This window comes from Amphiura filiformis, unplaced genomic scaffold, assembly GCF_039555335.1.
Source record: "Amphiura filiformis unplaced genomic scaffold, Afil_fr2py scaffold_23, whole genome shotgun sequence".
Classification (NCBI taxonomy): domain Eukaryota; kingdom Metazoa; phylum Echinodermata; class Ophiuroidea; order Amphilepidida; family Amphiuridae; genus Amphiura; species Amphiura filiformis.
Window position 1 is genome coordinate 2772651 of NW_027305487.1, and position 72089 is coordinate 2844739.

General features: G+C 38.5%; 1 protein-coding gene and 1 long non-coding RNA gene across 2 annotated transcripts; one reads left to right on the top strand and one right to left on the bottom strand.

Annotated features, from left to right (window-relative positions):
- Positions 1-10111: 10111 nt before the first annotated feature.
- On the bottom strand, positions 10112-22250 carry LOC140143575 (uncharacterized). The gene is made up of 3 exons (XR_011857769.1): positions 22174-22250; positions 16099-16124; positions 10112-10452 (listed from the first exon to the last, which is right to left on the bottom strand). It is a non-coding gene; the product is annotated as an uncharacterized lncRNA (long non-coding RNA).
- Positions 22251-33505: 11255 nt separating this feature from the next.
- Positions 33506-34975, top strand: LOC140143565 (uncharacterized). Its single transcript, XM_072165387.1, has one exon. It carries the CDS (start codon positions 33506-33508, stop codon positions 34973-34975), a length of 1470 nt encoding a protein of 489 aa, XP_072021488.1.
- The last annotated feature ends 37114 nt before the right edge of the window (positions 34976-72089 follow it).

The following is a 72089-nucleotide window of genomic DNA, read 5'->3' on the forward strand; positions in this document are numbered from 1 at the left end:
TTCGCCATATTATCTGCATAATGAAGAAATTGCTCACATTATATGGCACTTTGCCATAATATCTGCATAATAAAGAGCTTGCTCACATTATATGGCACTTTGCCATAATATCTTCATAATGAAGAGCTTGATCACATTATATGGCACTTTGCCATAGTATCTTCATAATGAAGAGCTTGCTCACATTATATGGCACTTTGCCATAATATCTACATAATGAAGAGCTTGCTCACATTATATGGCACTTTGCCATAATATCTTCATAATGAAGAGCTTGCTCACATTATATGGCACTTTGCCATAATATCTTCATAATGAAGAGCTTGATCACATTATATGGCACTTTGCCATATTATCTGCATAATGAAGAGCTTGCTCATATTATATGGCACTTTACCATATTATCTTCATAATGAAGAGCTTGATCACATTATATGCCACTTTGCCATAATATCTTCTTCATAATGAAGAACTTGCTCACATTATATGCCACTTTGCCATAATATCTGCATAATGAAGAGCTTGCTCACATTATATGGCACTTTGCCATAATATCTTCATAATGAAGAGCTTGCTCACATTATATGGCACTTTGCCATAACATCTTCATAATGAAGAGCTTGCTCACCTTTTATGGCACTTTGCCATAATATCTTCTTCATAATGAAGAGCTTGCTCACATTATATGGCACTTTGCCATAATATCTGCATAATAAAGAGCTTGCTCACATTATATGGCACTATGCCATAATATCTGCATAATGAAGAGCTTGCTCACATTATATGGCAAGACCAAATGCCATTGGCCCCAAAATCAAATTCATCTTTTTATTTCATACTTCTAGCCCCCTTAGTAACAGGCTACAACATGCTGACAATTGCACCAATGGGCTTTTGGTTCTACAGATATGAACATTTTCATGGTGTGGCCTACAAAATAGTAAAGAACCATAGCTCCTTTTGGGGTCATATCACAAAATCAATTTTAATCTACTTAATTTCCTTGACCATGTTACATTATTTCCAGTCTCCAGCAATAAATTATCGATAATTTATACAGATCATTTTTATTTGACATAAAGTATCGCCAGTCATTCATGGTTTGGGCGACTATTCTTGCTTGCAATGGTCTATTGCAGTTTAAATCCATACACCCCATAGAAGACATGACTTAAATCTCCCACACAGGGAGTGTGAATTTCAAATTGGGTTACCTGTATGGGTAATTCCATTTGAAATGCACACTCCCTGTGGAAGATTAAGGTCATGTCTTCCATAGGGGGTGCATGGGTTTAAACTGGCATAGCCCAGTAAGATGCCACAAAACCCCACCTGCCCATAAAATGAACACTTCTGCAAACTTCTTGTTCTCTACTCACAACTGTCAATCAATTCACAGCAAAATGACAGCAATATTTTAACAGCTGAATATATATACATTGTCACTTCTTACAGCAAGAGAGTCAAAATGTTTGCTCCATATGTATCATAATAAGTGCACAAGAGATTGCACAGTAGGGTGGGCCAAAAAACACATTTTTTCTCGGATCGACTTGGAACTCTCAGAATTTTACTAGGGTACATACTACTATTATGCTAAAATATCAGTAAGATCGGAGCATGTTTCGCCCAGGCAGTAGATTTTCACAAAATCCCTACTTATTTGCCATTTCTTACTGTATAACACTATATAGAGAAATCAGTAGAAACAACCTGGGAAAAGTAGGCATTGAGATGACATCATAGCCAATATTAAACAATTTGGGTAGTTTGTTTAGACCCTCCAGAACATCGCCAAATAGCAAGCAGTCTCCAATTGGTTACCTTTATTTTTTGCTATAGACCTGTATTTAGTTAAATATGGATGATATTTGAGTTGCTAAATTAAGGGGTAGGGGTAGCATTATGGAGCATTTCCCCAGTTGTACTGAGTCAAATTTCACAATCTTGGTCTTGTTGGGTAGATATGAACTGCAAAAGTACAAACAATACATGAGATATGAATTTAGAGCAGCTCTGACATGACATGGGGTTAAAGGGTCATGTGACGCCAGATTTGTAGTAATTTTCAAGGCTGTGTGACATGGATAACAGAAAATCATATAGCATTTATTTTTGACAATGCTGCAGTTCATATCTATGCAACAATACCGCATTTGGGAAATTTGACTGAGTAGAACTGGGGAAATTCTCCATAATGCTACCCCTACCCCTTAATATAGCAACTCAAATATCATTAATATTTGACTTACATGCGTGTCTTTAGCTAAAATAATGGTAACCAGTTGGAGACGGCTTGCTATTTGGTGATGTTCTAGAGGGTCCAAACAAACTACCCAAAGTGTTTAATATTGGTTAGGATGGCATCTGAATGCCTACTTTTCCCAGATTGTTTCTACTGATTTCTCTATATAGAGTTATACATTAAGTAATAGCAAAAAAGTAGGGATTTTGTGAAAATCTACTGCCTGGGCGAAACATGCTCCGATATTACTGATATTTCAGCACAATACTACTATGTACCCCAGTAAAATTCTCCGAGAGTTCCAAGTCGATCCGAGAAAAAAGGTGTTTTTTGGCCCACCCTATTGCACAGTTAACATGTCATGTACACACCGCCATAGAGCTGTATATAGTAAGGTTATATGCAGCTCTATGCCCACTGCACAGGTCTTATGACAGCTGCAAGAGATTGCACAGTTAACATGTCATGTAGCCACCACCATAGAGCTGTATATAGTAAGGTTACTATATACAGCTCTAATGCCCACTGCACAGGTCTTATGACAGCTGCAAGAGATTGCACAGTTAACATGTCATGTACCCACCGTCATAGAGCTGTATATAGTAAGGTTACTATATACAGCTCTATACCCACTGCACAGGTCTTATGAAAGCTGCAAGAGATTGCACAGTTAACATGGCATGTGCCCACCACCATAGAGCTGTATATAGTAAGGTTACTAATACAGTTCTATGCCCACTGCACAGGGCTTATGATAGCAGCTATGGTATTGGACAATTTCCAACTTTCCCAAAAGAAACCCTAAATATATCACACAAATGGGCACATCATTAGTAATTGTTACTGCACAGTTTAACAGGTGCTGTGGCGATGGTTGCTTGCTTGTGCGCATCATTACAACACATTCAATTTAAATCACACCATAAAACAATTGTGACTTAATTCAAAACTACAATCCAACTGTTGTGTTGGAAAATTGTTCCACAATAAAATCTTAAAACTTGACATCTCACTTTTTTCAATCTCATAAAACTGAGAAACTCCTGTTCGCATGTCCACTTTTGACCTACATGGTAGACCTGAGCAATTCCATATTCTTTTGAGTGGTTGGCAGTGATAATAAAGCTACTTGTATCAAAAATGAAAAATAACAAGTAAAAAAAACTCTTCACTAAAAGTGTGATATTTTTCAAGTTAAATCTAAGTGCATTGATTTTTTTTCATAAAAGAATATTTGATCCAATCACTTTCAATGCTTAAGTAATTACTGATATACAGAAAGATTTTCATGACTGATTATTTGTATTTATTGTCGTTTTTTTTTTTTTTTTTTTTTTTTTCAAATATTTGTCAGAGTTTTTAATTCTGAGATATCAGATTTCTTACATAGTGCCATACAAACATGTTGTTGTCCCTATGCAGTAAGTACTATACGAGGGGTATCCAAAAAAGAGCTATCTTGATGAAATTTTGTCAGTGTAATCACTGTTCCTTATGTACATTATGGTCCAAAAATGGTCTCCTAAGTATGTTTACTTTCTTTACAGGTGGCGCTAGATGGGCAGTAGGCGCATAACCTTTTCATGATAAGATCCTCCACTTTCTTGAGTTTCTTCACTGTGGCTGCATCATCCGTTAATGATTGACGTCCACTTCTTGGCTCATCTGTGAGGGACATATGGCCAGTTTGGAAATTCCTTTTTCAAAAAACAACAGTGCCATATGATGGACAATCATCACCGTAGATAGCTTTCATTTCATCATAGATCTTCTGAGCATTGTAGGCCTAACCCTCCAAATGCAGGAAGTTAGTCATACTGCGTCCCTCAATTTTCACCATCTTGCAGGTTATGCGCCTACTGCCCATCTAGCTCTTTTCCTTCTGGGTAATGTCAAAAACTTTTGGATACCCCCTCGTATACACAGCCAAATTCTGCTTCCACTGGGTGCTCTACTACTTCAAGTATACATGGCACTACATACGTATCCACCCATGCAGTAAAAAGCAGAACAATTTTTTCTGTTTATATGTTGTGTGTTGCATCTTCGGTACCCATGCTTCATATTGCACATAGTCAAATTCTTTCAAGGGGCTGTGCAATAATTATGAGTGCTGGGGAGGGTAAAATTATGTGGGGGAAAGAGGGAAAGCAAATTTTAAGCAAGACCCAAAAAATAGGGGTAAGCAATTTTGGCACACATTCATGGGATACCATCAAACTAAATGCTCTAAAAAGGCTTATGAAAAGAGTAAATAACATTTAAATATGCAAATTTTATTGGCTGCACTATTATTTATCTAGACTATTTAAGGTTTACAAATTGGGATCCAAAAATATTTTGCCTTGTGTGAAGGGGAGAGCAAATATTTTATGAAAGGCTGAGAAGGGGTAGGGCAAGCAATTTTGGCATGCTGTTTGGAAATGTTACCCCCATATGGGGCTCATAGTTATTGCACTGACCCCAATGTGATAGTGCATACACGTAAGTATAAAGTAATTCAAATATTCTCAGTTCAATAATAATAGGTATAATGATCAAATTTACACCAACTAGAAACTAGCGGAAATGAGCAGTGCAAGATTATAATACCGGTACACCACAAATATGTAAAAATTTGTTGAGGTAGCTTCAAGTACTCTAAAATAGCCTACACTTTACAATTTGACTCTAAGCTGCTTTAACACTATCATGGCACCTACAGATTTCACTAAAACACTAGGATGGGTCTTGGGCATCAGGCTATTCTAGTTGAAAACCATACACCCCCTATGGTCAGGCATGACCTTAATCTCCCACACAGGGGGTGGAGATTCACCCATTCGGGTAACCCCATTTAAATTCATACACCCTGTGTGGAAGATTGAAGGCATGTCTTCAATTAGAGGTGTATGGAATAGCCCAATGTCTAGGTTTTATTGGCAACTCATTGCATGCTGTAAACCCACCTTTGAGCTTTGTGAAACCTGACCAGACACACTACTAATAATACAGTGTGTTTGTTGAACACATCTAGGGGCAAAGACAAAGAAGGGAAGGGCTTTCCCATCACAGAGAAATTTCCACCATAAGGTCAACTTTGTAAAGCAATACTTTGTATCCATTAAGAGAACCATTATCAGGTTTCTAACATTCCACAAAACCTTGCCATTTTCTTTTTAAGAGAACCATTATCAGGTTTCTATATCTAACATTCCACAAAACCTTGCCATTTTCTTTTTAAGAGAACCATTATCAGGTTTCTATATCTAACATTCCACAAAACCTTGCCATTTTCATTGACTTTTATAATGCACGATCATTTTCTTATTACACGCTCCCAATGAAAATCACAGTACACTTTTGGTGTAGGATATCCTCAGCCCAAGATACTCAATGGACATAAAGAATTATGTTTTAGCTTATCAATCCTTGTGATCACCTTGGCTTAAAAATACCAACAGCCTACTAGCTTTAAAAGATGTACATACAAGTATACACAAAAATGTATTATCAATGAGATTCAAAAGTGCTGCGTAAAAGATTCAATTTCTTGTTGCACCACATTAGAGTGTATTAATTCTTAATTCAAAGAAACCAAATTAGTTTCCAATGCAAATATTTGCACATTTCAGTTCATTTAATTAAATTTAAAAATAGATGACATTGAATAGAAAACTGCACTGTATGATGGCAGGACTACTCTATATTATATAAATGGTTTCATGGTACTATACGTAATATAGTCATTGGCGAAGTATTTGTCTATCCACTGACCTAGACTTAATATACACTAAGAAATCAGTGGTAATGTGTCCACCTATGAAGATCTTAATATCAACAAAGGACAAGCAATTTGACCTGTACCAAGAATGGCCCTGAGCATAACACTATACAAAGGATCATCATATAAGATGACCAAGTTCAGTTCGGGGGCACTGCTAATTCAAAGACGTCTCTGATATCAAAGACTCTTCAGTGCCGAGTCACCTGACAGTATCATAATTCAAAGACGTCTCATAAATCACATACTCCCTAGTCTCAAAACCCAGCCGCAAACGATATTGTGAACGTGAACTGGCGCAACGGGAATAATTTTGCGAGTAGGCCTAATCAGCATGATTAGGGTTGTAGCTAGCCCAAGTGCCTGTTAGCTCCTGCTAATTTTACTATCCAATTTATGAATTAAATCGCGGGCTCGGGATACACTCTTTCTAGTGAACGTGAGAAATCGGAGAATGCTAAAAAAATGTTACTCTTTTTCATAATTGAGCTTAAATGCTGCAGAATAACTTTGCTCCCTCGACGACATTTTGCAGACTTTCAATTCTCCGGACACATCAAAACTGTTTATTGGTTATTTTCGGAGCATATATTTTTTACAGATTTCCAACTGAGCCGCGAATTTTAGTTTTAGGCCTATATGAACACTCGTGCTCAATAATTCCTCCAATTCAGCCTAAGTTTAGGCTTTTCTGTTTTGCTTGAGGGGGGTGTGCTATAATAGGCCTATAGTCATTATATCTATGAAAGATAGGCCTATAATTCCTAACTAATTTCCTGCGGACCTGACTTCTGCATGGGTATGAACCTGCTCAATTAGGCCTATATGGATAAATGCAAGTTAGCCTTTTCTTTTTTGACGGAGAAGGGTGCCTGAGGGGGATGTGCTCCCTCAGAAGTTGGAGAATTATTTTCAAAAAGTTATGAAAGGCACAATAAAGTCATTTGGTGTAAAAGTTTACACTTATTATTCGTATTATTTTGGGCATAACATATTTCAACGGACCCGACTTGTGAGGGGGATATTATCCTCAAACTAAAAGCCAATTGGTGCATCATTTTGCATTAGGCCCCTATTATTAACTTATTTTTACGACCATCATGATTAAGCATAGCCTATAGGCCATATAACCATGTCATGATAATGCATAATATGTATTTTAGAATGGATTTCCAGTGGATGCGACTTTAATTCCGTGTCACAAATTTCTAGACTGTCCCACAGTCTCGGTTCGGTCCGGCCTGGATAATGGAACGATACATAATTACATAATAGCCTACCAAAATATGCCATAGTCCTTCACCCCCCCCCCCACCCCCATTCTAAATACACAGCCCAAAACCAATTCCTCTCTCTATACAAATTAGCTCAAATTGATGGCACTACACTGATCACACCTCCTATATTGAACGCTAAAATTCAGTGACCGCTCCCCACGCCGAGACTGTTCCGAAGTGTTAGAGATTTCACTTCCAAATATTCGTTCAACGAAGCCCGGTGATTCTGATGTCAATTACGAAAGCCCCGCCCCAGTTTCAATTCAAATATGGTAGCACAAAGCTATGCCGCGGGATGTGACGCAAGATCGGATGGGACACTTGTCATTGCTTGTCAACAACTGAGAGGTATTGAGCTCAAGTGGCACGCGTCTGATAGACCCATGGTACGCGCAATAATAAAAGGCAACCACTCGACTCGGACTTAGGCCTATTGTCCATATTGCGTATATTATCGCGTGCGGTTTGCAAATGTTTGCACATTATTTAGCTGGGGAAGCCTTTTCAAATATCACCGCGCTGCCAAGCTGCGTTGATTGGTCGGATACAATAACGTTGTTTTAGTCGCTTACACAAACGTTAATCTAGTGAAAACATGGGCGTGGTATATAGAAAGATTGCGTGACTCCAAATCCGTAAAAGTGAACTCCCAGCATTTTGTGGGAACTGGAAGTCAAATTGCTTACAGACTGGGAGGGTCCATGTATTGGGTTGATTTTTAATGCTATGTAAATCTACATTACCAGTCGTTCTCCATGGACCCGAGGGAGGGTCTACAAATTTCAAGCATGAACATAATTATGATGCGCAATGACTCAGAACGTACTCTTCCTCGTTTCTTCTTGTTTTCTTCCTTGTTTTCTTTCCACCTTTCCCCCTTTCGTTTGCCTAAAAATCCCCGGATATTGAAATGAGCCTGGGTGGCTGTGGCAAAACAAAATTTTCAACCCAGTTTTGTTAATATTTTGTCCTGATTTTTGTAACATTTTCGTCCCGGTATTGGCAGTTATTTTATATATGTTTTCAGTTGTCGGATATTTCTTTCAATTTTGGGAAATCAGACCGAAAAAGTAGACCTTTTCCTTTTCCCTCCCTTTTCCGCCCTTCAATTTTTTAGGGGGCACTATACTGCCCCACTGGCTATGTCCAGGCCCGTACGCAGAGTGGGGCCGTGCGGTGGGACAAAAGTCCTCAAAAAAATCCTAATTTGCGACCGTAGCGAGCAAAAATATATGTTTTTTATGCTTTTTTAGTCAAAAAAAGGTTCAAAGTTTGTGAAGAAGGTCCACTTTTTACAAAATCGCCCCCTGGAAAAAAAGAACCACTTTTTCAAAATCAGCCCCCCCCAAAAAAAAAACGGGCCTGGCTATGCCACTGCTCTGTCACTCCCCTTCCTCTCCCTCCCTCTCCCTTCTCTCTTTCTCTCTCTGTCTCCCTCATTTTTTTTTAAGACCCGGGCTACAGGCCCCAAAGCCCCACTCCCTGGCTAGTGGGCACGCGCCTGGTTTACCGTAATTTGTTGATCTATTTTGAGCCACCTAATCATAACATAACCCTACTCCTATCAATAAAATACAAGTGTCCATATTTCTCCGAATTCATCCCATGCACGTGACTGTGCAAGAGTCAGGCCACGAGGTTAGGCCTGAACGTTTCCGTAGGGGCCTACAATTTTTCAAGTCATTTTTGAATATATTTTTGAAAAGTTGCCGCCACAATGCGTGCCAAAAATCGCTCCCCTCCCCCTCGTTGACTGGCCAAAAATTCATTGTTCCCTCCTTTTTTGGCCTTGCCAAAATATTCACTCCCCCATGACTTGGGATTTTTGTTACTTCAAAACGTTGGATATAGCTCGATTTTGCCAATCTAAGTGTTTTCTGGGACCATTTGTCAGAATTTGCACAGATAGATATGATGTTTGCACAGGCAGATATTTGCTAAACATAGGAAAGCATATTCCGATACAGTCACCTTCTTTCCGATGTGCTGCATCTAGCGCCAAACTGTAAAAAAAGCACGACGTATGTGATATCACAGACCCCCGTATGTGAAATCACTGACCCGTCTTTGATATCAGAGACGTCTTTGAATTAGCAGTGCCCCCGAACTGAGTTAGAATACCTCTAGTATGTATCAGCAAATGCCCAAAATAGAGAGAATTTGTATCTTTGAGCTTGAGTGTTAAGGTTTGCACATGTGGTGATTAGCATGCATTATCAACACATCATAAGCAAGTACACATTTTAAAATTGAAGTTTGTTGCGCACAAGGAGAACAAATTCAGAGGTACTCTATATTGCTTGCCCTACCTCCACAAGAAACTCACACTAAGATCTTTCACAGAGGGATTGTGAATTTCAAATGGAATTAACATTTTAGCAGCTCCATTTGAAACTTACTCTCCCTCAGGGGTGATTCAGGTTGAATCTTTCTCAGAGGATGTATGAAATTCAAATGGAGCTGCCTAATGTGCTCATTCCATTTGAAATTCATACTCCTCCTGTGGTGGACTTCAAATGGAATAGCCCATTTGGTTGAAATTTCAAAATCTTCCTCAATGGGGATGTGAATTTCATTTACACCAAAAAAAATAATTCAATCAATTTATTTCCCTCAACAACAAAAAATGAAGGCAATTCATGGAGATGTTAATTACCCTGTATAGCAGTATACCAGCTGCATGTACATCACCCTCACTACAAATATGAGGGTTTCTTAACAAGGTAGATACTAGATACATCTAGGTAAACTTAACATGGATGATAATCATTATAAATATCAAAAAACTAATCAGTAAGATGCAATTCTTGTTTCTTAAAAAAATCACTCAATGGTCAATGGAATGAATTCATTTCATGAATAATCAATGTCCAAATCACTCAAAATTGATCACTGCGCTGTAGCAATGATGCATCATCATCATCATCATCATCAGTCGGCTGCGGAGCAGGCGACTACAAGCTTTCTCCAACTATTGCGATCTTGAGCAAGCGAAACAATGTTGGTTGGCTGCAGCATCACTTCAGTATCTCCCAGGAGGTGCTGGACATACTGTAAGTACAGTGTGCACCCTCGCTGTACGTCGTCCAATGTTTCTGTCTACAGACGCAAAACCTGCACTATGTGCTTATCGTTACTGTTGTTGCTGCTGTTGCTGATTTCGGGATCTGTAAACAAAATTAAAGATGAAGATGCATCAATACTGAAACTACCATGGAATCAATTTATTTGAAGACTAATTTGTACTGCGACTATAGTTTGTTTGGCTTATGATTAGCAAAAGTTTTTGTTACGCATAAAATCATGTATGTGCGCGCCAGTCATATATTACGCAGCACACAACTAGCGTAGGTGCTGTGCCATTATATATCAATACACAATGTTATGAGTCGTTTTTCTTGCCATTTATAAGCTGAACAAACTATACTCATACTATCTACTTACACCATGCAAATTATTGTCAACTATGTGAGACACTATCGAGTTGATTGAGTGCAAGAAGTGCTCAAGTGCTTAGTGCTTTATTATTATCATTCACTTAGGATCTTCTTGCATTCAATTTACAACATTTCACTATGAGATGAAAAAATACACCACACATGCGCATGAAATGTATTTCTACTTCTGACTATGAAACAAAGTCAATTGACATTTCAGCAATCATGAAACACAAATAGAAGCAAAAATGCAGAGAGGAAGAATGGATTGACATTTTCAACTACGCAATCGACCAGTGATGCTTAAAATACAAAACAAGGCATGTACGACATAGATGTAAGACAATAGGTGTTTTGTGTAGTGTTTTTGCATAGATTCAAGATAAACATGTAACCTATAACAATAAGACAATACTAGACCAGCAATTACTGTAACAAAGATTCACAATGCATTGACATACTCAATGGTTATGCTGATGAAGGTTGTAGGCTCTGTGTGCTAGCTATACGCTTCAACATAAAAAGTCCCAAGTCATGAGATATTTTTTCAAAATATCAAGAGCTATCTTAAGAACCACTGAATCAATACTAGGCTTGTTTATACTCAATTTAATGCATTTTTCATGATCATTCTAAATATAGTCATGAAAATTTACAATTCTGAATTTTTTTAATTAAAACAAAATTAAAACTTGTTGTCAGCTGTAAACATCCTAATTGTGGAGAGAGTTAAACAACCAAAATATTTCAAGTGAGCAAGTTTTCTGTGTTGTGAACCAAAGTTTAAACCTTCATAAATAAGTACAACCATCTTTCACCCCAGCTTTCTCATTTTCTATTTTTCTCTATCTATATTACCATCTGTAACCTCTCGTTTGGTTATTTGTGAACCTGCTGGAACCCTAACAAATTGCAAGTCTTTACAAACTATACTAGGATGTGGGCAACAATTAATTTTTGTTTTGTCTTTCAAAATTGACCTACAAAATTACCCTAAACTTTAATCATATTGTTATACATACAACGGCATTTATATAGCGCAATTTCAAAGAAATGATCATTGCACTTTACAGAAAACTTACCCTACAACTAAAGACTACAAGAAAACAAATATATGCAAAAGAAACAACATAAAATCAGCAATGGTTAAAAAGGTGGGTTTTCAGGCTACGTTTGAAAGTAGTAACTGTGGTAGATGACCTAATGGATGAAGGAAGATTGTTCCAGATTCTGGGTCCAAAGACACTGAACGATCCATCGCCTATCAATCTGTTGGTCTTAGGAATGATGAGGCGCGTAAGATCTTGATTTGAACGAAGGCCTTCCCTAGTAGGAACACGGATGGTCAGACAATCAGAGAGGTAGGGTGGTGCCAGATCGTTCAATGTCTTGTAAATGTAGAGTAGCACTTTGAAGCAAATTCTCTTGTCTATTGGAAGCCAGTGTAACGAATTTAAAAGAGGTGAAGATGAGTGACGGCGTGGAACTTGGAAGATAATGCGGGCAGCACGGTTTTGTAGTCTTTGTAAGCGAGCAACGTCTTTGCTTCTACATCCAGACAGAAGGGCGTTGGCAAAATCAATCTTGGATAATACTAGTGCCCGCATGGCATTACTGGATGCATCTTCAGTGACAAACCTACGAATTCTGGACAAGTTCCACAAGAGAAAGTTAACTGTTTTACAAATATATGTTATATGGTTAGACATGTTCATCGTAGCATCAAAAACAACTCCCAGATTCCTGATGGTAGCAGATGGAATTACTTCAGCATCACCGATCTTTATATTGATGTTGGAGAGACTGGGCATATTGTGTGGAGGGGCGGCAATGAAAAACTCGGTTTTGGAGTCATTTAACTTGAGCATATTACAAAGCATCCAATCTCGAACTTCCTCGACACACATGGATAGCTTGAAGATGGCACATGCTGAATCACCAGGAATCTTGGGATTGAAAAACATATAGATTTGAACATCGTCAGCATATATGTGAAAATGTAAACCATGACGACGGATTATGTTAGCAATATACTGAGAATATTTTGTAAACACTCTTGGCCCAATAATAGAGCCTTGAGGTACGCCACACTCAAGAACATGCCTATCAGACATCACCCTCCAACAGATACTCTAAACTGACGACCACTTATGTAAGACTTGAACCACTGTAGGACTGTGCCTTTGATACCAAAGCCATGCTCTAAACGAGAGAATAAAATGTCATGGTCAATGGTATCAAAGGCAGCAGAAAGATCAAGCATAATTAAGAAGACTGCCTTGTTATCATCAATGGCCCTAGCAATATCATTGGTCACCTTGAGCAGTGCTGTCTCGGTGGAATGTTTTTCTTTATAGGCAGACTGACATAATTCATCAAGCTCATTAGCACGCATATGGTCATTGATCTGGATAATTGCAGCCTTCTCAATTAGCTTTCCTATGAAGGCGATGTTTGAGACGGGTCTGTAGTTCTGTAAGTTGTTCCAATCTAGATTGGGTTTTTTGAGTATAGGTGTGACAATTACTTGTTTGAGATTACCTGGGAATATACCATTTGTTAAAGAAGAGTTAATAATGTCAGTTACACATGGAAGAACAATATCAATATTCTCCTTTAGCAGCCAGGTGGGAAGGCTGTCAAGACTACATGTTTTGTTGGCACAATTCATAATAATAGAACGAACATCATCTTCAGTCAATTCTCTGAAATGATCAAGATGATTTTGAATAACAACATCACTATGTAGTGAGGACACTGAGTCATTACCTGGAGGAATATCAATTACATTACTACTGTCCTTAACACTACTATCCTTAACACTACTATCCTTAACACTACTTCTATGACTACACTTTATACTAATTCTAATTTTTTCGACTTTTTCATTAAAGAATTCAGCAAACTTGTTGCTTAGCACATCAGGTGTGTACAATGATGGCAGACTTTTCTCATTTTGGTTTAGTAAAGTACCAATGACCCTGAAAGTATCTTTTGGGCCAGCATCACAGAGTCTGACCAAATCTTCCTTCTCAGGAGTGAGTAACAAATCAAGAGTGTTACCGGAAATGTGAGTGGCCTGGGTAACATGTTGGTTAAGTCCAAAAGAGGATAAAATAGCTTGACAACGAACAACCTCGGATCTGTGAGGCTCGTTCATGTGGAAATTAAAATCCCCCAACATGATAAGTTTTCCTGTCAACAAAGAGACCTCCTGGATGAAATCCTCAAACTCCTCCATGAACCGATTAAGAGTAAAACCATTTGCTTTGGTTGGGTGGGGACGGTATATGATAATGTAGTGAACACCATTGTTTGGATCTAAGATACTTGCATGTTCAAAGGTAACTGTCTTAGCATTAAGCGGGTGTAAACGAAACGCAAGTTGAGCCTTACTAAGAACCCCAATACCACCATGATTACTGGTACCGCGTGGGATGTTCAAAAAGGTATACCCATTTGGCTTCAATTCGCCAATGACAACTGGGTCATTGGTTGCTAACCATGTTTCAACTAAGAAGATAGCATCTACATCGTGTTCACTAATATAGTCATTACATGTAGTTGTTTTATTTCGGATTGATCTCGGATTCCAGAGTCTCATGTTCATTAACGGTTCACGATTTATATAGGGTGTTATGAGGGTACGGTTGGGCCTATCAGTGTGAACAGGCTTTATATGCAGTTCATTTTTCCTTTCAGATGAGATATGAACAGGTATACTGTGGTTAACTGAATCATCTAGGGAATTGTGGGTGGAATTGTTTGAGATCAGCCATGGTTTTCGTCGGCCACCTCTCTTTCCACGTGGTTTTGAATGGAATGAGTTATTAATTCCAAGAGAAGTAATTGTTCTCCAAACCTCTGTGGGTAACCGGGGTAATGATTGCTTGGTTGAGTTGTTGTAGGTGTTCAGTGCAATCAGCTGTCCAGAATTGTAAACAAGTTTGGGTTTGATTTGCTCATACTGATCATGATCAGTCTGGTTTGGGCCTGGGTTTGGGTTAATGTCACCGAATATCAGGATGTCAAGTTGAAAAGACGCAGATGTGTTACTGCTGTAAGGAATGCGGGCACCAAGATATTTAAGTGTCTGCAGTTGTTGATTTCCATGTTGAACATGTATGCCTACAGAATTCCAGTTATTTCAGTGGCAGTGGAGTTTTTGCTGTGAATTGTTGGCCGAGTGACATTGTACATTGTCAACTATACCGGGTATATCTAAACTTTTATTTCTCCACTTGGAGATTGAACCAAAATGTGATCAATATGTAGCAAATAAAAAACATCCAATATAGACCACAAAAGAATTAAGGTACCAATTATGTTCCCCCATGTATACCCTGTACAAAGACAACTATGTTCAAATTAAAACCAGCAGCCAGTACCTGTACCCTTTAGCTCTATAATGAAAGACAGAGATAAAAAGACTAGTTCGCATCTGAAATTCTGACAACTAGACAGAAAATGCTGTTCTGCGCAGGTCAGCAACCAATCATGACGCGCCTTTGCCCTGACGTTAGACACGATTTACTCTTTTTATCTCTGTCTTTCATTATAATTGGAAGACCTCATTTGTTCAAACTGTTTTGAAAATTAAAGAAACAGTGATCTAAAATCCATGGAAGGAGTAAACCGCACCTCTTGATTATGTATCTTCCTTGGAATTTTATTTCTTGACCAATTTCATAGAATGAGGTCTTGTATCCGCGCTAAAAGATGCAGGTATTGGCTGCTGGTTCTGATTATCACATATCTGTCTTTGCTTAGGATATACAGAGGTGATAATAACTGGTGCCTTAATTCTTTTGCGGTCTGTATGCAGAATTCAAGTAGCTAACAATAACCGCCTTCCTTACAGGATTCCTGATTGGTTAATTTTGTGATATCTTCATCTGAGTGACCAATTAAAATACAGCTTCTTTATATTTCAGCACAATTCTCTTCAGCCCTACCACCATTCTTACCATGTTGCTGATTGGCCCAATACATGTATATCACAATTATATAGCCTTGTTGTAGCCTATCAAGAGGTGGTATTCATGGGGTTATTAAGTAATACCGATATCTAGCTTAATAGGGATAACGAGAACATATCACATCTAAATATGTTGAAATGTAAAGCAACATATACCATTTCTCTCCAAATTCAAAGTTGAATCTATCATATTTTAGAAATACAAAAAGTGATCATTCCTCAAAAAGCAGAACTTAACATGCATTGAAACAATAAGTGCTAAGCAAATATACCTGAACAGTATAAAACAACATTAAAGAAAGACAATTATCTCAAATTTCAGACCCATAATATACAAAGAGGTGCTCCAAAAATAGGCAGGATCTATGTTTAAACATTAAATGGCAATGGCCACTCACCATGTGATCAAACATCCCAGAATAGTCTTAAAATGTTAGAAATGGAATGTGACAATGATTAGTAACACAGACAAGAACATGACAAATCTTCACACCCCATCATTCAGTTTCCAACTACTTTTTTTTCAAAAATAAATTTCCACACTCACATTTTTTCCACCAAAACAGTTAGTCCCAAGCGAAATAACAAGTATTGTCAACAAAATTGAAGAAAATAACTTTCCATGTCAGATACAATTGATATCAAGGAAGAAAAATGTATCAGATATTTAAACAATATAATTATCTTGAAACATACATTTTGAGTTAGGAAGTTCTTACTTTTTCACTTACTGAAACAAATATCTTGCTTGAAAAAATAACAACACATATTATCCGTAAACAAGTTCATCAGGATTGTCAGTAGATATCATATATAAAATTTCATGTAAACAAATCCAATTGATTATTTGGTAAAATGATGTTAAACATACCTAACAATGACGTTTCGTGCTACATCGTAGCACTTTCTCAAATCGACTGACCAATTCTCCCAGTCCTCCTCGTCTGCTTCCTGTTGGAGCGTGACGTTGGTGGCGCTGTTTTAGGTGGTTTTAGGAGTTGGTCATAGATGTGCGGTAGGAAGTGATTTCCTTCATCCCGGTTGAGTGTGTTGGGCCCCCTTTTTCGTATCCAAATCGCTTCTTTTATGTGTCTTCTATTTCTGTTTTGCTCTCTGTCCTTTATGCTCGCGTCATCCCAATTGATCACATGGTTATCCTCCGCTACATGGTCAGTAATAGCGGATTTGTTGACCTCACCGGTGACCGAGGCCTTCCTCTGAGCTCTGGTATAAGCCTTAGTTGAGGCTTTTTCCGCTTCGGTTTTGTGTTCTTTAAGCCGCGTACCTAGAACTCTAGAGGTTTCACCTATATAGGTTTTTTCACAATTGCGGCAGGGGATCTCGTAAACGCATTCGGCGGTTTGTAAGGAATCGCGTTTGTCCTTTGGGTGGACCAGAATGTTTCTCAATGTCTGGTGTGGCTTAAATGATGTTTGAATGCCATGCTTATTAAATATCCTCCTAGCACGCTGCGAAAGCCCCTCTTTGTAGGGAGGACGACCATACCTCTAGTGGTCGACTGTGACGGTTCCTTTTTGGGGGGTTTCTTTTTGTCCATGTCTTTGAAAGCCCATTCTGGGTACCCACAAAGTTTGAGGGCTTCCTTGATTTTGCTTTCTTCCATTCTTTTGTCTTCCTCCTCTGTGATGACTTTATCCTTTCGATCCATAAGGGTTCGAATGACGCTGAGTTTATGCTGAAGTGGGTGGTGAGATTGAAAGTGGAGGTACTGATCCGTGTGTGTCTTTTTACGGTATACTAACAGTTTAATGGAGCCATCAGGTTTCTTGACAATGAGGGTGTCAAGGAAAGCGATCTGTTGGTTTTCTTCTTTTTCATACGTGAATTTGATGTTACCGGTTTTGTCTATCTGATTGATATGTGAAGTGAGCTGTTCCGCTGATCCTTTCTTAACAATTTCTAACACATCGTCCACATATCTTTTCCAAAGTCTAGGTTGACAGTTGACTGGGGCTGTGGCAATGGCTTCTTTTTCGAGCCACTCCATGTAGAGATTAGCAACTATTGGACTAACCGGGGAGCCCATCGCGGTACCAAATTTTTGTTGATACACTTGGCCGCGAAAGGAGAAGTATGTGGTAGTGAGAGCAAAAGCTAAAATCTCCATGACGTCGTCTACAGTTAATTTGGTTCTCTCATTCAGCGAGGCATCTTCAGTTAACCGGTGCCTGATAATCTCAAGGGATTCGCTAATGGAGGTGTTAGTGAACAGAGACACTACGTCGTGAGATATGAATTCCTCGCCCTCATCAATCATAATTTCAACTAAGTCTTCGGCGAGATCTTTGGAGTTAATGACATGGTGCTGCGACTGGCCTACTAAAGGACCTAGAATTCTGGCAAGCTCTTTGGATGTCTCGTACATAATCGAGCCGCAGTAGTCCACTATAGGTCTCAAAGGGGTGCCGGCTTTATGTATTTTTGGCGTGCAGTACATTCTAGGGGTATTTTCAACAGTGGGGTAGAGTTTCCAATACTCCTTGACAGTGATCTTTTCTTCTTTCTTGAACCTAGTGAGTAAGCTTACAAGCTTTTTCTTGTAACGCGCGGTTGGATCGCTCTTGAGTTTCTCATAGGTTTTGTCGTCATTTAACATGATGTTTACTTTTTCCTCATAGTCCTCCTTATCCAACACTACTGTTGATTTACCTTTGTCGGCTGGTAGGATCAGAATTGTATCCTCCTTTCTAAGGTCTTTTAAAGCGATTTTCTCATCTTTACTTAGATTAGACTTGGTGTTATTAGTGGATTTCAACACCCCTACCATTTCAGCGCGTAACTGGGCCGCGTCGCTAGCGCCAAGGCCAACACACGCTTCCTCAGTGGCCACGATATAGTCATTAAGCACTGCATTGTTATTATCTGGCGCGACTGCAAAATTTAGCCCCTTGGCTAGCAGCGAGGTTTGCGGGGTCGTCAAGTTGTATTTTGACTTGTTAATCACCCATTTTTTAAGTTGGGTACCACTCAGATCAATTGTCTTATCACTACCATTACTCACGCGTTTATCTGTCAAGACACTTTTGCTTGATTTTCTTTCGTTTTCTTTCTCTTGCATCCATTCCAACTTCCGGGTTTGCCGACATTTTGTTTTGCTAAACTCACTCTCGCGAGAATTTGCGATATGATCATGAATGTCGCGTTCTACGTTGTCAGGGTAGCGGGACTGTATTTCTAGATCGCTAGTCTTAGAATTTGATTCTAAATTACTAATCTTGTTATTAATGACACGCAAACGTTCACGAAGGAGTTCCTTTTGAGCTTTGTTGACAATATCACGAGCTTTGTTGGTGTTAATTGGACATTTAAGTCGGAGACTGGGGGGTGTTATTCCCAAATCGCGACATCGCAAAGTGAAAACACGGTGGTTCCGGTAACGGGCCAACTTCCTCTCGTTGTTTTCGTACTTTCTTACTTCCAGAACCGCGGATTGTCCGTAATTCTTTCTAAGATCCGTAAACAAGTTCATCAGGATTGTCAGTAGATATCATATATAAAATTTCATGTAAACAAATCCAATTGATTATTTGGTAAAATGATGTTAAACATACCTAACAATGACGTTTCGTGCTACATCGTAGCACTTTCTCAAGTGCTTTGTGGGTACCCAGAATGGGCTTTCAAAGACATGGACAAAAAGAAACCCCCCAAAAAGGAACCGTCACAGTCGACCACTAGAGGTATGGTCGTCCTCCCCTACAAAGAGGGGCTTTCGCAGCGTGCTAGGAGGATATTTAATAAGCATGGCATTCAAACATCATTTAAGCCACACCAGACATTGAGAAACATTCTGGTCCACCCAAAGGACAAACGCGATTCCTTACAAACCGCCGAATGCGTTTACGAGATCCCCTGCCGCAATTGTGAAAAAACCTATATAGGTGAAACCTCTAGAGTTCTAGGTACGCGGCTTAAAGAACACAAAACCGAAGCGGAAAAAGCCTCAACTAAGGCTTATACCAGAGCTCAGAGGAAGGCCTCGGTCACCGGTGAGGTCAACAAATCCGCTATTACTGACCATGTAGCGGAGGATAACCATGTGATCAATTGGGATGACGCGAGCATAAAGGACAGAGAGCAAAACAGAAATAGAAGACACATAAAAGAAGCGATTTGGATACGGAAAAGGGGCCCAACACACTCAACCGGGATGAAGGAAATCACTTCCTACCGCACATCTATGAGCAACTCCTAAAACCACCTAAAACAGCGCCACCAACGTCACGCTCCAACAGGAAGCAGACGAGGAGGACTGGGAGAATTGGTCAGTCGATTTGAGAAAGTGCTACGATGTAGCACGAAACGTCATTGTTAGGTATGTTTAACATCATTTTACCAAATAATCAATTGGATTTGTTTACATGAAATTTTATATATGAGAACACATATTATGTTTCATGAATCAAAATATAATGTTACAAACAAGTGTATACAATGTTATGACCACGGCCTCATTGTTGGAAGTTTTCCTTTGAAATGTATGTCAGATATGGTCATGTTACATGATGTTTAGGACACATTTATGATGAGCTGATATAACTACAGTACTCTCATATAATGAACTACAATTTGAACTTATAACTGGATTATAAACTCATGTTTATAAATGCCGCCGCAAGAACCATCTTTGCTGTCGGTCGGAGAGTTGACGCTGCCTCACTGCTGGTCAAATTACACTGGCTCCCCATCTCCAACCGCATTACTTTCAAGCTTATGCTATATGTTTACAAATCTATGCATAATCTCGCTCCAGTGTACTTATCTGACTGTTTCATTCTATATGTTCCTGGCCGACCTCTTAGATCATCGGGTGATACCACTCGCTTGGCAGTTCCCAAAGCAAGTATCACTGCCTTTGGTGAAAAGCGATTTCACATCATTGCTGCCCAAGCCTGGAATGAACTCCCCATTACAATCAGATCTGCTCCATCCATTGATTCTTTCAAGAGACTGTTGAAATCATATTTATTCTGATGTATTTTGTATTACGTAATTATGTTTTATGATATTTGTACACGCTATGGTACTTTTGTGTATAGCGTTCTAAATGCAGTGTATTATTATTATTATTATTATGTGGCCTATTCAGTGATTCGTTCATCTGGATGATCATATAACTCATGTCCAATATAGTCATGTTACATGATGTTTAGGACATGGTGAGTTGATATAACTACAGCACTCTCATATAATGTACTACAATTTGAACTTATAAACTTATGTGGCCGATTCAGTGATTTGTTCATCCGGATGATCAACTCATCAAAATTCAGATTTTTATCACCTTTGCTAGTGTTATAGATGTGCTACGCCTGATAGTGGTTAAGCTGAAAGCTATGTATTATTTTCCATGAATCTGCTACACGTATTTGAATGGGGCTTCAACTTTGTCAATACTGATGATTTCCTCTTTTTTTGTGCCAAATTTGTAATTAAAAAAATACCTAATGACAATTTTAAAGACCTATCCTTCACTTTTAAGCAATTTATAAACAATTTCAATTTTTTACACCTTTGCTGGGATCATTGGAGAGGCCTTTCACCAATAAATCACATTTTGTATACATTGTGTAGCATTTCATTATTTGTATCCCAGTGGATTCAGTGCCAAGGATATTAAGTAACTTCATGTAAACACTCTGAACTTGCTTAAAAGAAAAAAAAAAGTTTCACATAAATGGACAGGAAACCAAAATGAGGCATGCTGTTTTTTATTTCTATTTAATTTGTTATTTTTTTAGAGTTAGCTTTTAAGGTAAAATGTGCCTCAAATCACAGTTATTCACTTTGAGTGCAGAGTAGGTTAAAATTATAGAATTTATTGATTTATAGGATTTATTGATTTCATATTGCTTGTAAAACAAAAAACGCACAAAAAATCTTTTGAACAACTTTGTCATCCATTTTTTTTGCTTGTAAATATCATTCTTTTCTGCATTGCACACTATCATGTTGTGTTCAGTTTAGTACCTTTGTTGGTTTATTATCTAATTGCTGTATAACTATTTTGTACACAAAAGAAATAGGTCAATATCCTTCAAATGGAGTCCAGAATACATGCAGATATCATAAGAACAACCTTGATGTAGATTATACATCCAATGTTTAAAACATTATTTTTTGAAATTACTTTAAACTGGAACTGACCATTTGCAACTCACTTTCCTACGTTGCATCCGATACCATCAGACTTCTGATTGATGTGTGACGTCAGATGACTAGAAAAGGGACTCTGTTTCCAATTGCTACACACATGGTACTCGGTATCACAAGACCATTCCCGTCTTCTGACATCACACCAGCATCAATCAGATGCCTGATGAAGTCCAATAGTATGGTACGCAATGTAGCAAAGTGAGTTTAATTAAAAATAATGATGTTGACTGTTCCATCACCTGTTCAGATTTCATACAATTGTTAGCTATTATTCGTCAATACATATTGTTACCTACCTATTTGTGTATCGTCTGATAAATCGTTGGATTTTTCTTGCTGCATCTTGCTGTCGCTTTAATCTGGCCATCCTTTTATCCCTGTCACAAAGAAAAAAAAAAAAACAAAAAAAAAACAATAAAAATGTGAATTTGCTTTCAAATTGTGCTATTTCAGTTTAAAAACATACACCCCCTATGGAAGAAGCAGGAGATTTTGCAAAGGCTCAGTGCAATTGACGCGATTTGCTGCAACATTTTTACACGTTGATGCCGTATCAGAAGCTTAAAATTTGGTAATTTGCGTAAATTACTACGATTCCACTTTAGAATTCCTCAAAAATATTGCCTATGAAAAATATGTTTAGTCTAGGGTTAACAGGATCTAAAGTAATATAGAATAAGATATGTGAATACCAAAGTGTTCCTTTTCCATAGAACTAATCTCCATTCTAAAGTTAGGCTTGGTCTAACTTGTTTCGTGCATACGGGCCGGAGAGTTAAAAAAAGTTTAGTAAGTATTTTTCCCACACAATGCATTACACAGTTTAAATCAATCTAAACAAACCTTCCGTGAAATTATGCACTTTTTCTAAAAGAAAAAAAGGTAACTCGTAGGCAGCTGAGACAATAGAAGCAAATTAGTTCGATCTTGCCATCGACCAGCGATGGCTGGTCGATTCTTATTATTTTTGAAATCGATTAATTTACTATATGTTAATTGTGACAACATGACAAGAATCTTTGCCTTTATTGATATTGTCCAATTGATCATCATTGTAAAACTTTTTTTGGCTAAAATCGATATTTACTTGCTAAAATTCTTCTTACGAAGACCAATGCGTTCAAATTGATTGGGGTAATTGTTGGACTATCCTTTCGGACACATTCTAATGTGCATTTTCTATCTGTCTACAGACTAATATAGGGTCCACAGCTTATAAGTTCCCCCCTAAATACTTTTTAAAATAAATCGAAAAATATTTACCAAAATGCAAAGGTTTAAAAAGGTTTGGGTAGCGGTATTTGTTTTACACATATGGACCAAATTATAGCGTCACACGTCATTGCGTTCAGTCACGATGGTTCATTATGTAATAAAAAAAGAAATGAGATCGTCTGCATGACACGCAGTACCATTTACTAATTGTTAATTTCAAAATTTTACCCGTATTAAATCAATACAATACAGTATACAGGTATATTCCTGTGTCTGTTAAAGAAAACCTGACTGCTATGGACTCAGGTGCCACTTTTAAAACGGTCTCTTTTTTACAAAAATGACTCTGGCAAATCTATCCAGTTTATCAGCTGTAAGATGCGAAAGATGTCGCGCTATGAATGTTTCATGGTGACGACGGGTAGAGTTTTGATTGTAGGTTGTCGAGGGTCCTGCGTTGCGGTTACGTGATTTGATACTAGCCCTAACATTCCTTGCGTACTTTGTACTTGCTAATGAACGAAGCGTAGTACCAGGCGGAAGTATTTCAGCCTATAAAAAGAGGTAAAAAGAAGGGCCGATCCGGTCAATTGTGTTAGTTATCCACCTAAATGTACAGATATAAAATATAATATCGCAAACAACTCAGCAAAACATTTTCGAAAAGAAAAGACGGGGATAGAATCGAACCTGTTAAGAAACAACCCAAGACAGGTGTCTGGTGGTATTTTTATACCTTATAGGCTTCCCTCCCTCTTCGGGGGTGGGATAAAAAGATATATTCTTGTGGCTTCTTCGTGAGAGATTATAGCATTTTCTTCATTAAACTAAGATTCAGATGTGAGCGATTCTTGACGCAGAATCTTGTCCTAAGTGGAAAAATTGGTCTTTCAAAAACCTATTTTCAAACAGGATTTATAGTGAATTTGTTTGATATTTCACCATGTAGTAGGTGTATGGAAAAAGGTAGTCAAGGCGGGAAAAGTCCTTTTTAGAGAGGTTTAGCATGGTGTCAGCCTGTCCTCAAAGGAGCGTTATAATTTTCTTTATGCTTTTCTTTATATGGGAGACGCTTACTTTTACGTCCGGAAAGAAAGCACCGTGTAGTAAAAATATATGAAGCTTCAGATCTTATATTTCGCGCCAACAATCTTGACCGTGCGATGACATCGTAGGCGGAAAGGGCGTCGACCCCGCTATGAAGCGGTGCTGTACTAAGGTATATGCAAGCCACAAGAATATATCTTTTTATCCCACCCCCGAAGAGGGAGGGAAGCCTATAAGGTATAAAAATACCACCAGACACCTGTCTTGGGTTGTTTCTTAACAGGTTCGGTTCTATCCCCGTCTTTTCTTTTCAAAAATATATCTTTTTATCCCACCCCCGAAGAGGGAGGGAAGCCTATAAGGTATAAAAATACCACCAGACACCTGTCTTGGGTTGTTTCTTAACAGGTTCGGTTCTATCCCCGTCTTTTCTTTTTTTAAAAAAAACGACGGGAATTTATCCTTTGAGGTAATATTTTCCACACAGAAATTATTTTTCATCGTTTTATTCCCTCTGTAAAATCGCCCTTTACAGAACGGGCCAAATATTATTTTATATTTGCCTACCAAAGGGATGCAATTGCATCCCTCCCAAAACTAATATTGAAAGTTTCTCGCAAAGTCACTCACTACTGATGGAAAAGTTTTTAAACTATTCTCTTCCATCGCCACGTGAGGGATGTCTCTTATCCACTTAGGCCCGAAACGGGCCCAGACGTGACACACATTCGCTTACCACACACTCACACACACATAATTATACAAACAACCCCCCCCCCCCACTCGAGTTCTACTTCTACTTCAGAAGTACCACTTACACCCAAAGACCACTTTATCGGTCTTATTTCATGAAATTGAAGAAATCCGATTTCTTTTTTAATCACGTTATCTTTAACAGATAGCACAAGATCTATAAAGCTGACTAGAAATCGTGTCTACACAAGGCTGGGCTATCACAAACCACAGTACAGCGCCGCCTCATAGCGGGGGTCGTCGGCCTTTCCGCCTTCGATGTCATCGTGCGGTCAAGATTGATGGCGCGAAATGTGAGATCTGAAGCTATGTATTTTCACTATACGGTGCTTTCTTTTCGGACGTAAAAGTAAGCGCCTCTCATATAAAGAAAAGCATAAAGAAATTTTATAACCCTCCTTTGAGGAAAGGCTGACACCATGCCAAACCTCTCTAAAAAGAACTTTTCCCGCATTTTCTACCTTTTTCCATAAAGCTACTACATGGGGGAATATCGGGACAAATTCACTATAAATCCAGTTTGAAAATAGGTTTTAGAAAGACCAATCTTTCCACTCTGGACAAGGTTCTACCTAAAGAATCGCTCACATCCGAATCTTAGTTTAATGAAGAAAATGCTATAATCTCCCACAAAGAAGCCACAAGAATGGATCTTTTCACCTGAAGGGTATAAAAATACCACCAGACACCCGTCTTGGGTTGTTTCACAACAGGTTCGGTTCTATCCCAGTCTTTTCTGTTCAAAAATCAGACCACTCACACATAAAGACCATTTTATCGGTCTTAATTCATGAAATTGAAGAAATCCGATTTCTATTCTTTCCTTTTTTAATCACGTTATCTTTAACAGATAGCACAAGAAACTATAAAGCAGACTAGAAATCGTACCTACACATGGCCGGGCTTGCATATACCTTAGTACAGCACCGCTTCATAGCGGGGTCGGCGCCCTTTCCGCCTACGATGTCATCGCACGGTCAAGATTGTTGGCGCGAAATATAAGATCTGAAGCTTCATATATTTTTACTACACGGTGCTTTCTTTCCGGACGTAAAAGTAAGCGTCTCCCATATAAAGAAAAGCATAAAGAAAATTATAACGCTCCTTTGAGGACAGGCTGACACCATGCTAAACCTCTCTAAAAAGGACTTTTCCCGCCTTTACTACCTTTTTCCATACACCTACTACATGGTGAAATATCGAACAAATTCACTATAAATCCTGTTTGAAAATAGGTTTTTGAAAGACCAATTTTTCCACTTAGGACAAGATTCTGCGTCAAGAATCGCTCACATCTGAATCTTAGTTTAATGAAGAAAATGCTATAATCTCTCACGAAGAAGCCACAAGAATATATCTTTTTATTTTTTTTTTATTTTTTTATTATTTTTTTTTTTTTTCATATTTTATTATCAAAAGGTGACCCGAAGGTCAAATTACATGATAAATTTACAAAGATAAAAACAAACATTCAACAATATTTTTTTAAAGAATAACATCTATAAAACACATAAAATGGTATAAAATTTCATTTACAGAAACTAATATTGCACTTGTAAAATAGTATCATTAAATAATAATAAATAAAAAGAAAAGGAAAGAAACACATTGCATAATACACTTCAGAAAAGGGGGGTGATTGCACGGCCACCGTGCATGCAGGATACAATGAGCACATGAATAAAAAAGAAAAAAAAAAAAAAAAAATACAAATTACTTGTTTAGCAGGTCCACAAAGTATGGTATGGGACTATTTTGGAAGCGAGAGGTTCTGAACCGCAGTTGGGTGAATTGATGCGCATTGCGAAGGTTGCGACCATGAGCACTCTGTCTAGATGGAGGAAGAAGATCTTTGGTACGGTCTGAGTCGGCAAGCCCTTCGGCTAACCTTCGACAATGATCTTCTCTTCTATCTGACAAGCGCTCAAGGTCGCAAGCTTGCACCGCCTCAGCATATGAGGTAAATCTCTGGCCTAAGATGATCCTGCATGCACGTCTTTGGAGTTGTTCAAGTGACTTTGTCTGATTTGTTGTTAACGAGGAGTGCCAGGTGACATCTGCGTACTCAAGAATAGGGCGCACGTAACCTTTGTACACAGTAATTAGTTCTTCGTCATTGAAACCAAATTTTTTTAACAGTTTAAGCATATACAACTTCTGGTTGGACTTCTTTGTAATTTCATTAACATTTTTGTCCCATTTCAAGTCATTTTGAAGGTGAACCCCTAGTATCTTAGCCTCAGTTACATAGTTCAAGGGCTTACCGGCTATCTTAAGCTCAATAGGGGGCGGTGGTTCATTTTGAAACAGACCTGGATGGCCTGACACTTGCTAGGGTTCAAGCTAAGCTTGTTTTTGTTTGTCCACTCAGTGAACTCGTCCAGTGTATCTTGAAGCTTGCTTGGTTGGGAATACGGACGATTTTCAGCAAGTGTCAGGTCATCCACATACTTCCAACAGTTGATGCTTGCATCTTTGGACTGGACTGCATCATTAATGATAACCTGGAAGCCAATTGGGCCGAGTTTAGTCCCCTGTGGGAGGGCTCCATTGAGAATTTTGAACTCGGAGAGTGTCTGGTTGTAGCGAACACATTGCATACGGTTGCTGACAAAGTCACACAACCAGGGAACGATGGATCTGCGGACTCCCAAGTGGATAAATTTCTCAATGAGGATGTTATGGTCTATCATATCGAACGCTTTGGAGAAGTCCGTCAGAACCACCGTTCCCACGTTGTTGACCCTGTCAGCACCTTGATGAAGAGTGTGGAGGAGGTTGATCAAGTAGTGGGAAGTCGAGATACCCTTGATGTTACCAAACTGTTGGGGGTCAATTTTGTCTTCGATGTCTTCCAAAATCCACTTCACAACAAATTCTTCACCTATTTTTGACAAAACATCGGTCAAGGAGACAGGTCTAAGTTTATCGACCTTGGGAGGTTTTGTTTTGGGGATCGGGACAACGATGGCTTTTTTCCACTGTGTGGGGACCACTCCCTCATGATAAGAACAATTCAAAATGTCAGTTACAGGGATACTTAATTCGTATGCGAATTCCTTGATCAACCTTGGGAAACCCCATCTGGGCCACATGCTTTACTGGTTTTGACTTTACTGAGTTCAGCATACACATCCCATGGGTAGAGCAATGGAGGGAATCAATGGCAAAGATCCAAAGGTGTCATATGGGAGGAGACCTGCACAAACTGATCATTGATTTTATTCGCAATGGCAACATGATCATCATTGTCCACCCCTGGGACAGGTATGCTGACTTCAGATTTTGTATTTCCCGTCATGATCTTGATTTGCTGATGCCACTTCCGTGGATTGGTAGCCTGAAGATTACGAACCCTGTTAGCATAATAGAATTGCTTAGCCCTCTTAATTTCACGTTGTACCTTGTTACGCAGCTTCTTGTACCCCTCATTGTTACCTGTTGAAAAGGCAAGTTGTCTTTTTTTGACAAGTTTTTTGATTTTATCAGACATCCAGGGCTTATTATTATTATGAACCTTTACTGTGGTTAGAGGGAAGAATGACTCTACAGCACCTTGGAGAGACTCATAGAGAGCATCAGCTTTTTGCTGAGTGTTGCTGGCGTTAAGGACATTGGTCCAGTCTTTGTGCTGGATCCAGTTACCAAATTCTCTGATTTGGTGCTCTTTCATGGAGCGATATGTCCTTTTGACATTGGAATGTTTGGCAACATGCTCTAAAGGTTTCCACATGATACTTATATGGTCACTCTTCCCAAGAGCAGATATGGGAATGGGCTCATTATAATGAGCGCCAATGTTAGTCAGTACAAGGTCGAGAGTGGCTTGACCACGGGTGGGAAACTTGATCAATTGTTTCAAATTACAGTTATAAAGAATGTTGTTGATTTGCATTCTATTAAAGTCACCCATGATTACAAAGCCTACATCAGGATACTTGGTATGAAGTAAGTCAATTGATTCAAGTAAATGAAGTCTGAGAAGTTCTTGATTTGGTGAGTCGCGCGGAATGTAAACTGCACACACCACAATGACGGAGACGTCTCTTGGTAGTCGCTTTGGCTGCAGTTGTACCCATACACATTCCAATTCATCAGGCACTGACACTTCGGAAACTTCTCTGGCTGGGATCTGTGAGTTTACATAAATAGCAACCCCTCCTCCTCTTGAGTGAGTACGGGAATTTGAAAAAAGGTTGTATCCATCAATATTGCACATAAAGTCAGGATATTGAGGGCGAAACCAGGATTCTGTAACGACGCCTACATCAATAGATTCTTGTTCCAAGAGCAATTCAAATTCGTCGAATTTGTTCATAAGCGATTGTGCATTTGTGAGCACAAAAGATGGAGCGTCATTATGGGGGCGCTTAGTACTGGTGGCGACAGGTGTCTCGCACTTTACTTTACAAAGGTTGTTGTAATTGACTCCTCTTCCAGAATCAACAACAGTAACTGGTGAGTTTCTGGCAGATTCAACTACTTGAATCTTTCTTGGTACATTTTTACCACCACGACAACCGCGTTTATTTCGTTTACGGTATGTATTAATTTCATCAAGTTTAATCTTTAAGTCATTGTCAATAAAGTTACTGGGGCTGCCGTTCAAGCTTTTCAAAAAGACAGGAGAGTAAATTATTCTTTGGCTCGAACTTCTGGTGTCCAACAGGTGCATTGCGACCGTTTCACACAGGGCTGACATTCAAAGTCAATGAAACACAAATCAACGGAGTTCCTTGCAGAAGCAACACTTAATGTCAGCCTTTAGTAATACATAGACTTGTACAGGGAAGCTTACGCTGACTGGTTGTAGAATTGTGAAGTGTAAACACATCAAATGGGAGCAAATAAAGTCAATCTCAGGCTAGCGAGAGTTCATTATAGGATGGCAAAAGAACGTTGACAGTACTTACTACATCAAAATTGATCACAACGTGGATAAAAGTGTGAAAACGAAGGATAAATAATAGCACGACAATAAAAACACGTCTGGATGCAAGCTGAATAGCGCCCCCAAAAATTCACTATAAATCCAGTTTGAAAATAGGTTTTAGAAAGACCAATCTTTCCACTCTGGACAAGGTTCTACCTAAAGAATCGCTCACATCCGAATCTTAGTTTAATGAAGAAAATGCTATAATCTCCCACGAAGAAGCCACAAGAATGGATCTTTTTACCTAAAAGGTATAAAAATACCACCAGACACCCGTCTTGGGTTGTTTCGCAACAGGTTCGGTTCTATCCCAGTCTTTTCTTTTCAAAAATCAGACCACTCACACATAAAGACCATTTTATCGGTCTTAATTCATGAAATTGAAGAAATCCGATTTTATTCTTTCCTTTTTTAATCACGTTATCTTTAACAGATAGCACAAGAAACTATAAAGCAGACTAGAAATCGTACCTACACATGGCCGGGCTTGCATATACCTTAGTACAGCACCGCTTCATAGCGGGGTCGGCGCCCTTTCCGCCTACGATGTCATCGCACGGTCAAGATTGTTGGCGCGAAATATAAGATCTGAAGCTTCATATATTTTTGCTACACGGTGCTTTCTTTCCGGACGTAAAAGTAAGCGTCTCCCATATAAAGAAAAGCATAAAGAAAATTATAACGCTCCTTTGAGGACAGGCTGACACCATGCTAAACCTCTCTAAAAAGGACTTTTCCCGCCTTTACTACCTTTTTCCATACACCTACTACATGGTGAAATATCGAACAAATTCACTATAAATCCTGTTTGAAAATAGGTTTTTGAAAGACCAATTTTTCCACTTAGGACAAGATTCTGCGTCAAGAATCGCTCACATCTGAATCTTAGTTTAATGAAGAAAATGCTATAATCTCTCACGAAGAAGCCACAAGAATATATCTTTTTATCCCACCCCCGAAGAGGGAGGGAAGCCTATAAGGTATAAAAAATACCACCAGACACCTGTCTTGGGTTGTTTCTTAACAGGTTCGGTTCTATCCCCGTCTTTTCTTTTCAAAAACAATCGTACCTACACATGGCCGGGCTTGCATATACCTTAGTACAGCACCGCTTCAAAGCGGGGTCGACGTCCTTTCCACCTACGATGTCATCGTACGGTCAAGATTGATGGCGCGAAATATAAAGAAAAGCATAACGAAAAATTATAACGCTCCTTTGAGGACAGGCTGACACCATGCTAAACCTCTCTAAAAAGGACTTTTCCGGAAGAAAAGGCGCTTTCAAAACTCACCAATTCTTTCGTATTCGAGCTAGTTAAAACGGTAGACAGGTCGTATCACGCACTGGCAAGCTTAGGACCCGGTGCTTAATCTCGCCGATTACCTCTGCGTCGTCTCGCAGCATTTCGATGGCTCTACTGCGTCTTGCAGTTTCAAGCCGCAGCACGCCGATGAATTAATATAGTGTAGCCATATACCTGGTTGCGAATTCGCGAGCAGTTATGGGCATCGAGTTCGCAACATCTTGCCATCTTCTTGCTCTGCGGTTTGCCATTCATTACTCAGAACCTTTATATTAATGTTTATTGTAGTACGTACTTGAGTTTACTCACCGTGAGCAATTTGCGGATCAGTCGATATAATCCGGCAAAGAATCAACGCACTCAAGGACACTAATTTGTAAGGGTATTGTTGTCAAGTGTTATAAGCCGGTTGCGAGAAATGTAGGAGTTGGGCCGATCAAGCCGATGAACGGGTGACTGAACATGGCTTTTCATCGAGCAGACACACATTTTGTTAGTGCATATCGCAACAGTATTTTATTTCTCAACATAGGCGCATCGGCTTGGGTCTGCGTCTTGGGTTGCGGGCACGCCGCAGACTTTATCGGCGAGATTAAGCACCCAGACCTTAGAAGCCAAACGTGAGCTGTATACCAACGTGCTCGAAGACAAATCTGATCTTCCAACGGGGCTCTCAGGTAAGAGAGAATTACAGTGAGAGCCAGGACAGAGTTGGACGCCATGAAAAACGCACACGACAAAGAATTCGTAAGGCGCCTTAGGGACGACCTAGTGACTAAAATAATCCCAGAGTGCGAACGAGACTGCCAATACACGGTCCAGAGAGCAGAGGCAAAACTCAAAGAGGATTGCCTTCCTCTTGAGCTAGGAGAGGCGTTTTCCAAGCTCAAAGCAGAGATCTCTAAGAAGAGAGACAAGAGAGGAGATAACTACAGGCACAAGAATATCTCGAAAAAGAAAACGCAACTACCGGTGAAACGCCAGCAGCCACACCATAGGCATCAGGGAGGCAAGAGGCAGCGAGCCGATTACCAACCTCCGGCACACTACTATCCTCCTCAAATATGGCAATGGGGACCACAGAGGTCCCATTGGAATGGCCCGAAAAGAGGCAAGCAACACCAAGGTGGGTCACGGTAGCCGGTGAAGACCGAGATCCAAACGGCTCTTTTCAGAGCCACCACAAAAACCCAACGGCTCTTTTCAGAGCCACCACTTTTCCCAAAAAGAGAGTGACAAAAGTCAAATGCTTTTTGTGTATTACCCATCCACCCCTAATCTTAATAAAGAATAGCAACACAATCTCTCCTATGCTATAAATATATTATATAAACAGATTGATCAACACAATACATTGTGTGACATCCTATAATAATATTAAACAAGGGCCAACATACTCGTAGGCACCACCATAGGGTCTGAATATACTGTAGATGAAAAATAAAAGCGCCCAATGCTTTAGTAAAACATTTTTTCATAAAAAATCCATTTGACTTCAACCCTTGGACTCAGAATTATCAATGTCGTCACACCATGAAAATGGGAACATTCACTTGGCGTCAACCAGACAACCATCCAGGGACAGATCCGCTCAGGAAGCAACCCCCCCCAAGGACTCGCCTTTTTATCGCCATTCTGAACAACCAATCAGAAAATTTTACTGTCAGTTTCACGACAGGATTGGCCAGTGCATACGCTCAGGGAGCCAATCAGAACGCAGGACCTGCTAGGATCCGTTCTAGGATCCCTGCTTCCTAACAAAAGCAAATTTCACCCCGATTCCTCACCATTTGAGCCAATGCAGCTCAATGGGTGAACACGGTGCCAGCCGGTCTTCGGAAAGAGTACGCTGATAGTCAGTCACTTATCATACGTTTTGTTTTATCTCTCGTCATTCTCGAGACACCAGCTTTCAAATATTCCTTTTCACTTATATACTAAATATATTCATACAATATATTTATACTTATATATAAGAATAGGGTAGCGAACACAATAAATTGTGTACAACCTAACCCCTTTTATATATTCAAACATGGGACGCCACTTCCGCAAGCACCAACACAGGGAATCTACTCATATTAGACGTAAGAAAAGGAAGTCTAACTTATTAAGTAGAACACAAACCAGAAGTTCTAAAAGGGAAAGTATGGTAAATAAAGCAAAACAATTCGTTAAGAACCTTTCTGACTACGAACTTTCAGAGTCGGAAACAATTGCGCTTTCTAAAGGTTTATCCTTTATACCCACACCAAGCAAACCCACAAAACGCTTTCTGATGGAGGCTGCAGACGGTTTAGCGAGAAACATGAGGATTCGATTCCATGCAGCAATGAGAGACTGGAAATCCAGACACAGATTCAGAAACCCATCAACATGGATTCCTGGTCTGGCCCCAGTATAGGCTTAGAAGACTATCTGGAAGGAATGAGGACGGAATTAGCAGATATTCCGATCAAAAATGCACAACCCAACATGAGTAAGGTTGAAATCCAAGCTGTAAAGAAATTGAAAAATAACCCTAATATCGTCCTGAAAAAGTTCGATAAAGGGAGAGGAATTTGCATTTTGTCCAAAAAGGATTACGTATCCGAGGGTCATAGACAACTTTTGGACAAAAAATCATATCTCAAACTAGACTATGACATGACAACTTCTACCACTGATTTGGTTAGTGACCTAATTAACGAGATGTGTCAATCAAAAGAGATCGACAAGGCATTAGCAGATTACTTAGATCCAGTAGACAGTGCACAAACAAAAACACCGGTGCTTTTCATGTTACCAAAAGTACATAAAACACCAAAAAGCGGCACTTTTATAGGCCGCCCAGTGACGTCACACTGCGGATCACCACTCAACAGAATCTCAGAATTTCTTGACCATTACCTCTTACCGGAAGTCCAGAAAGCACCCACGTATCTTAAAGATACAGCGGACACAATTCGTAAAATCGAACAACTGGTCCTTCCGAGCAATATAATTCTTGCGAGCATAGATATAGTTAGCATGTTCACCTCAGTTCCTCAAGAGGAGGCATTAGAGGTAGCCATGGAAGCATTGGAAGGGGTCGACCCGTTATCCTTCGACCCTCCCATGCCTAATTTGCAATACATGAGAAAGCTTTTGACTCTCGTTCTTTTCAGGAACGCCTTCGAATTTAATGGTCACCATTTTCTTCAAATCTCAGGAACCCCTATGGGCCTAAGATCCAGCGTATCTCTCAGCTGCCTAGTCGCAAATAGGTTGGTCCAGAAAATATTACATATGGACGAACACATCTTATCTTTCCATGTCTACATGGATGACTCTCTAATGATGTGGTCAGGATCAGTGGAACAACTTGAGATTTTTGTGTCCAAAATAAACGATCTCCACCCATCTCTCAAGTTCACACACGTAGCATCAGAAAACGAAATCCAATTCCTAGATCTCACCATCTACAAAGGAGATCGTTTTCAATCGTCAAATATCCTCGACATAAAATGCTTCACTAAACCCACAGAGACGTGGGGTTACCTGGACAGAAGCTCATGTCACAATCCCTCAGTTTTCAAAGGGTTCATCAAAGGAGAACTAATAAGACTAGTCAGGAACTCCAGTGACAAAAAGTCTTATGATGACAGGAAAACAATCTTCTCAGAAAAACTTCTAAGCAGAGGTTATAACCTCAAAGAAATCAATACAGCTTCGAAAGAAGTGTTCTTTGAAAATAGACAGGCATATTTGACAGAGAAACCGAAAAGATCGAACAAGATCCCTTTGGTCTTCAAGTCACAATTCTTCCCACAGACAAAGTGGGAACCACATCAAACATGCCATACTGAAGCATTGGGACATCGTTAAAGATAATCCAACTTTGAAAAGGATCTTTCCGAAGGTCCCAATTATAGCATTCAGCAGAGCTCAAAACTTGAGCGACACACTTGTCAGAGCCAGATTGAACTCTCCAAGGAATCTAGTCACAGACGAAAGCATTCTTTTTGAAGAGACGCGTCCAGGCTCCCCAACTCTCAACATGCTATATGATCTAGCTTTAGAAAGCAGAGGTTTCAACGATTACTTCTTCACACCTGAAGACAACACCGGAAGGTATCCCGGGGACGACTCAGATATCGAGGTTTGAAAAGAGACAAGATATGCGATGTATTCGACAGAGTTAAAGCACGTTGTAAAAACGACACACACCTCACACCTTTCACATTTTATATAAACAAAAACCACAACAGCTCTTTTCAGAGCTAACAAATCTTTCCATAAAGGCAATGATTTACACAAAAGTTAAACTCCAAGCAGTTTAACTTTTAATCAGGACTCGTTCTTGGTCCTGCAAACCACAAACCAGTCTCCTACATTTCTGGTTCTCTTGCTCTCACAAAGTCACACCATCATACCCGGTGAAAATCGACTTTTAAGAGCATATAAGAACATAGGTCCGGGTTTACCACGACCAACATGACCAAGTAGCAGGGTAACTGATGAAGGATTTCATTCCAGAAACGCGTCTGATATTTTCTATTCTCTTTCTAATAACCTTTTATAAGAGAATATCTAACAAAAAATTAAAACGATGAAAATAGAATAAATGGATTTAAATCTACCGGATACGCGTCTTACTAACTGCTTGCACTTTCTCGCATCGACATTTCTCAATAATGTTAAGAAATGTTTTTGTTAGTATACTTCCTAGCGTATAGCCAGGAGTCTACAAATTAATGCTACTTTTCCAAATAAGGAAAATTATACATAAAGCATAATAAATAAAGAAAGTCATCTTTATCATGACAAATCAATCTCGATTCAAATATATATGAAGCGAGATGGTACCTGTTAAGCACAACGCCTAACATGTTTAAAGAAACGCACGTATACATTGTACAGTCCTAAAGCTATTCCATAACCAAAACAAATAGCAAAAGACCAATTACCCGCATCATTTTTAGGCTTATATCCAAAGCCATTTTTATTGTTGACGATATCTCCAATCTAACTATCTTCCTCAGATAGCGAGCCTCCACGGAGATGTTTAAGATGATGCGTTTTCTAAAAACGCAAAGGAAGAATATTGAATGATATCACTAAGTGAACTACTTCATGAGGATATCAGTTCTTCCTCAAGACTCCTGGTACGGGAATTTATCCTTTGAGGTAATATTTTCCACACAGAAATAATTTTTCATCGTTTTATTCCCTCTGTAAAATCGCCCTTTACAGAACGGGCCAAATATTATTTTATATTTGCCTACCAAAGGGACGCAATTGAATATATGAATACAAAAGCCACCTAAGTCCATACTTTGGCCAAATTGAGTTAAGCATGGGAAATTGTTGCTATACATAGGCCTGTTATATGCATGAAAGAACAACTCAAATTCATCCTCCGTGTCTATTGGGCATGTGAAAAATAGCATGTATGAAAGAATCACCCAATTCCATGATTTGAGTCTTGTAACACATTGATTGAAATCCAGTATGTATAAAAGTCCACTTGTAACACATTCATTGCTGGAGAATGACTTTTGAACAAAAATGGGTTTAATAAAGGAAAGTGTGTGGTTTATATTACATGGCAGAATGCTTATCAACATTATACATACCTGTGTGCTTTATTTTGTATTATCTTACTAGTGGTAATCTCATTCTAACATTGTTGTCTTTGTATATGATTCAAAAGTCCAAAATTTAAAATGAACCCCACGAAGTCCCTGAAATGCTAATCGTCATACCTAATACAGGTTAATCCACTCATTTGCACGTAAAACTTACCATATTGACCAGGTAAATCTAACTGAAGGAATTAAAATGATACACAGGTTTTTCTTTCAAAATAACTTCGCATGGACTTAGGTGGCTTTTGTATTCATGTATTCAATTGCATCCCTCCAAAAACTAATATTGAAAGTTTCTCGCAAAGTCACTCACAACTGATGGAAAAGTTTTTAAACTATTTTCTTCCATCACCACGTGAGGTTTGTCTCTTATCCACTTAGGCCCGAAACGGGCCCAGACATGACACACATTCGCTTACCACACACTCACAACCACATGCTTATACACCCCCCCATTTTAGTTCTACTTCTACTTCAGAAGTACCACTTACACCCAAAGACCACTTTATCGGTCTTAATTCATGAAATTGAAGAAATCCGATTTCTTTTTTAATTACGTTATCTTTAACAGATAGCACAAGATCTATAAAGCTGACTAGGAATCGTGCCTACACAATGCTGGGCTTTCATAAACCACAGTACAGCGCCGCCTCACAGCGGGGTCGTTGGCCTTTCCGCCTTCGATGTCATCGTGCGGTCAAGATTGATGGCGCGAAATGTGAGATCTGAAGCTATGAATTTTCACTATACGGTGCTTTCTTTTCGGACGTAAAAGTAAGCGCCTCTCATATAAAGAAAAGCATAAAGAAATTTATAACGCTCCTTTGAGGACAGGCTGACACCATGCTAAACCTCTCTAAAAAGGACTTTCCCCGCATTTTCTACCTTTTTCCATAAAGATACTACCTGGTGGAATATCGGAACAAATTCACTATAAATCCAGTTTGAAAATAGGTTTTAGAAAGACCAATTTTTCCTCTCTGGACAAGGTTCTTCCTCAAGAATCGCTCACATCCGAATCTCAGTTTAATGAAGAAAATGCTATAATCTCCCACGAAGAAGCCACAAGAATGGATCTTTTTATCCCACCCCCGAAGAGGGAGGGATACCTAAAAGGTATATAAACAATACCACCTGACACCCGTCTTGGGTTGTTTCGCAACAGGTTCGGTTCTATCCCAGTCTTTTCTTTTCAAAAATCAGTACCACTCACACATAAAGACCACTTTATCGGTCTTAATTCATGAAATTGAAGAAATCCGATTTCTATTCTTTCCTTTTTTAATCACGTTATCTTTAACAGATAGCACAACAAACTATAAAGAAGACTAGAAATCGTACCTACACATGGCCGGGCTTGCATATACCTTAGTACAGCACCGCTTCAAAGCGGGTTCGACGTCCTTTCCACCTACGATGTCATCGTACGGTCAAGATTGATGGCGCGAAATATAAGATCTGAAGCTACATATATTTTCACTACACGGTGCTTTCTTTCCGGACGTAAAAGTAAGCGTCTCCCATATAAAGAAAAGCATAAAGAAAAATTATAACGCTCCTTTGAGGACAGGCTGACACCATGCTAAACCTCTCTAAAAAGGACTTTTCCCGCCTTTACTACCTTTTTCCATACACCTACTACATGGTGAAATATCGAACAAATTCACTATAAATCCTGTTTGAAAATAGGTTTTTGAAAGACCAATTTTCCACTTTGGACAAGTTTCTGCCTCAAGAATCGCTCACATCTGAATCTTAGTTTAATGAAGAAAATGCTATAATCTCTTACGAAGAAGCCACAAGAATAGATCTTTTTATCCCACCCCCGAAGAGGGGGGAGAGGGCCTATAAGGTATAAAAATACCACCAGACACCAGTCTTGGGTTGTTTCTTAACAGGTTCGGTTCTATCCCCGTCTTTTCTTTTCAAAAATCTTTCCATGCTATGCTGTGCAGTTTTCAGTTTTTGCTCCATCCTCTTAGTAAGGGACCATGTTTCAGCTCCATAGGTCATGGCTGGTAGTACACATTGGTTGAAAACCTTTCGTTTCAGACAAGTTGGCATCTTACTTCTCATGATGTCACTGAGCTTACCAAATGCACACCAACCAGCCCTAGTCCTCCTCTTTACTTCATCCATGTGATTGTGAGTCATGTTGATCAGTTGTCCTAAGTACACATATTGGTCCACCTTTTCTATTTCTGTGTTCCCTACCATGACTTTTGTCTTTTTCATGTTAACTTTATCTTTAGTCCCACTTGATTGCTTCTATGGTTGAGATCATTGATCATTTCTCTTAGGTCTTTAGCATTGTCTGTTATTATGACTATGTCATCTGCGAAGCTAAGGTGAGTCAGGGTGTCTCCGTTTATGCTAATGCCCTTACTTTCCCAGTCTAGGTGACGTATAATTAGTTGAAGTGCCGCATTAAACAGTTTAGGTGAAACGGTATCACCTTGTCGCACTCCTCGTTGGATTGATATCTTATCACTGTCCTTGTGGAGGCGGATTGGTGAAGTGCCCTTGCTGTAGATAGTATCTATTATCTGGATGTATCCAGGATGGACGCCTTGCTGTTTGAGGGCTGTGATGACTGCCTGGATCTCAATGCTATCAAAAGCTTTCTCGTAGTCAATTAATCCAAGGCATAGTGGCTGTCTATATTCACCCATCTTTTCGACAATTTGGTTGATGACATGAAGGTGATCCATGGTTGAATAACCGCTCCGGAACCCCGCCTGATCCCTGGGTTGGTTGAAGTCAAGGATGTTGGTAATCCGATTTGTAAGAACTTTGGTGAAACGTTTGTATGTGTTTGAGAGTAAGCTGATTGGTCTGTAGTTCTTCAAGTCTTTGATGTCCCCTTTCTTGTGGATGAGAATTATAAGGGCATTATTCCAACTGTCCGGTGTCTGGTTAGTCTGGATACATAGTGTGAATAGCTTTGCAAGCTCTGCCTTTACTGCGCTGCCTCCATCCTTGAGAATGTCGACTGGCACTCCATCTTCTCCTGGTGCTTTACCTCTTTCCATGTCATTGAGACATTTGTCAACTTCATCCTCTCCAATTGGTGGTATATTCTCTTCTGCACTTTCAACGTCTATAATTGGTGGGGTTATTTGGACTTTGCTGGAGTAGAGATCTTGGTAGAACTCTTCTACCCGCTTGATGACTAATTCTCTGTCTGAGATTATGTTTCCGTCTTCCCCCTTCAATGCTATTATTTGAGATTTTCCAGAGCAAGTCCTTGCTTTGTTTTCTTGTAGCTTTTGTTATCTTCAAGAGTTTTCTGAATCATCTTTGTGCTGTGTGCTCGGATTTCATTTGTCATTCGCTTCCTTATGGTTTTGCATAATTCTGTATACTCGATATGTTGGATTCCAATCGTGTTCTTCATTTCCCGTCTCCGTTTCATCATTTCAAAAGTTTCCTTTGAAATCTTGTCTATCTTCTGTGGGTCTTTTTTTCCTAGCCTCGGTTCGAGGCTTCTGGGCTCTGGGATGGTGTTTTTTTTTTTCCTTTTTTTTTGCTTCTCGATTTATTTTTTATTCTTGTGTCTTCATATCCTGTCCACCCACCTCTGATCTGTACATGATAATATCAGATTACTACCTCTCTTTGTTGTCATGGTTCTGAGAAAATAACCAGAGAAAATCCAATCAGTTTTATGTCTTACTCACAACACTGTAAAGTTCTCAGTGTATTATAGGCTCCTTCTAATTCTTTCTTGTTGTTTGAGGCCACCAGAAAGATCACTAACGGAGCCAATTATAGATTGAGAACTTCTTGTAGTTGAGAGCAATTTAAGTGATAAAAATTGGGATCAGCAATTTTCTCTATTATACATAGTCACATCCCTGCCTGTTTAAATCATGGCAAGCAGGACCACTGGAGATCAGAGGTAGGTGGACAGGACAACACTTACAGAGATCAGAATAAAAATAAATCGGAAGCAAAAAAAGACAAATGAAAGGAAAAAAATAAAATAAATATATCAAGAAGCAAAAAGGAAAAAAAATACTATCCTAGTGCCCTAACGCCTCGAACCGAGGCTATTTTTTCCCCTGCTGTCTAGGATTGTTTTTGTAAGTCTTTCACAGACATCATTTACATCTAGGTCTTCTGCTTCATCCTTCAGAAGATCAAACTTGTTTTGCAGCTTCATCTGGAATTCTTCTTTGTTCTGTTGTAGCTTATCCAGATTGACCTGCATCCTTCTTTTTTGCACGAGTTTGTATCTTTCCAGTTTCAAGTTGATGGAGGTCCTTGCTCTTACTAGCCTGTGATCACTTCCAGTGTTGAAGCGGTTTAGAACTGAGACATCTTTCACATTTTTTTGGTTCGCTTGTCAAGATGAAGTCAATTTCATTTCGATACAATCCATTTGGGCTTCGCCATGTCCACTTACGAGATTATTTTTTCTTGCAGAAGGTATTCATGATTTTTAAGTTCTTGCTTTCGGTGAATTCTAGAAGCCTGTCTCCCCTTTCAAAAGCCTGTCTCCCCTTTCAAAAGCTATGATTATGTAGTACCATTTTGATGTCAGTAATTGTAGCAACTAAATAATAATGTATTTTATGTACTTTCAACTCATTAATAACGAGTACATTTACATGGCTTTTCGCATAGGCTTCTATGTAAACTGTCAATTTTCAGAATTGCAAGTAATTAGTCTAACAGTAACAAACAAAGAGGTATTACATTTGGGGGGGGGGGTGGAATTATTATTTATAACTGAAAGTAATTAATCAGCCAATTATTACTACTTACACCTTTTGAATAATTAATAAGGTTTGATAATGAAGTAATTTTTTATCACCCTGTATACATAAAGGGAAGCGTCGCACCCCATTATAAAGTATAATATTTTCTACTAGGTCTTTTCAAGCTCATGGTGGCGCTATGCTGAAACAAATATATCTATAGATGCCCTGCATGCTTTTCTAAATTGGCTCCAAACAAAGGATTTGAACCGGTGTCCTTCGCCGGAATCATGGCGCAGTCCAGTCCATTCAATCAAATATTGTCATCAACCTATTTGATCGTATTGCATTTGCTCTGTGTGTGTGTGACGAACTGTCGCGGTAGATTGCAATCATGCTTTTGTTGAATGCCTTTGAGTAGTCCGCCATATTTGTGGTATTCTACGTCATATGCACAACCTCTATAAAGAGATATAAATCACCCATTCACCCATGGGTGCATCGAACCCACATTTGTATTGGTATGCAAATGCGACTGGCCGCAGTCCAGTTTGTATCATAACATCGATGTTTTGCGAGCTTTTTTTTAAACGAGTATTTTTAACAGGTGTATGTCATTTGTCCAAATTACCAAAACAAGAGTTTGGTGTCTAATGGCGCTATTTTTGGAACCCGCTATCACTATGGACCACAAGAGCCTCATCCCAATGACATAGTCCAATAACCTCAATTGCATAATCATGGTGCAATTTTTTTGTTCACAAATCTTCTAAGTTCTTCTAAGGTTAAATACCACTAATAGGCCTGGGCGATACATTGAAATACGACGAGTAACTATTTGTTTTCATGGCATTCGAAACGACTGCATTAAAATCGCTGAAATTGATCAAGTTATATAGCCAAAAAAGTACTTTCTAGAGTTTGATGCTTTAAAATGGTAAATTTTCTCTCATTATATGACATTTTTGTTGTAGTACCAAAATCCATACGCACGGCTTCGGTTTTTAGTAAATATTCGCCCTATCATATTGTAACTTTCAGCTTCGAGGGCGCACTGTCATTTTAAGGTGTTTACGGTTCAGTGCGTTAAAACAAGAAAAGTCTCAGGTCAACCTATGTTATATTTTTGATCATTTGGCATCTAAATCATATAGTTTCACCTGATATTAGTGGCATTGAACTGTGAGAGTTCTGAATATGAGAAATTTCCACCCTAAATTAGGCATTTTCCCCTTGAAACCCGTGTAATACATAATTAGTGGTATTTAACCCTAAGGTGTTTGTTATGTACCGGAAATACACCTTTAATGACCTTAGACCCAAAATCTGTGTTTACCCTATAGGCCCCGGCTATAGCCAAATCTCATTACTGTACCAGGAGATAAATCATTTTTGGTAAAATTACCCAACTGTGATGTTTGACCCCAAGTGGAGCTTTTGCCCAAGTTTGGAAGTTTGGTTATAATTGGTCAAAAAATGAAGGAGCTACAGCTAATTATATATATATCAAATGTTGACAGAACGAAACAAGAATCAGAAGAAGTCACGCAATCAACCACGTCCATGTTTTCACTACATTAACGTTTGTGTAAGCGAATAAAACAACGATATTGTATCCGACCAATCAACGCAGCTTGGCAGCGCGGGGATATTTGAAAAGGCTTTCCTAGCTAAATAATGTGCAAACATTTGCAAACCGCACGCGAATATACGCAATATGGACAATAGGCACAAGTCCGAGTCGAGTGGTTGCCTTTTATTATTGCGCGTACCATGGGTCTATCAGACGCGTGCCACTTGAGCTCAATACCTCTCAGTTGTTGACAAGTGTCCCACCCGATGTTGCGTCACATCCCGCGGCATAGCTTTGTGCTACTATATTTGAATTGAAACTGTGGCGGGGGCTTTCGTAATTGACATCGGAATCACCGTGCTTCGTTGAACGATTATTTGGAAGGGAGATCTCTAACAGACTGGACCAGACGAGGAATCAGCGCTCAATGGACTTCCGCGTTCACTTATAATACGAGTATATTTCTATATTGCTGCATGGTTGACTGTGGTGCGTGTAATTAGTGGCGTGGATGAAGAGGAATGGGTTTTTGGCATTGAAGAACATAAGGGGGGATACATTACTTTGGCATTTTTTTCATAGGGTATTATGTAATTATTTATTGTTACATTATCCAGAGATGGAACCGAACCGAGACTGGGGCCAGTCTACTCCACGATAAAACTAAATGTGGATGGTGCATATGCAGGCAGGGTGTGGACGCGAAGCACCCGAATGAAGCGTGGGGTAAGCTGTTCAGAATTAACACACACTCAGCAAGGCGCTCATTCAAGTGCCACTCAGTCCTCATTAAAGATGCGGAGCCAAGGGATCGTCTCACACAGCTTGCGGAGTCTACGTCAGCACAATTAGATCCTTTCGCAAATGGTATCATGCATAATATAAGCCCTACCTAGGTATTCCTTAGTAGTACGGCTTGCTCTTGTTGGGTGGTGGATGGGGCCGGGGATGGGGAGGACTGGGCACCACTGTATGCTGCAACAATTGCTCGTGAGGTGATGGTCTTGTTTGCGCGATGCCGAGCCGTGCTGTTTATTGTTAAATCTACCATTGGATAATCTTTGGTGCCTCACTCTTACTGCCAGGGAGACCCGAGTTAGCTCTTTACACATTTCCTCCAGCTGTGCATAGATTTCCGTCATCATGATCCGTGCAGCGGGCTATTTATCTGCTTTTTTCATAGCTCTCTGGCTGCAATAACATAACATTCATTCGATGAGCTGCTGTTGCATTGCCTGTCACAGTATCGATCTAGAATTTTTCGTTGTCGACGAGCATAGTGGCTGGCTTGCTGTCTGTCATCTCCTGTGGGCAGGTTGCTGCAGCCACCACTCTTGTGTAGAGTTGCCACCAAATCTTAACTCCTCGTCATACCATGGTCATGGATATTGATACCCAGGTTGGTGACAATGGTAGTGCGCTTTTCATTTATGTGATAGGTGATCATGAAGGCCAGACTGAGTGTGGAATGGCTAAGATCGGTAGTTCTTCTTTTAGATTGTTTTAGCCAATTAAGTCAGTAGCTCCATAATAGCAACTCACAGAGCTCCTCGCCTTCTTCAAGATAATGACACTTAGACAGCAGTAGTGCCAGATTATGGAGAAGATGCTCATCACTTAGTTCTCTCGTTGATGCCATTTGTATCTTGATGCCCAAATTGAGCAGGTCCTACATGTCCTAGAGATACGTTGATTTGACAGCGCTCACTGCATAGCCATACAGTCACCAACGATGCGTTTGTAGTCTGCTGTAGAATAACAAGCAAACAGTGTTATATGCTATAGGTGATCTATGCACTAGTCTCATATAATATGTTTCTTTCAAAATCTATCTAAACTCCTCAAAAAAGTTGGAAAACTTTCTAAAATGGCTGTATATCGGAAATTGTTGAAATCTATCTCCATATTGTTACATATCAGGTGAAAACATTGTTCTTTCCTGTCAACAACGGCACCTCATTTTTGACGGTAACTTCAATGGTTGAATAACTTTCTTTGAAAGACAGAGGTCTCAAAGAAAATGTGCGAAACTGACCATTGTCTGCCCTCATCACATTGTTTTGAATGAATGAGTGGTTTAATGCATGAATAAAAGAATGAATGAACAGTTACTTGCAGTATATCATTTTGAATGACAAGTGCTAGGATGGGATTAACAGTTCTATAGGTGGATTCAAATGGATCAACGCAAGTCAATCTCTCCTGGTAGTCACTTCTTCATAGTGGTCATTTGCAAGAAAGTCATAATCAACCATCAGATCTGGATAAGGCTCGACCTATAATAATTGGTCAGCTTGGGGCTGGCATACTCACAATCAAGTTGGAAACTTTTGGAGTTTCCCAAAGTATGATCTTCAACCTAAAAACCAAGTTTCATCAGACCGGAGATGTCAAAGACAGACTCAGAAGTGTTCGCCAAAGAAAAATAACGGCTGCAGAAGACCGATAAATGACGCTGGCAGCACGTCAAAACCGTTTTTAATGAAACAGTGTGCTATTCCTTACTCATGTTTACTGATGCAAGTGGCGCAGATAATGACAGATTTGACACATGTTGTTTGAGACCTCCTTGTCTTTCAAAGACAATTACTCAACCATGGAAAAAGTGATGGTCACACATTTGGTGTCATTTTTGACAAAAGAGAACAATGTTTGCATTGGCATAAAACATTATGGAAATATATTTCAAATATTTCTGATATATAGCCAGATATATAGGAAACTTTTGGAATGTTTCCAAACTTCTTTTGAGGAGTTTAAAATTGCTTTGATACTGAATTCATTCATTATTGATCTTCAGTTGATAGAGTGTAGAGCAACGCACACATAGACCTGAAACAGACATACCAGTATACACTACACTCATTCGAATAATGTGTGAGTGTTTGTGCCAGAATGAGACATTATTGCACTTGGGTCATCTCCAGTCATTCTGGAGACCGAAAGTGCGTTTCTCATCAGCTACAAGCGCTGACCTTTTGGCCTGTAAGATTACCTTTGTGCACTAACTTGTAGTTGCATAACTCTAACTCTGAAATTTCATTTCATTAGAGGCTATTATGAAGGCTCTACGACGACTTTGAACAATTGACCTGAGCTGAAAATTAGCGGCCATCTTGGATTTGTAGGTCAAAAGAGGCCAAACCATTATTACTTGTAGTTTTTGTGTCCATCACTCAAATCAGCATCATCATAACTGTAATTAGAGCTTATTAGGAAGGCTATACGACGAATTTAAAAATTTGACCTTTCTGAGCTAAAAGTTGGTGGCCATTTTGGATTTGAAGGTCAAAAGTACGTATATTCATCAAACCATTGAAAAACTATTTTGGATTTCGGGCTCTCACGGATTCCGTCCACACTTTCGCGAAGGGCACCCAGCTAAAGTAACTTTCATAGAAGACAAATCCACTGAGAAGCGAACCACGGTCACGGAATTGCTGTAGATCACCCTACTATTTCGGCTAAGATTGTCCTGCTGAACAAATCTAGGTTTAAAAAAATCTCAACGCAATGGATTAAAATATTACATTACAGTAATCTGAAATAGAAAGCTTATCAGCAGGTATATAAGCCCTTTTCAATGCATTTTGATCAAAATCGCTTAATATCATATTTGTTGGAAAAAAAAAAAGCAAGGTACACCAACTTGACGTGGGGGAACAAGTAAAATACAGACTAGACAGAAGTGGGGGAACAAAATAGGCATTAGAAGAAAAAAAGTGTACTAGAACAATTAAGCGATGCAAATCACTGAGCACAAAAGTAGACAAAACCAAACAACCAATGTAGGCCTTAAAACAGGCAAAGTTCGGTGCCGAGTGCCAAAGTTAAATGGCCAAAATTGCCAATTCCAGAACCCACAGAGGTGTCAGGAAAACAGTACAAAAGTACACTGAAGTGATGAAAATCACTGTGTACATAGTAGACAAACAAAACCTAACACACAAAAAATCAACCGACGTTTCGAGCAGATAAAATGCTCTTCTTCAGGGACAGACAACAAAATATTAAATTAAACAGCGAAAACTACATGCTGTAGTTTAAAACCAAATACAAGACAAAAACTGAAGGCAAGTAAAAAGATAGCAACACAACCCCAGAGCAACCACAAGCTATGTCCATATACTGCAAGAAAGCATGTTCACAACTAAGTTCTGAGAAGCAGACAAATATTTGTTGGATTTTATTTCCAGAATGACTTGATATGCTTAATGATACAATACAACAGTCAAATTCATGAAATTTGCTACTGTTGCCATTGTGACTGCAAAAATCTTCAAATTGAAAATAAACATATATCTGTCATTTTGAAATAATACTGTTATGGTAATTGAAATATTTTGATAATAGTAAGTAACTGCTTTATATTTCTGTAAGTATCCCATTCTTGAATGCTTTGCACATAGAGGACGTAGCTTCACTAAATAGAATAACCATTAACAGGTATGTCTGCTGAAGTGTCCAGCAAACAAGCGTTAATTTAATCCCATATTACTATTTTCTAGACTTATTGTCATTATTAACCATATTTGCTTTGTTATTTTAATACAAAGAGCAAAAACAATAGAGTAATTAATTAATTATATTTTTACAAACATAAAAATTTTATAGCAAACAAACGCATTCCTATTTTGTCGTTAATATTAAAAATCATATCAAAATAATTTCTGATGTAAATTCTATGATAAGTTGTGTATAACCTGTCTGCGAATCCCTTTTTTCTGCCTGAATTCAGTTACACAACATGTTTCAACTTTACCAAGTTCATGGCCAGTCATACAGAAAAATTGAATATATAAAAAGTCAACTTTATCATTAAGTTCAATACCAGTGCTAGGCATAACGAATTGTATTGTATCGTGCGATGACTCATTATGCAGTGGTTCATAATAATAATAATAATAATAATAATAATAATTTTGTCTGGTACTTGGCAAGTATTTCTTGATACATAGGACTACATATATTTTCACCAGCTTCCCAATAACAACCAAAATGGTGTAATTGTATAAAAATATCAAATAGATTTATCCACATATTCTGAGTGAAATATAATAAGCAATTTGTTTCTACGCATTGGAAATTAGTATATTACTAGCGATCACCCGTGCTTCGCGGTCACCATCTTTCGCGGTCACTGCAATACGTGGTTGGTTAAAGGAACTGATATTTTGGGTCTGTAAGGGGCCGTCCATAATTTTCGCCATTTTTACTTACGTACAAAGCGTACGTAAGAGGGAGAGAGGGGGTAAAAATCCTAGGCATGTGTACGTAAGAAAAATGGCGATTTGTTTGAGCAATAAAAAAATGAACGTGGAAATTATTATGGTATTTTCCAATATTTTATATAACCAATTGACCTAAAATTCTTCAATTCGTTTTAACAATTTCTTTAACATGCATGCAAACAATGATTTTCGCTTTAATGTTGAGTCTAATATGCAGAAGCAGTGGTCCTATTTTACATTATGCTCAATTTATTTCATACCAAAATACTTTTAAAAAAGTATTTTCTATCTTGGAACCCATAGTTTAATTGCAAGAACATACACCAAACATGTCAAAGGGATGTCCCCCTGGTTCTCACTATATATGATTTGATCCCGGAGTTCTAAGTGGAAAAGAGAGTATAGAATGTTCAGCAGATTTTGGAGTGCATTAGTCATTTAGTTTAGATTCAGGCTGCATTTTAAGCTATGTTTTAATTTATTGATGGCTTTCGTTTTCATGAATATATGGTTTAAAAAGGACGTTTTTTTTAGCATTTCTCAACTTATCTGTAAAAATATTAATCGTGTTAATCCAGAACAAACTGTCCTCCTGGAACACCGTAATATAACCCTAACCTAAACTCTAACCACAACCCCAAGCCAACATCTCAATTTTGCTATTAGTAGTCATGGAAATCCTTCGCCATTTTATTTGTACGTAACTCGAGGGAGGGAGGGGAGTAAAAAGTTACGTACGCTTTGTACGTAAGTGAAAATGGCGACAATTATGGACGGCCCCTAAATGTTCTATTTGATATGATTAGTGATGTGAGTTTAACATTTACAAATAGAAAAGCAAGGTGGATTTCAAAGTACACATCATCTAGCAGATGTACACAACTTGTATTCACATTTCCTGACAGAACTGTCAATGATATACATCAAATCCGGTCCACACACAGCACACTGCTCAAACATGATTGCTGAGAAAAAGCTCGAAAAGTTGCAATCAAAATCTTCATACATGTAAATGTAGATGACACTGCTCATGAAAAGATGAAACTACTCAGTTGAAAAAAAGTCCCCACCAGCCCTTCAAGAAGCCATAATTCAGAAATGCAAGGATAATTTAGAAGTCAATATTAATCATTGCCTTTGTGTAGCTGATAGTCAGATAAATGATGGTCATCAGGTCATGACCACTCACTCCAGTGGACACATGGACACATGACACATGAATGCTGGGGTCAACATTATTGGGCGAAGTTCGCTATTCCGAAGGTTCGCTATTCCGAAGGTTTGCTATTCCGAAGGTTCACTATTCCGAAAATTAAAAAGGTTCTCTACTACGAAGGTTCTCTATTCCGAAAACAGAAAAGGTTCTCTATTTCGAATATGAAAAAGGGTTCTCTATTCCGAATATGAAAAAATGGGTTCTCTATTCCGAAAACGAAAGAAGGTTCTTTATTCCGATATAAGCCACCGTGTTCTCTACTCCGAAAATGAAAAAAAGGTTCTCTATTCCTAATATGAAAAAGGTTTTCCATTCCGAAATCTGGGGCCCGTGACCTTTGACCTCTGGGGCCAAGATGGGCAAAGGATAAATCTACGGGATAGGGCCCGTTAGTGTACCACATATGGGCTCTGGGGCCTTTGCAGTTTTAGCGCTAGTCTTGACAGAATGATGTGTTTGATGACGGAGGAAAAGGCCCTAAAAGAAACCAAGTAAAATTGTTTGGTTAACCATGATGTTACGAATTCCACTGCATACAACATATTCGGAATAGAGAACCTTTTTCATATTCGGAGTAGAGAACACGATGACTTGTTTCGGAATAAAGAACCTTTATTCGTTTTCGGAATAGAGAACCCATATTTGAATATTCGGAATAGAGAACCTTTCTGTTTTCGGAATAGAGAACCTGTTTGTGTTTTGGGAATTTCCGGAATAGAGAACCTTCGAAATAGAGAACCGTTTTTTTTCTTCGGAATAGCGAACCTTTAATTACATTCGGAATAGCGAATTGTAAAATTACACGTTCGGAAAAGCGAACCTTCGGAATAGCGAATCTACGGAATGGCGGACCTTCGGAATAGCGAGAGGACCCCACATTATTGTACATGTTCAAGTGTGGTCATTATTGTGCATGTTCAAGTGTGGTCATTATTACACCCCTGACCCCTTTTCATGTTCAGATGTGTGGCGGGTCAATGCTTGTTGTCATTATTATGTAAATGAGATGTTAACTCCAAAAAGGACATTGACCCTTTTGAGTACACAATTGATGTAAATGAGATACTGGTAAACAGTCTTGAGCACACAATTGACATTCTATCAGTCTTGATCTGCAATCCTTATTGACATAATTGATTTATTGTGAGGTTGACAAATAATAAATCTGGAGGTATGTGTACAAGTATATTTGATGTAGTAGTTGATGCAGTGACCGGAGCATGAGACAAAAAAGAGTATGGGAGTGAAAAATACGGCATTGTTATTTTAGGCTGAAAGGCCTTTTCAGTGCTTTTGGAACGAATTAACTTAATTTTACCCCCTTAACGTAAACAAAAACAAAATTTGACGATTTATTGGTGTGCGCACGACCTTGTTCTTCGCATCGCAAAAGTATGTTTTCTGAAACAATGTAAACCGTAAAAGTTTTTCGCCTTACCAATTCTCCAGTTACAGTAATTTATTATAGATATATACTTATTACTGATTTAATATCTTATTAGAAATGGTCAAAATTAATACGAAATTAAAACTCACACAAGGAGAAAAACATGTTGGTATATTTAACCAGTTTAACTTTATTTTATTATATGTAATACCTAAAATAGCAACTAAAAAGGAGGTTTGCAAAGTTGAACAAAATATATACTACAGCAACAATATGGTAACCCCTTTAATAATGTGCTTTTGATAATGATAGTCCTTTTGATAGGTTTGAATGAGCTTGTTCATTGTTTAGGAATCAAGTTAAGAAAGAAATCAAGAATTAGCATAATGGTTGGATTTATATGCGGGACTTGTGTACCTTTGCACTCTGTAGTTGTTCAAACTGCCTCTGACAAACTATTCATATTAAAAGTTTGATCACCTTTTACTGCCCACACTCGTATTGCTTTCACTAGAATGTGTCAAGGCATAGTTCATTAAGGGTAGATTTAGTAGATGTACTGCTGGTCGAAGCAGCCAAAATAAATCAATTTTCATTGTCTAAATCAATATATTATTGAAAAATAACACTTTGATGTTTTTCAAAGGTATATTCTGCAAATCATATACTTTGAAAACTTGTTTGATTTATTGTTGTTAATGAGTCATGTACGCTTTACAAAGGTGTTGTTGTTTCAGCCCTCTTTACAACAACTCAAGATCCACAGGACCTATAAAAGTATATCTCTGATATTTGAATTCTTCTACACTCTCGTTATGAAATGATCAATGTAATTTTTGCTAAAGCGCACTACAATTCGCACGATGCTGTGAACTACCAAATCGCAACAGTTAAAAATAGTTGATAACCTTAACACCAATATGTTGGTACACCCATTAGATGACAATAGAACATCCCAATGAAGTCATATAGTTAAGGAAAGAAAAACTTGATGTGGAGAAACAAGTAAAATACAGACTAGACAATACGCTGTGGGTGGGACAAAAACAGCAAATTTAGGCATTAGAAGTAGGTAAAGTTTGATAGCCAAAACTTACCAGTTCCAAGGCTCACAGAAGTGCTGGACCTGCAAAAACAGCATGGATCAATGGAAATACAAAAGTGCACTAGAACAAGTGGTGAAAATCACTGTGCAAATAAAAAGCATGACAAACCAAACAACCAATGTAGGCACAAATTTGATGTCCCTAGATGACATGGACTCTATATCATGCAGCGTTTTCAAACTGAGGTCTTACTAAACGTTGGTTAGCCTTGAGTTTAACGATGTGCTCTTTGAAAGTCGTATCAGTTGGAAATACTGACACCGAGATATTTGCGACTAGAAATTTGTTGTATTACTTCTTTCGCTACAGATTAATTGAAATTGAACACAGATGGCAGCAGTGATGGTAGGATGTTAATACTTTGATGCATTTAAGGTCATTTGCCATCTGTCAGCCTATGAGAAGACAGCTAATGTGTTTTCTTCCTTGACAATTCGGGAAATTGAGATTTTATAATTAATAGGTAAATGGTGTATTACGCAAGGGATAGGTTTATGGTTAGGGTTGCCGTCGTTTTATCTTTTCAGTTTCTGTTTCCGTAACCGTATCCGTTTTTGTAAGTCATTGTTATTCTGAAGTGGTAGTCTCCCAGGTGTGACCAATCTTTTATTCTAGCCTTTTGTTAGTTACTGAAAATTTGAAGCTCGTGAATTTCAGTTTTCGTTTTGGTAAGTTATATTGATTTTTTACATAAAACCTTGAGATGTGCGGTTGGGTGCTAATCTAGACAAAAGAAGAGTCTAAATTTTACGGTCCTAAATTCGCGGGAAATTGTACGGCTTCAATTGACCTGTGTTTAGTGTATATGCACTTACGCCTAGACGTAAGTGCCTCGTAAAAATTGTCTTGCATTGAAATATATACTAACCATATTGCCAAGTTATAAGCAAAAGTCTTCCATATTGGCGATGAAACGAGCGTCTAAAATAGTCAAATATCTCCCAATGAGGCGCGTACAAGTGGTGATTTGGTAATCATGTTTTATATTGAAATGCAATACAAAAGAATTGCATTGGAGCAAAGATAATGTATTCTATTCATTCGTACCAGTGGCAAGCTAATCTGGTAATTGGTTGGGTCTATATGCAAGGCTCGGGTTTATTTTAAATGTTTATATTTTTGCAGAGCTTTAGTTTTCAGTCATGGATTCATACTGATAAATTTCGCAAGGGATGGAGAGGGAGGGAGGGAGGGAGGGAGGGAGGGAGAGGAGGGAGGGAGGGAGGGAGGGAGGGAGGGAGGGAGGGAGGGAGGAGGAGGGAGGAGGAGGGGAAATACTTGAGACTGAACAAGTGAGAGTGGGAGGGGTGAGGAAGAAAGAGAGGAGAGGGAGAGACTGAAAGACTAGAAAGAGAAGAACTCGAGAGGAGAGAGTAGGGACTGGGGAGGGAGTGGGGAGACTGATCATGTGGGGGGGGGGGAGAGGGGGCAGGAGGAACAAAATAGGGAGATAGACATTGATGGAAGGGCGACACTGTGGCCATGCACAAGTGCTTTGGGGTTCGACAGACTCATAAGCGGACCTTTTGTGATTTTAGGGCTTATTTCATTTGCAACGTTTTTACAGAAAAAAGTGGACTTTGTCATTCGGATTGGCATGCATTTTGTCAAATTAATGTAGATTTACCAATGTTAAAGACGAGAGGGCGCTAGGCCATTAAAAACACTGGTGTTAACATAATTTTTTTTTCTCCCGGATTTATTGACATAAGCAATCACCTCTATTGAAATAAGCTGATTGGTACTACATCTTTTCTGTTCAGAGTTAACAATGAAGTCAGATTACAGTAACTTACTGAATCCCTTGCGTTTTCGTATCTGAACAAAAGACTTACGGAAACTGAAAAGATAAAAAGACCCTTAGTTTAGCGTTAGGGTCCAGGGTTGCGTTAGATGATAGGGGTGGGAAGGGCTATATTAATCCATTACCAATTTCTTCTCTTTTCAAGTTCTATAATACCAATTGTTGCTACATTCGTGGGAGACTCAAACACTCTAATCTATTCATATTCTGTGCCACAGTATAGCATTATATACATGTAATTCCCTCTTAGGTGTGCTCTCCCCTGTTGCAAAACTGCTAGTTTAATTATAATTCCCCGCTCACCTGTTGCACACTTGTAATTTAGGCATCTTATATCCTTGATGCTTTTTTTTATATTGTAAGTGCTGTAGTTTAAGATTATAAACATACGTAAACATAACATTTGGTTCCGCTGTTGTCTCTGTGTTTGAATCCCGGTGTGAATACGGGGGGGTAGTAGGCTTTAGGGTATTATAAAACCTCTTCAGTAACACGGCATTTTCCATTGATTTGAGGTATACGAGATTTTAGTGCAACATGTTCGCTGACCGTCTACAGAGAAGCCATTTGTATTCTTCCTTGTACCTCGTACCTCGTATGATGTGCACTCCAGAAATATAGAAAATCTCTGTTGTCGATATTCATCTAAGATATAATAAAAATTTGCGATTTTCACCAAATTGTTAACTATAATCATTTTTAGTATCTATGCTATAATAATGTATAGGCAGGTAACTACTCTAATCTTATATAAATACCAAGTATGGAATCAATATACATTTTAACATTTCACATATCAAAACACCACTCTTGGCAACACTAGACAATGTCTTCACATTTTGACATCTTGCTAGGCCTATGGCAAAATATACCTAGTTTTTCTGAATTCATGACATGTCCATTGCTTGGCGTTTATTTTGAACAGCGGCAGCTATCTCCTAATGACCTTCAGCAATGTTACCATACAATTAGCTGCCTCGTGGCATTTAGTAGTAACTTTTAAAATTCACTATTCTATGTAGTGTGCATGTGTGTCTTGTCAACCGTAAAATCACAATTGATCAACGTTCTGTACATGTGAAAAAATTAAGAATAATTACAGCATACTTGACATTTCACTTTTTGACTGCGTTGGTATTAGACAAGTCAGAAAGCCATACTTTTTAAACATGGGATACGCGGATTCGGATCAAACTTAGGAGACCTAATTAGTAAGGTAATTATGTCTTTCTTAAAGCAACTTTTTAGTTATATAACTTTTTTTTTAATATGACTATAATATCGATTGCGCAGTAAAACATTGTCGTCTTTATTCATGCATAATATTACAGCACTTCATATAGATATGTCATTTTGTATGTGAGGCTGTCGTGGCAGTGACATTTTCAACATGCAACACAAATTTAAGTCGGAATACACTTATAGCATTTTGGCAAACGACCATTCAATAAGAAATCTTATTTAATAAATTAAAGTTGGTAGTTATGTATTAGGAGGTTCAAAAGATAACTTTTACATTAGTTTTAAGTTATGGCTCATGATGGCAAGCCACTGTGACTTTTTGTAAAATTATTACACTTTACAATCAGTTATCTAATCAGGTTTCTTAAGCCAAGTAAGGTCTGCATAGTAGTGAAAGCCAGGGCAGATGACCTATGATAAAATCGTTGCAGTCAGTTCCAATTAGGTTAACGCCCGATTATTGGCTACATTTCCCTATCGATATCCTGTAAAAATGCCCCAACCCGCTATTTACGGCCAGTAACGTCACTCTGTCTTGAAAGTGGTGGGTGGTTGTGTGTGTGTGTGGGGGGAGGCAGAATTGTCAAAAAGTAGCTGAAAAGAACAAAAAATGGGTCAGTTTGTCAGGGGGCACGTCCCCCTGTCTCCGGATTGATCCCCACCTACCACTTCACTAGGTCAATTGCTCCGATTGAAGTTTAGGCACCGTAATCTTCGTGTTAGTGAGAAGATTTGATTGATGTTTTAACATAAAAAATCCGGCATAGCATAACCTGTCCGAAATTCTGTGGCAGATTTAAGTTTCAGCATTCAACAATCCCCCTTGCTATCTTGATCTTGGGCCGCCAACTACAAATCGACGCCTTGTGATTTTTATTCGCATACAGTGGCGGCACCATGATTTTTTTTCGGGGGGGAGGGGGCATTGAGGGGGAGGTGAATTTCAGGGGGGTCAAAATCGACAGTTGGATAATGTTGATAACCTTTTCAGGAGCCAAATAGCCAAAGTGTATAAAATACCATTTACGGGTCCCAAAGGTAAATTATATATGATCTAGAAAGAACGTTGAAATGATTTTATTGTATAGCATAAGCACCATGTAAAGTACTATATTTAGAAAGTTCCGGTAACAGAAGTTTCTCGAATCAGCCCACGATTGGAAATTGTCTTTTGTCTAAAATTCATTTAGACGCCTAGTCATGGGTTAGCAATTACTTTTAAAGAACAATTGTCATGTCGCATGTGCATTTCATATAGAAGTTCAGTCAAGTTTGAAAATGAGAATTGTATAGAGTGCATATAAGTATAAAGCTAAATTTATGCTCTATCGCTGAGCGACGAGATATTGGTATTTGACCAATGAGGTAGCTCACTTTTCCCAACGCAACAAAATGCGTCCTACCTCGTTTGCTGGAAACCAATCGCTCTTCGCTAAGAGATGAAGTATAAATTCAGCTTAAGTATAACGAAGGAAATCTTTGTCTGGTAACAGAATCTGAAATAATATGCGTTGTAATTTTGGCAGAGTGCCGAGCAAATAGAGTTAATGTATGGTTTTGATTATATCAGGTCTTCTCTCCACCAAAAATTAATGTTACATGTTTTTTTAATTGGATTTGGAATCGAGTAATGATTTTCACTGGAGAGCCCTACTTAGGGGCTGTGCAATATTTATAGAAAGTTGGCAAATTATATCTGTTTAAATTTGTTAGGTCTTTGTTTACAAATTTAGGTTAGATTAACTTGTATTTCTTCGCCAATTTGGGTATCAATATAAACTAATGACTTGGTCAATCAAAGTAACAGGGTCACGCAACTAAAACATTGCTACTATTTGTGATATTTCTATCCTACACGCAGAGAAAATTGGCCAAATTGAATACCAGAAATCATGCTCTCAACCAATCACATTCTTACCGAATGCCCCTTACTGCGAAAGTGTCAGCCCTACACCTATATCCAATTTCATATTCAGGTACCCACTGGAGTCTATTATTCATATTCTTATGTCTTGATGAATCCAATTGTGTGGAAATATAGGTCCAAAACATAATAGTTATTGGTCTCGCTTAGAGTTTTAAGATATTGGACTCGGCTACGTCTCGTCCACTATTTTAAAACTCATAGTCCGTCCAATACACTTGGGATCAATCGATTCAGTCCTACTTTCTTTCCTAAAATTGTGTAGAAATTTGTAGAAATGTTTGCTATAAAATATAACAGGAAATGTACTTAATGTACCAATTACAGGTATGTAAAAGTATACACTGCTGGAAAGTATAAAGAACAGAGATTACAATGACCCAAACCTGGAGACAATATTCAGGGTATACTAGAAGATATACAGGGTGTAACAATTACCTTTTTAATGGACATGTTGTATAATGTGGGAGTGCCTATTTTTTTTCAGGAGAATTTTCTCAATCTGAGGACCACAAAATCAAACTAAGCTTGAAAAGGCCCACAAGAAAATATATACTTTATACAGGGTGCGATGCTTGCTTCTATGTATACAGGGTGAAAAGAGTTTGTTCGTTACCTTAAATATACGATTTCTTTCAAATTTTAAATTTGTTATTCTATACTCAAAATGCTGAAATAATACTTGTTGGGAAGGGTTTCTGTCCATTTTGAGCTGAAATAACAAGGTAAAGTATAAAAAACCCTACTGGTTATTTTGGCCGTTTAACGGGTTATGCCATTTTAAATCGACTTTCGAAAAGTTGTTTGATACATTCATTGATTTCTCAAAAAGTAAAAATCGCAGTTTAACAAATAACGGTTCAAATGAAAGCCATTATTGGGGGCTAATTGTTGTATCACTATGATAGGCCTGACACCAATATAAACACTTGTTTCGGTGACCCAAGTTCATGGTCATTTCTGCTCACGCACTTTTTTACAGATGGCCTGGAATTTCATATTTCGGTTTCAGCGATTGCCCGAAAAAGGTGGTATGTTTTTGAAAAACGTTTCCGCTTGGAATGTAGATAGTTATTGTTGCTATTACTCTTCGCGATTTTAATTTATGCCCTCTTTAGCCGACAATTTTCAATGCATTTTACACAATATATACGTCGCTTGCATAAATACCGCTATTTTTAACAGTATCGTTTTTGTTAACCAACATAACATCCAAAAGAGTTCTCAAGACTTTGATGAGACCATAGATACCAAATCGGACTACATGTGATGAACAGATTTTACACTAGAATCAAAAGAACCAGCGTAGGCCCTCTCAAAATGTACTTTTTAAAATATCGCGTTGTGATAAAATGACTGCCTTTTCCTTGTTTTTTATAACAAGGAAAAGCTTTACTTACCTCAAACTTCAAACGTAGTGCTGTCTCAGTGTCCGTTACTGGTTAGTATTATTCCGATTAAGCGATTTTCATGATTTAGGCCTATTTAGCCTACATTTGAGCAACTATTTGCCCACACCGTGTACGAATATATTCCAAATATTGCGCTGCATTCAGTATCACACTAACGACAAGGTTATACTAAGATGTGTAAGACTTTCTGACACTATATTCACGGTTGTTCTAATGGCTATTCAAACTTATGACAAATTTGGCTGGTTTGCGTTGTTCAATACCATTTCACCTAGTCTTGGTACCAGCCGGTTTGTGCTCCTCCGTCACTACGGTGACGGAGGAGCACAAACCACTGGTACCGAGACTACATTTCACCCTGATGTGACAGTGACGTCACATCCGGGGTCACGTCAGTATAAAGCTGGTTTCCACAGAGGAGTAAGATATCTTACTCCTCTGTGCTGGTTTCATACTACCATGCCGGTTGCAATGAGCGGCGTGGCGCACGCGCATTGCAGACAAACGGACACAATCAAGACTTGTCATTGGTTGAAACGCTCTGCCGCTTGCCGGGTGTTCGTGATCGCTCGCCATTATCGTGATGATCGGGGATTCCTTTTTTGTGATGAAGGCACCAGCCGAAATGTCCGTTTTCCAGAATGCAATGAACATAACTCTGTACTCCCCCGGGGAGATGATGTATTTTGCGACACTCATGGCGGGAAAGAGATATGAAACGAATTTTATTAGGCGCAGCATCACTCGCTGGAGTTCGATGGCGCTGGTGTACATACGCACGCGCTTAAAGACACCGCATAGATGCGCGAGCGAAACAGCTGTTCACAACGCGTTGACATCACTGCCACATCGGGGTGAAAAATGGTATAGGTAATAGATGACTTAGAGAATAAACGATAGGAATTTTTATTTTGCCTATCCTCTACCGTGTGATAGACGACAGGCAGGTCCAATATTTTGAGTAGTGGATGCCGGCGCAGCCGGTATCCACTACGATAAAATATTGGACCTGCCTGTCGTCTATCATAGGTAGAGGATAGGCAAAATAAAAATTCCTATCGTTTATTCTCATTCTTAGTCAGTTAAATATTATTTTAATAATTGTAAATAATTTTTTAAGCAAAATTAAGTTACCGTCATATAAACTCCCCTCATTATAAAATGAACGAAACTTGTTTACAACTTCACATATTCTGTTGCGCGTACTGCTAGCGCGTTCGCGTATTCCGCACTAGTCTACGCATCCAGCGCGATACATACGCGCACCTCTACACGCGTGTTACACATTATCAAGACGCATGATGACGTGGGGTCGTCTACGGCCTGATAGACGGCACCCGAAATCATGCGATTGTCCAATCAGAAATGTGTCTACGAACTAGACCACTCCCACTGACTAAGAATATGAAACCTCAAACTCGCCCCTCGATAAAGGTTGGCAATTGAAGCAGGCCTCAGTTTAGCGAACTTTGTCTAGTTTAATGCGATGCGAGTGCAAGCGCCGCTCAGACTGTGAAGGTTTCTGGATACCGAATATGGGTTTAGATTAGGCCTATATCATGTCCTCTAGGCCATATAATTTATTTTTGGAAAGGAAAGTCTAATCTCGGAGCCTATTCAATTGAGAAGGACTGGATTTTGTCATAATAATATAAAAATTAATACTTAATGCCTCGCGATTTTTTTGGATATCCAGCCATAGTATTTTAATTGATTAAACTGAACATAAAGCTATATCTTTACTAGCTTTATGTACTAATTTGCAGACCCGCCCGGCCTTCTACATGTAGTGAGTACCACATTAGATTGTGTTTACAAGAAATAATAAGCGCTGCCTCCTCGAAATTTCTTATGCCATCAGCTTTGATGATTAAATATTATCTACAACTCGGCACCTGTGTTCAAGGCCTTTCTTTTATATATTGACCTCAAAAGAAAGGATTAGAATGATCAGAATGCCGTCCCTGACCCCTTTCCACACATTAATAATGAGTCGGTAAGGGAACGTGCTACCGTTATACTTCAATGAGTACGTATGGCTACTACGCAGTTCAATGGCCTTATTGTGATCTGGCGGGAGTTTTAAAAGCACGGTCCCTGACTGCGTGGGCATATTTCCGGACAAGGAACAATAGAGACCAATTGCCTGGCAATGACGTCACATGTAATCCCAGTCTATAGTGTGATTAGAACATTATAGGCTGGTGGTCACTTATAGTACGATCAGTACGAAAAGTCCAATGCGATTATTAATGTATTTTCTAAAATTAAAAGAACCACTTTTTAGCGGGAATTTTTGTAAGTTACACAGCTGAAGTTGTGAAAGGGTTGAAAGACTACAATATTACGGCTTAAACAAGAATTTCTTTGTTTGGTCGTTATTCCTATAGACTCATCCCTTAACATGCAGTTCTATAGGAGGCCATAAAGTCATAATTCATATATTATGACTTTATGACGAACTTTTTCTCTGTTGATCTACAAACACAACAAATTTGGCCGATTCCATTTAGGCATAAATTGGGACATCTGTAAACATTTCAAATATGCCAAAAAATCAGGTTTCAAATATATTAACCAATTTCATATTATAAGATCGTACATTATGGCTGTAATTGATAATAAAATTAATTAGTATAAATGGAAAATCCTGCTTTTGGTGTCAAATCAAAAATAGAGAACTAGCATAAGTAGAATATTTAAATTTTTAGAAAATCAAACCTATAATAATCAGTCCAAGAGAACGCCAAATATGGATCAGGAGTATTACATAATAATACCCTGCTATGACAATAGCTGCACTAGGTTAATCGTATAATCTCCTTATGTGGTTAGCATGGCTGGGCCAGGACATCCACAAGGTCAGCCAATGTATGTACATGTATTCGGTACATGTGCCATATCTTTTACAATGGGTGATACATTTCTGGTTTGTTTTATTTCAAAACGCAACATTCGATATTCTAAAGCTTGGTCCAAATCCAAGAGAAGAACCAACTCTAGTAATTTATGTGGTTTCAAATTATATCAGACGTTGCCTTTTTGATAGAAATGGTGTTTGTTGATGTGCACAGTTTCCCATTAGATCATAACATGCTGTTGTACATCCAAGGTCAAAGGTCTTTTAATCCATATTTGGCGTTGTTCTGGGACTGATAATGCATAGAATGAAACATTATTTTGTGTTTAAAATCAGCTGCCTTGTTATTGATTTACAGTTGTAGGCTTTATAATCTGCTTTAAAAAGACAACGTAGCAGATAAAGATAACGCTTCATAATGCGCTGGAATGGAACGAGTTCACTGTAGTTAGGTTAACAAAACGACTGGAAGTCTAGTGTAATTGTAATTTAATTAGTGTTGACTTAGGTCAGGTCAAAGGTTGTTCCTTGTTCAGCGAAAAGGTTTGTATTTTTCATGTTATCATCTCCGTCATTACCCGTCAGTAGTAGTTTCTCTAGCTGTGTTGAGGATAAGGCATTACTATACAAAAGTTTCTTCGCAAAGCTACACTTTTATTGTCAGTGTTTTATGTCACATAACGTAGGTTTAACTCCAGTAAATGTTTTATACATTATGCTACATATTACGACTAGTGCTGGTGGGTGAGCCCCGTATATTGTGAGGTTGGGGAGCGGGGAGCTGGGGCAAAGCTTCAGTAGCTGCTATTATAACATAGATAGTTGACACCGCACACCGTCATCGTCCCTATATCTTCGTATCAAGAATTGCCGTGATAGTACGATGAATCCTCACGTTTTTCAACAGCTACGCATGGTGATTTTATTCGAGATAGGCCGAGCGACTTAGGCTAAGCATACAATTTGAGATTTTGAGAGCCTGCCACACTGTTTCTATTCTATGTTTTTACGATTTTCGCATGATCAGTATATGGGGCTGGCCGTAACATCAGATCTTCTCTGGTTAAATACACACTGCACTTGTGTCTGTTTTACCTGTGCAATGAGCAATGAGCTGGTATTATAGTTTCAGTTGGGTGAACGATTATAAAGCGAACGCAAGGTAACAATACTGTGGGCTTTTGTTTACGAAATGAGACAATAGTCTGCTTATTGTTAACCAGCGTTCTTGAAAATGAGAAGCTTAATGACTTAACACGGTTTAGAAATAATTTCTTCATATTTTTTGGTGTTATCTGTCGTTTACATATCCTTCCTAAAACACTAAAGTACCAATATTTCCAAACACCTAAATTAGCTAAAAATTTAGGACATGTTACAAAACTATATTTTCTAGAATTTCAGAGAATACTTTAAATATTGGCCGGTTATTTTTTACACATTGACGTCAACTAGGCAATGGCCTATACTTCTAACATACACTATTTGTAGAGGTCACGCGTCACTGGTGAGCGCACTGAGTATTGTGTGTAGGAAACCGGACAGTAACTACAGTATATATGGCCTACTACTAGTATATAAAGTAAATCCGAACTGGTTTGCAGTTTGCTGAAGGTCGAATTCCGCAGGGACACCGCGCAAGTTATACAAATTAGCTCCCGGCGATACACTGCATGATCGCAGAACTGTGTGCATAGTTTACCACCACTCTGCCTAGCTATATAGTTATGTACAATACTGTATGAGTTTCTTATGAGTGCATGTCCATCTTAATAATAAGTCAGTTCGTACTTTTCATAAACTACTTTTTGAATCATAACTTTCGTGACCGAGGATATCTTGCAACTACGTGACGCTCGTCTGGCAAATTCTTAATGAATAAATTCGCTTCCCGTAATGAGTAAGTCGTACTTAATTGGTCAGTTTTACCTCCGAGTAATGAAAAACTCTAACATGATCATGATTGGTCAATTTGGCTCCACGGAGCAAAACGTCAGCTACGCGTAGCAGCTCCACGTTGTGGCGGTTGCGGCCTACCATATCAGTATCCCATATGATATTTCTATTGCAAGAAAATTTTATTTGTTGTCAGGTTTTATCTTAAATACACTAACTGGAAATTAAATACACTAATTAGTGAGGACCGGTATTTTGCTGTGGATATGTTTAACTGCAATTTGCGGGTAAAAATTTGAAATCCTGGGTAAAAATTGTGATCATATGCAACTCTTTGAGAAATAATAATATAAAGGAAAGCATGTAAAATCCAGCTGCAATACAATGTACATTATTGACACACTATCACTCTCTTTATCTTCGTCAATAATAGAATATCGATTTCAATCGATTTGAATACATTGCTCAGTTTTGAGTTTGTAGTTGACTACTAAGCGACCTAAGCGATCGTGGCCTAAATGCGTGATAGCAATTGAACCGGAGTAGTTTTTGGCGGGAAAAGGTCACCGAGCTTTGTACATGGTCAAATAAAAAATAAAAAATCTACATAGGTTTTGAGGTTTATGATGAATTTATTGACATTTGAAGGCTAATAGTGACCCGAATAACAGCTAACCAGGATCATGTAGTCGTAGGTCTAAACAAAAATAGTGTTAAGGCTATTATATCATGCATGTCAAGCAATATATGATTTAGTCATAGCAATGATAACATGGACATGAAGTGCAATCCTATAGCTGTTTAATTGTGTGTGTGTGTGTGTGGGGGGTGGGATGGGGTGTGGTGGTTGGGTGGTGGTGGTGGGGGTGTGGGGGTGTGTGTGGTGGGGTTGAATTCAACATCCTGAAGTTAACTAAAAAGGATTGGTTGTCAGATGTTACTAAATAATGCTGAACGCCTCGTTTGAAAATAAGAATAAGCATATTTTCAATTCTGAGCTTGGCAAGTAGTTTTCATATCAACTTAACTATATAACTTCCTCGTATACACTAAAACTTGTATTAGAGATTTTAACCTGTCGAAATTAGCTGATTAATAGCGGTATTAGTTTTTTTCAAACTTTATTATCTTAAATATCAAAGGCCCGGGGTCAAAGGTAGAACTCCCTATTCAAATGCATTAGAGCCTAAAAAGTCGTATGATTGGAAAATATACCACGCATGTTACACGTATCACATGACTAAGAGCAATTCTTTACAAACGGGCGTTGCGTGCAGCTTTGTACATGCGTCATCATTTGTGTTCAATTTAAACAATACAGTCTGGTTTAGTCAAGCAATTCAGAAATCTACCTACCTATTAAAAACGCAGAATCGGCTGTTTAGTTACTTACGTACAGGGTGTCCCCCCCAAAAAAGAAACCCCTCATTGCGCGCTCTTTTTCTCCTATTTTCGAAAAGATGATTAAATATATTTTGGTATGTAAAGAAACCTTTAATTGTTGGCTTTAATAAACCAAATATTTCAATCAGCTCACACCTTTTGAAGATATGCTCTTTTGAATAAAAGTACCCGTTTTTCAATCTGTCCACGGATAGCAAACAGAGTGGTTAGGATGGCTCATGCTGTGGAGTGGCCTGCACGATCACCAGACCTCACACCACTTTTTTTTCCTTTGTGGCAAAATCCAAGATCTTCGCAAACGTATTACTGAATGCATTCGCAAGTATCCGGCGCACAAGGGTGGTACGCAACGCAATTGATGCAATGAGGACCAGGGCTGAAACCTGTATTCGCCAAGGAGACAACCAGGTAGAGGGCAGAGCAGCACAGTAGAAGAACCAAAGACAAACCAAACAGCCTTTTAGGGCTACCTTTTATCCTAAAAAAAGAAATGACTTATGTTGTACATAAAAAAAAAATCAAGAAACAACGAAGTAAGAAACATAATAAAACAAAAAGGCATAAATAACCAAGAAAAAATAAGTAATTGCAAGTAAAGCAAAAGAAGTCCCGTTCGGCATTCATTTTACCCACAAATTAATGACACTATTAACAAAATCCATTGCCCATAAACCCAGCGGTAAAGCCCGTTCCATAAATATAAAGTTATCATTGAGGAATGTTTGATATTCATGCCTGGTATGTGTACTCCTTTTCAATCTTTGAAGTAGACAAACCTTCTCCGTGGACAGAGTGAAAAACGGGTACATTTCTTTAAAAAGAGCATATCTTCAAAATATATTTGATTAGGTTATCAGAAATAGGAGTAAAAGAGGGCCCAATGAGGGGCCTCTTTTTTTTGGACACCCTGTATATACACAGCCAGGGAACTTTGATTATTATCGGGAATTACCTGTCACACATGATCGCACACAAGGTCGAAGGCAATCGGTCGGACCTCATCTGCCCAGAACATATTGACCCAGGTCAGCATACCACCATATCCTTCCTGAAATGCTTAGTAGCCAAGTCCGTAGAAGTGTGGATCCACACACTATGTACACATATATACATTTGGCTACATTTTATTATACGATAAATACGATTTTATTAAACATGGTAACAATATTTTCTAGCAAATCGGTTATACGATGGAACTGGTAGGCCTATTATAAATTCGGGATATTAAATATCTTCCTGACCAGCCAGATCTGCGCATGGTCAAAGACGAGGATAGACGAGTATCAGACCGACGCAAACTGACTTAGTCTCCACATCAGCCATTTTGGTTCCGCCCCTCCACAGGAAGCGTAACCTGTGTAGGAAACTCGGTCGGACCTCATCTCTCCACATCGATTGTGACCTATAATCCCCGACATTGCCCTTATGAACTCACATCCTCCTGATACAGCCTTTTTATCTGAGAGAACAATAATACTTCTACCACAAAAAGGGACGTTAACATTTTTGATGGGTATAGTGGACTGAAATTGGTTAAAAACACAATTATTTCTTCATGTATATTATTTCTTGGTAGTTATACCTTGAACAGCCAATCTGTCGTCATGTCCAATATGTCGCCATGAATTTAGGATTACAGACTTTCGGGGCTCCCATTTGCTTTTACTGTGATTCCTCCGCTCTCACATACTGGTGTTATGAATGTGTTTAATTTAGCTATAGTAATTGTTATATAATGAGTGAAAATGAATTAGTGAAAATGATTAAATGAATGAATGAATGAATGAATGAATGAATGAATGAATGAATGAATGAATGAATTGAATGAATGAATGAATGAATGAATGAATGAATGAATGAATTGAATGAATGAATGAATGAATGAATGATAGAATGAATATTATTTTATGTCATCGAATTAGGTACAAATGAGTCCTATGCACCTGTGCTCAAAGATAGTACACATGGCCTAGTGTAACTAAAGCGAAAGCATATTTACGAAAATTGTTTCCAATTATATAAAGTGAAAACTGAAAGTATCAATTCCATGAACTGCTTCACTTGAACTTTTCAAAACGCAATTATTATTCATTTACTTCATTGTACACGTCACTATCACATCAGAAAGTAATGAAGAATATTATTATGCGGTTGTGCCATATTTACTGAAAGTGTAAAAGTTCATTTTTGCACCAACTGCCTAGAAGCCCTCTCATCTACCCGACAAACTATAAACCCAAGGTATGAGACGAGAAAGATGAGACACTCAGTTTAGATAATCGACAGAATAGCTTATCCCAATAATGTCGACGTTGGCATACATAAAACGGTTGTAATAAGCAACTATTTTACGATTAGGTTGTTCACAGCATCTTGCAAATGATAGTGAGCTTTGGCAAAGTACGTTACATTGATCATTTCAAAGCGAGTGTGTAGGAGAATCCAAATATCACAGATATACTTTTATAGGTCATGTGGCTCTTGAGCTATGTTGCAAAGAGGGCTGAAACAACAACAATTTTGTAAAACGTACATAACTCATTAACAACAATAAATCAAGTAAGTGTTCAAAGTATATGATCTGTAGAATGAACTTTTACAAAACATCAAAGTATTATTTGTCAATAATATATAGATTTAGATAAAGAAAATCGATTTTTTGGCTGCTTCGACAACAATACCTAGAAGTTTTGCAAAAGTTCATTCTACAAATCATACACTTTGAAAAATTGATTTATTGTTTTAAATGAGTTATGTACGTTTTACAAAAGCGTTGTTGTTTCAACCGTCTTTACAACATAACTCAAGAATCACAGGACCTGCAGAAGTATATGATATTTGAATTCTTCTACACGCTCGCTATGAAATGATCAATGCATTTTTTGCCAAAGCTCACTACCATTCGCAAGAAGCTGTGAACTACCGAATCGCAGCAGTTTTAAATAGTTGCTAACCTTAAGGATTCCAAATGACCCAGGACCAGGGCACATCATCATCATCCCTATATCTTCGTGTTAAAAATTGCCGTGATAGTACAGCGAATCCTCTCGTTTTTTAACAGCTACGCATCGCGATTTTGTTCGAGATAGGCCGAGCGACTCAGGCTAAGCATACCATGACTATCATATGAGATACCGCAGCGTTTCTATATTCTACACATTATTACGATTTGTGCATGCTCTAGTACCCCATATGATGTTTCTATTACAAGAAAAAAATTTGTTTTCAGGCAAAACCAGGGTTTTGTTTCCAGTACACTCACTCGAAAAGCAGTACACTAATTAGCGGGGCCTTGCAGCTTGCTGTGGATATCTTTTACTGCATTTTTAAAGTAAAAAAATTGAAATCCAAAGTAAAAATTGTGATATTTTCAACTGTTTGAGAAATGAATTATACAAAGGAGCCCGTGTAAAAACCAGGTGCTGTGTTTATAATACAATATACATTTATCGACTTTCTTTATCTGCGTCAATAATAGAATATCGATTCAATCGAATTGAATACATGTCTCCATTTTCAGTTTGTACTACACCTCTGAGCGACAAAGCGATCGATTCTAGCCAATTAGATACGGTAGGCCTCCTTTTCTTGCGTTCGGTGAAATACCAATCGCCCGTCGCTCACCAACGGAGTATTAAGTTTATATTTATAACACTGGCTGTTGACACTGTGTAGGGTTGAAAGTTCATTAGGAAAATGGCGAATCGAATGGACACAAACAGTAGAGAGGTGACCGTAATTGCCGGAACGGGACTGGCTTAGGGTTAGGGTTAGGGCTTCCGGCAAACTTACGGTCATCGTCACTCTCCAAGATTCCAAACGAGACGTACCAACTTCAGCGGTAGTACTTTTTTTCTGACGCGTTCAACTAAATATCCCAAATAATTTCTCGACATGTGCTAGAAAATAATTCCTGTTACGTATATGGAGTATGTTTTTGTCAAATATACTATTTCTGTTTTAATACGTTTTTGTAAAGTTGGTTTTTAAAAGCGATTTCTACTTAAAGATGCCTACGAGGTTAAATCAAGAGTTACCAGTGAAGCTCGATAACCCAGTATGGTGGCACTTGCCTTTCCCGTTATATTGTATATTACGGTGATTTTCTTTGGTTTGCCTCATTTGTTAGGCTCAAAACTAAAGGGGGATATATATGACAGTGAAAACTAACATTTTGTATGAAATAAATACAAATCTAATTACAATATTTCTTTAAATGTCAAAGGTAGCACTCAAAGGTTCAACTAAAGCTAAATCCTGATACGCGTTGCAATCCCTTTACAAAATACTAGGCCTACATCATACGCTAAAGCAAAAAAGCAGAATTACGGTATCTATAGATTATGTCACTAATAAAAAGCATGATACGTCATGCGCCCCGATTTCAGATTGTCGTGAAACTTTGCTTGATGTGATCACAATTATTGAGCACCCACATTTTAAAGTCATGTCAACTTCATATCGTGTTGGATGTGATCACAATTAAGCGCCAATCTTATTCAAGGTCATCTGATGTCTGCTGTTGGATTGTTGGATGGTAATGAAACTTAGTGGGTGTTATCATACATATTTCAGCGGGGAACATTTTCTAAGTTATCTGAGGTCAACTGAATATTGATTGTTGGATTGTCAGGAAACTTGCTTGGATTGATATCCATTGAACTTTTTGTTACAATTCTGAATTAAATATAATTTAGCACACATTTTAAGCACACATTTTTTCGAAGACAGATCTTGTTTGGCTCTACCGTTCATTCGGGCATGGGTGCGGCCTATATAATAATGTACTTATGTGGATTTTGTCGTTACCTATTATGATGAAAGGTACAGGTTCGTGTGGTTTTATTAACAGTGTTAAGGTTGATACTACTCGTATATTGTCTGCATGTTGGTTGAATTTATTCAAACAGTAACAAATGAATTTAGTACAGGTAAAATAAAAATAATATTTCTATATAGTTGTTCAACTTATCTACGTGCTCTATGAGCTATGTGATCACATTGAGCTATGTAGTAAAGGTTACTGAAAGCGCAATGAAGCATTAAAATTATTAAAATACAAAGCACAAACTTGGTATAGAGTTCATCGTTTTGCCATGACATAAAGGTACATGTAGACATAAGTGTATGCATGTAGCGAAATTGTGATTTTGTCAATAATAAGTTGCACTAACGCATGTAATGTGCTGAAATAGATGAACCTGATTTGTCGGTCTAATATGCGGCCGATACACATGTTCAATTTTACGGGCAATATCAAAGATCCTAGGGTCTTTGATATTGTCCAATAAAATTTGAATAAAAAAACGGAAACTGACAAGTATTATTACTAGGAGTCCAACTAGGTTCCAACAAATGTCTATTCGACATCAGCGTGTGTGAGTCAAGATGGTGCCACATGACTTCATTATATCAATCTCTATAATCGTGGAGAGCACGGAGAGCAATTGGGAGTGTTTGTTACACGATGTTGGCATATGGCCCGTGTCGAAGCAGAGTTGGAAAATACGCGCTAATGGGGTTGCAAGTTCAGGAGAAGCATTGAATACCATGGCTAGGATACCATCTGGACCAGATGCTTTGTTTATATCAAGCTATCAAAGTGTTTCTTTACCTTCTTTGGCCAGAACACACCATTTCCACATTTTTGAAGTGCTTCGTAGAGGAGTATTTGGAATAGGCTTGCAGTTTACAGTATGTAGGATGGTAGATTTATCACTAAAGAAACTTGCGAAGCATCTGCCTTATCATCGGTCTGATTTTAGGACTGGGATTTTGAATTAGCCGGTCTTAGCCGACGATCTGTCCACCACTAGGACTTGGAGCATGTCAGAAGTTTGATTGTCACCTGCTCTCTTACTCTGGTATTGTGCGGGACAGCAGCTTTCCAGTATTTGTTTCTAGCTTAGTTGTAATTAACACGAGCGTCTGGAGTCTGGAGAGATTTCCATTGTCTTCAGGCCCTGTCTTTTTTCTTCAGAGCCATGTCACAGCCTTCGTTCCACCATGCGAGAAAATCCACAAAAGTGTTGGTGGTATTCAGCGGAATGAATTGGTGCCTGACATTACAAATGGTATTCGTGACATTTACATGTTTCTGCCTGGTTTCTTTCAAATCGACTATCCCATGGGGCTTCTGCAAGACATATGATCTGTCCATCCCAGTCGGCTTTGTTGTACAGCCTTATTTGGCTTGGTGGAAGTGGCTCAGATAGTGACGTGACTTCCAGATATGTTTTGACAAGGTAGTGATCTGATGTTCCAACATTGCGTTCGATTGCAATGGGGGAGAAGAGGTTTAGAGCATCAGTGATGAAAAGGTCCAAGCAGTTTCCAAGTTGATGGGTAGCTCCTGACACTATTTGGAAAATATCGTGTGTGCAGCAAAAGCTGATGACAGGTACAGTCCCCAGCCAATATACAGATGTTAGCTTTGATATGATGAGATGAGATGGTCAAGATGTCTGCCATCCAGGAATTCAAAGACTTTCATCGGAGTACAGTTAATGTGTAAAAACGGCATGGAAGCACTTCTGGTTTGGATGGTGAAGACTTTCATCGGAGACAGTATGTGAGTAAAAACAGCATAGAACGACTTCTGGTTTTGTTGGTGAAGACCATTAGTTAAAGCGTTTTTTGGTCCCAGGTTGCGTTCTTTCACATAAGTAAGCATATGTGATAGGCCGAGCATCTGCCCCACCCACTGCCATCGCGTCTGTCTTTCCTCATACAGGTGTAACCGTTCATTGAGATGGAAATACGTATCCTCAGGAATTGAAGAGACCAGCTTTGACTCGGCGATACTGATTAAGTCTGGTTTTAAGTTGTTTGGAGTACTTCCTATCCTGACCTCAAGTTGTCCTTTGTTTGGTCTAAGGCCTCTTACATTGGTCGATTATAAAGAGCACATTCGTTCAGTCTGTCCGTTTCTTACAACTGATGTTTTTCTTCGAGACACAGATAAAGGGTTCACAAAAAATAACTCCCCCCTTAAAATTACAAGACATTATTTTGCATAACTTGACATACATTTCGTTGATTTGAACAATCTAAAACCTGTGAATAAAGAAATCATTTTCCTACCCTCCCAAAGTTCTTTCCTTAAAAAATCTTTTTGTTTTGGCCAAAAATAATCACATTTTCCAAAAATGATGCTTTCAGAAAAAGTTGCACTTTTCCACATCCTTTACAATCTAAAAACCTGTGAATAAAGAAATCATTTTCCTACCCTCCCAAAGTTCTTTCCTTAAAAAATCTTTTTGTTTTGGCCACAAATAATCACATTTTCCAAAAATGATGCTTTCAGAAAAAGTTGCACTTTTCCACATCCTTTACAATCTAAAAACCTGTGAATAAAGAAATCATTTTCCTACCCTCCCAAAGTTCTTTCCTTAAAAAATCTTTTTGTTTTGGCCAAAAATAATCACATTTTCCAAAAATGATGCTTTCAGAAAAAGTTGCACTTTTCCACATCCTTTACATTTAATGTACAAAAACATTCTGGATATCAATGTTTTGATTTATTTAATGGTAAAAGTGGGTAATGGTGAATCCAACGGACGAGGACACAAAACACATCAAGGATCAATAAAT

Bases quoted from the DNA above. Each gene is read 5' to 3' on its own strand.
- LOC140143565 (XM_072165387.1), top strand. From the start codon at position 33,506: ATGGATTCCTGGTCTGGCCCCAGTATAGGCTTAGAAGACTATCTGGAA.